Consider the following 72,089-nt stretch of genomic DNA (forward strand, 5'->3'; position numbering starts at 1 on the left):
AAGCTGTAGAATACCGCTACATGGATTGCTGTACTAGCTCAAATAACAAAGTTCAAATATTGTACCGTGCTAATGCCGCACGTACGACTCGGGGCGCGAAGTATCGCCGACTGAATAGCTTGCATTCTCTTATTAGTTTCTGCTATGACAATGACTAACAACTATCACTAGCACAGTCACCATTCTACCAAAAAAGGTGGTCTTTAGAAGAATAACTGACTCAAATTACATGGCCACTTTGTTGACCAGTTGTTCAACGCTATCAAAAATGTTGAAACGTTATAACAGATACCATTAACTTCATGGGCCCAATTCGATGTACTTCTGTTTTGTAAATGTTTTTGCCACTGGTCGGCCGGCTTCACTAATGTATCCAGCACCAAATTCACCCAAACATTCCCGCACGAATGCTTTTAGCGGAAGAAGTTTTATGTGAATACTAATTCGGTGTATAAATCGAGCCTGTCATCATATTTATAGCGCTATATCCTTTCAGACGCTGAATGTGTGGCGCGAGCGCTCATATACTGCACGGACAGTTTCCAATCTCTGTGTTTACACATATTTACTCACGCGCGTGTTTGGGTCAAGCGAAACAAGCGCATTTGCTTCAGTGATGTCCCATAATTTTACTTTATGAAAATAGTAAAAAGCTCAGCAAGGCGTGTTGCTGAGCTAGTTGATTCATTACTTGAGAAAAAATAGGTATGGTGCAAAAAAGACCGGGCGATGTGAATACACGTTTTCTCGTTTGAATGTTTCCAAATCAACTAGCTCGCTGACCATCTTTAACGAAATGACAAACACGTATTTCTCACGTGTTTGTCAGTCTTCAGCTTCAGCAATATTAGTGCAGTCTTCAGGTTTCGGGTAATCGTATTTCATATTGTAGCAGCTGTATTTCAATTGCACTGCCGTTTTCATGCCCCGTATTACTGTGTATTGTGTATAGATTAAAGTGACTGGCACTTGAATTAAAGTTGTTGGCGCTTGGATTAAACATGGTGGCGCTTGGATTAAACTCACTGGCACGCGGCCTAATCGTGCTGGCGCTTGGATTAAATATGCTGGCGCTAGGATTAAATGTTTGGCACATGGATTAAATAGTATGGCGCTCAGATTATTTCAGTGGCGTAGGGATTATTTTAGCTGGCACTTGGATTAAAGTGAGTGGGAAAACCTGTAGTTCTTACGTAACGTTACGTGATTTCAGTCACGTGACAAGTGGTTACGTGACGTTACGTGATTTTAGCTGTGCGACTAGTTGTTACGTAATGTTACATGATTAGTCACGTGACTAGATGTTACGTCGTTTTAGGCGTGTGAGTATTACTACGTGATGTTGCGTGGTTTTTAGTCCCGTGACTAGTTGTTACGTAGTTTCAGTCGCGTGACTATACGTTACGTGGTGTTACGTGATCTTTAATCACGTGACTAGTTGTTACGTGATGTTACGCGATTTTTGTACCGTGACTACTTGGAACATGATATTTAATCACGTAACAGACTGGCCCATCATAGTTATTGTATTCCCCGCCGAAAGAATCGGCGCACGTGTTGTGGGATCGAAGCAGAATATCAGGAAGAGGATGAAGCGAGCGCGAGCGCGTGCCATGGACACAATGACAGATTTTGTGAGCGCACGTCCCCGCCCAAGAGCCAAAAAACTCAGTGCGTTTTTATTTATTTTTTATTCTATTTTAACATTTGATGTCATTTTACCTCTCTCTCTCTTCCTGTCTTTCAGTTTTCAATCCCCTTCCTCATGCAGAGTACCAAGCCAGCAATTTGTTCAGGCTGGCACACGGCACAGAATGGAAGAACTTTATTTAAGTCCTTGTCAAAACAGAGTTCAGAAGCTTAGCGATCTAACAGCCGGCAACTAAATACGAAAGGTGTGTCAATAAACTCCCTTTTGGATTTAACCAATGTCCTTTTAAAGTTTTTCATTTGAGCAACACGAGTGGCTTTGCTGTGACATGCGCCGTCTAGTCTTGCCTGCTGCATGCTCTCGGCGGTTCGTTCGCGATCCTGATTTTTGTTTGCCGCAAGCGTTTTCGCTTCTTCATTTTCAGTGGACCAATAGTGAGTAGCGGGGTTTTCTCAATTTGTGTGGTTCATGCGTTCGTGCGTCAGTTGTTTTTGTTTTGTATTTTCGCCTAAGCCCTTCTCTCTCTATTTCTTCTTTGTCCTTGTGTAAGCATATCAAATAAAAAAGTCACAGTTTCACCACAACGGTGAAGCTATGAATGCGATAGCAGCAAATTGGAATGTAACACGAAGAACGGAAAGCAGCTTAAAATTTTGAGCGCGTTACTCAAACGCAAAGAACGCACAAAAATAACACACGCAGGACCAGCAAGAACTATCGAGTGTCACAGATCGACACTTAAAGCGCGCTGTTCAAACATAAAGAAGGACGCACGAAACAAACGCATAGGTACAAGAAGGACGAGCACCAACTAACAACTGTCATAACTGTTACTTATTTCTGTTTGAACAACGCGCTCCTTGCGCAAACGCGGCCTCTACAGCAAGCGAAGTGACCTTCGTACGCTTTGTAACTTCAGCGCGGATATCCAGGTGAAAGCACAAGACATACCCCCCCCCCCCTGAGATAAGCGCACGTGCAGGCGACCATGCCCTGGAGGGCAAAGTGCACCGGCGTGGCAGGAGGCGCGCGCGCAGAGCAACGAGCAGGGCGACGGCCTTGAAGCACACCCCTCGCGGACTTCGCGCCATCTCGATGATGACCGAGAAAGCACGCTGAAATAAGTGGTGTATATAGGTAGCTCGCCATTAGCAAGCTGAAAGACGTACGCCTCGTGGGCTAGCCGTCTAACGCCGCGCGCTGCGGAGCGAGAGGACGCCTGTTTGATTCCGCGCTGCCGAAAAAAAAATTCTGAATTATTGTTCTTTCTTGCTTATATGTGTATATATATATGGGACACGACGACGACGGCGCCTGCAAAAACCAGCCGAGACTGCCTATATAATTGCTATCGCAATAATGATAATAATAATAACAACGATAATAATAATAATAATAATAATAATAATAATAATAATAATAATAATAATGATAATAATAATAATATATTGGCGAAGAGAAACCAATGCTATTCGCCTCGAGATCTTTGAGTCGCGCCCTCTCGCGTGTGACGTCAGAGACGGGACTCGGGTGCCGCCCTTCGCGTGCGCGCTCGCTACGTGAAGGCTACCATACGCTGTCGGCCAGTCTGTCTTGTTCGGGTTGTTGAAACCTTAGTGGGCAAGTTCATAAAGCAATTTGTACTGAATGTTCAAGCAAAATGCCCAGCGAAATCGAGCGAAGTTGCCGTCAGGAGCACGTTCAGTGTCGATTGCTCCTGGTGTCGTCTGCTAGCCATAAATGTGTACATCTGCATATATGGCGACGATTTCTTTCCATGATTGTTCTATGGCTGTGGCGCACTCAAAATGACTTTTCGGCCCATTTTCGATCCAGGATTTCAGTGTTCGGGCTTCGGCTATCGTGTCTGCGTTAAAGCGCAACATACGTATACCACGTGCTGAGCGTGTTCGGTTGCCAAGCCTGCTCCTTTGATTCAATTCTTTTGTTCGGGGTTTTAAGCGCATGACAAGCGACGTGTGACGTCATTCAAGTGAATTAAATGGTCGTTATAGGCGAGAACCTTTGATTAAATCCAAGTTTTGAGCAGCTGGCGTGCAAGCCCGTCGTAAGTACCTGAAGTTTAAACAAGAAATAAAAAAAATTCAAAGCATATTCAAGGGTTAATGATGAAGAGCTTGCGCGAAGCTCCTGAAGCAATCATGGTTACACCGTGAAATGTTCAGTGGTTTCGCCCAGCAGTAATCAAAGCGATAGCCCAGTACATCATCAAAGACGTGACAAACACTGTATATATTTATACAAGTAATTTTATTAATCGTAAGTGGTAGCTAGACGTGGCTTCCGTTCCCCCTTCATTATAACGGCTTTATGGTCGGTGAAGTGATGGATCGGTGGTGGGTCGTAGTGGGATGTTTGCAAAGACGATGTAGTGGGCAGTTTGCAAAGGTGGCTTCCATTCCCCTTTCATTATAACGGCGTTATAGTCAGTGAAGTAATGGATCGGTGATGGACCGTAGTGGGATGTTTGCAAAGATGAAGTAGTGGGCAGTTTGCAAAGGTGGCTTCCATTCCCCATTCATTATAACGGCTTTATAGTCGGTGCAGTAATGGATCGGTGATGGACCGTAGTGGGATGTTTGCAAAGACGAAGTAGTGGGCAGTTTGCAAAGGCGGCTTCCATTCCCCCTTCATTATAACCGATTTATAGTCGGTGAAGTAATGGATCGGTGATGGACCGTAGTGGGATGTTTGCAAAGACGAAGTAGTGGGCAGTTTGCAAAGGATCGGTGATGGGAGATACTGTTCAGGATATACTGCCGGTTACGCCTTACGCCGGACGCGTGACAAGGTTAGACTAAAAGGAGCTTCGCCCCTAAATGGTTGACAGCACGTGTCAAAAGGGGATGCACGACGGTAATATGAAATGTTTCGTAGGTTGTGCGGAGCTTTTTCTTCTTTTTTTGTAGAGTATTCTAATCCGTACTTTAATAAATGTACGTTTTCCGACTCGTTCCCGGTCATTTGAAAGTATGCTGGGCAAAATTAGTGCAATCATACTAACGTAGATAAATACAAAGCGTTCGCATTGAAAGCCGTAGTAAGATGTATTTGCAATAAAATAGTGTAAATCACTCTCAACGGTCGTGATCATGGAGGAAGGAAAAATAAGGAGAGGCCCTGACGTCACATTCGTGAAGCCTCCACATCGCAAACACCCGGTCGCCTCCTAGCGAAGGAGCCTCGAAACATTTCGCGATTTCCGCCGTGTCGTTTGCAAGCGCATGCGCGATTCGAGCCTTTTTTTTTTTTCGCCGTGCAAGCGGCGCCGCGGCGCAGTCGATTCTGGCATGCTGCTTCTTGTGTGTGTTCTTTAGGAAAGCTACGCAATACCCAGCTGTTGCGTATGGTTGCGTATACCCGGTGCAAATCGCGTGCACTGCGGAAAGTACCGGGTGTCACTTTTCATGTGTACGTACACGTTCGCTTCATTGCTGATCACTAATGCATGGTATTTGCATGCGAAGCTCTCGGATGTGCGCTCTGTTGCTTCTTACTCATTGTGTCAACTCGAAACACACGGGAACTTTTGTTTTTGGCGTCTGACGCGCCGTACACAACATGCGCCGAAGGCATCGTACGTTTTTAGAGGCTGTGTCGTTCAACGAAAGGGCAATAAACTTATGTTGTTATCGGACTACGTGGTGTATGTATTGTGCGGTGTGTGCTCGCTGCGTGCTCGTTGTTGTGTGCGTACTGGAATTACAAACTTTACGTGCACGATCGCGTATACAAAACAGCGGTGTCCTCTTTTCGACGTGACTATAGGTTAGCGTTGCGCCGAATAGCTGCTACGCTCACTCCATATACACGAACAAAGAACCGCTAATCCGGCAACAGATCGGGAAATCGGGCTACGAGAAAGGGAAGGCCTAACGCCCAGCAGAACGCTTAAGTCACTGCTAGGTGAGTTCGAATAGGATGATGCAGGGGCTGAACGTTTTTGATCACGGCACGTACCGGTATTCTGTACTGTTGTACAAAAACGCTCCACGAAGAATTTCAGCACGCAGCGCTCGGGCCTGCCACGCACGAACAGCCTGGTAAACGTCTGCTTGCAACATTTTACTGCGTGCGAACCGCAGAATACGCGCTAAGTTTACGCCGGGACTACAAATCTGCGCAGAAGTTAACCACCGCGGAGAGAACGCCGCGGGGCGTCTGCTGTTTTGTTTGCCCCATACCGGTTTGTTTGTCCCATAGATCTGACGTCACTTCCGCCACGTTTTTCGCAATGCATTGAAATACGATGGGGCCTCTCCTTAGTATTCCTTCCTCCATGGTCGTGATGTGGTCACTGTACTAAAAAGACTCGCAGGGTATCTACACTGTAAGCAAAAAAAAGCCGAGTTGGGAGTAAATGGACTTGTCCTCTAGCGCACGCCCCGATGGGGGTTTTATATACCCCGTCCAGGGGAGTAAAAAATTTACCCCCCTTAAGGACGGAGGTTTTGGGTGGACTGATGGGAGTATTTGTTTACATCCATAGGGGAGCTTTTCCAGGTAAGTATGGGAGTAAATTTTTATAACCATCGAAAAAAAATCACAGCATATCCACGGAGTGAATGATGATGAGTGGGCGAAGCTGCGGAGGTTCATCGGTAAACCGTGAATCTTCCGTGAATTCTGCCCAGTACATCATCACCGACGTAAGATCGGGCGCGTTTATACTAAAGGTTCGATGAGTTATGACGACTTGCAGCTCATTTTAATTTTACATGTACGCTGTGAATTTTCATTGTTTAGAAAACCATTGCTTTAGAAAACATCTGGCGTCTTTCGTTAAGCAGCTGGCGTCTTTTCGTTTTGCTTTAGAAACATCTGGCGTTCTTTCGTATTGCTTCTACAAAACATCTGGCGTCTTTCGTTGGTTTATTTCATCAATCAACGGCGTTTTGAACAAAATTTTAATGTTTAATCACGCACAGGAGAAATCTCACCAGGCACTACCTTGGAGGTAAACAATGGCTGCTAATGGGAATGAGAGACAGAAGAAGTCGGCTTTTAGCTAACACTTACACTTCTACTAACGTTTCCTACTGGAACATGCCAATGGCTGCTAATGGGGAATGAGAGACAGAAGAATTCGGCTTTTAGTTAACGCGCACGCTGCGAATTTTTTATTGTTCAACAACGCACAGGAAAAATCTCCCACCGGCACCACCTTGGAGGTCAAACCGTAAGACTGGTTACGCACTACGACTACGACTACGAGGGACGAACGGGTGCCGCCTTAAGGAGCTTCGCCCCTAAAAAATGCTTTTCGCTGTCGCACCATGCACCGAAGAATCTTTAATTAAATTAGCATCGAAACACGCAAACTCAATCACACGTGCACAAACATGCACACAACATTCGCAAAGTAACACAACACTCACACTGACAACTGCTCGCCACCCGCGCTTCACAACCAAACTTTGGTCACCGAGTATATATAGGCACCACATCTTGACCTCCAATGTAGCTCGGATGGGACACTCCTTTTCCGCGTAATTATGCACCAAACATTCATGGCGTACGTGTATATTTGTGGTGGGCTTATAGATACTACTGAGGTACACTCGTCTTTTACTATAAACCCGCCTAACATTCAACGCCACGTATACCGCGTTGTTGCCGACGGCGTCGCTAGGCCTCTCGCAGGAGTACGGCACGGCTATACGACGAACGGCGGAGCGCGATCACAAAATGCTTGCTTCTGTGCAGTTTTCGTCGCCGTTATTTTACACACACAATAAAAAAACAGGTGTCCGCTATCCGCGTTAAGCTACGGAGCGATGCACTTACAACGAACGAGACGGCTCGTAGTCGCGGTTCCTGTTGCTCGCAGTGCAGCGGCGGCCGCATGTTGGTTCAATCTACCTCTTATCGGCGCTCGCTTTCTCGCTATACGTTTGACAACGGTGGTTGCATGGCACAAAGAGACAATTTAAACTTACTCATTCCAGCAGCTTTTATTTTCTGTGAAACATATTCTTTGCTTCACCGGTGGCCGGTGGCGAGACCGGTGTGGCTGTGCGAGTTCGCTACGCGCCGCCGGCTTGGTACCGACGACGTAGCGAAGCCTTCTTACCGCTTAGAAGTTGCAGCCGGTGAAACATCGGTTCGGTGACACTCCGAGAAGCAAGCGTTGCCGGTGGTCGGGGCGAGCGTGTCGCCGGCGCAGCTCTCACACCGGCCGCCGGCCGGCTTGATGCCGACGACGTAGCGAAGCCTACTTGTTACTGCTTCGAAGTTTTAGCCGGTGAAACTCCAGAAACAACCCGCTGACGATCGCAACAGCTTACTTTTGTTAACGATGAAATTATTCTTCGCAGTTCTTCGTAACTCGGCACGTTGAAGCGAGGTATTCGTGGCGTGTCGGAGGCTTGCACTCGTGTGCATGGGCATTGCCGCTTGACGGGAGAATAAACACAGGACAGCCAGCTCGATGTGTTCGCGGTCGGACGCTGGCGCGAGTTGAACTTGTCTCTGACCAGAACGGTTCAGTGGAGAAAATAGTCCTACACGTCTACACAAACCAACCGGCCGTTGCAAATCCTCGCTACAAATCGTCGCTGCAAACAGATGCCCGTACACACACGCACATTCACACACGCACGCACATCACGACCAAAAATGGTTTCTAAAACTCCCATATGGAGTTTCTGACCACGTGACACGCACGTCACGACCAAAAATACTTTATAAACCTCCCACAGGGAGTTTCTAACCACGTAATCTAAAACTCCGTGGGGAGTTTAACAAGGTCATGTCGTTCATAAACTCCCTCATTAAGCAAGGGGCGTTTTACGACGACATGTGCCGACTTCACCCCGCTACCACGGAGTAAATGATTGGGGCATGGGGGTTTTAGGGGCTCATATGCTGGAAAAGCTCCCATCTCGGCTAATTTTCGTTTACAGTGTAATGCATTTGGCTAAGATGACTCCGAAGGCGAAATCCATCTTCTTTTTCTTCAGTTGGCGTATTGTTCCTTCCCCGCCCCCTTCCGAATGCTTTTTGGATGTAAGGTGGTTTTGCACTACCTACAGGATCGGAGGCGTTGCAAACTTTCTACACATCATCTGGCTTTGCATTGCTTCCGTGATCAACGCACCGATCACGGAGGCAATGCAAACCGACGATGTCGTGGGATGACGTCATCATGTGACGTGACGTTATGACGTCACAAATTTTTGCGGTCTGTGATGTCATGAGGACGTAATGAGGGGACGTCATAGCGTGATGACCTTTTGGATCATTCGTGTTGACGCTGCCTACTAGGGACGCCGACGGTGAATTTTCGCGTTTGAATAGGAATCCAAAGCTTTCACCGTAAAATATTCAATCTTGTTACTGCGCGGTGAAGAACAGCAATAACCAGCCAAAGGGGCCAAAAGAATGGTGGGAAAAAGCTCCCTTTGTCCTCTTCCTGGACATATTCGCCGATCTTTCCTAGTGTTTACCAAGCTGTATTATCGGTCACAAATGAAACACGAACAGCGGAGCGCTTTCCCTAAGCGTCAGGAACTGTATAATGCGCGCGTCCTGTCATCACCATTGACAGGCACGCACACTCAATTAGGCATGAATCAGGCTCGAAGCATGAATCTGGCTGACGAGCGGCAAACCGAAAGGGCGTATCTATCTCTTATCATAAGGGTGCGAACTGTACCACGCGCACCACCACTGGCGTTTCATTCGTAGGCTATAATACGTGTAACACGTTTTAATGTGCATCCAACTCGCCCAATCTACGCTAGTGGTCCGAATAACCCGGTGGTCGGTGCAGTTATCAATTTTATATTGTAGCCAAACGTTTTGTGCACATGACTATGATCGGGAGGGGAGTGTGAACTTTCGTTGAAGTCTGTTTACATAACGTTAACTTTTACGAATAAGCCGTAAAATTGATCGCGCTTCGCTTCCAAGGCTGCGTAGACTCTAACTCGCTTGGCAGGACGTTCGCGCTTTCACGCAAGCTATTTCAACGCCATCCAGCCCACTGAGTGACGCTACGAACTCAGTGGCTTGATCTTGACCGCGATAGTTCTGTGTATATAGAGCATACCTTAAATGTTAACGTTTCTTAACCTCCTGTAATGCTAGCAGCCATCTGAGGAACTACCAGTAGAGGAAAATACAGCTAGTAGTCGAAGAACGCCGTGTGACGCGAGCGAACTATAACGAAATCTGCTGTTCTAGCCAGAGCCTAGCAGACGACAACAGCCGAATCCCCGCCTTTGCGTCACCGGAGCGCCGTTCGCAGCGCCGCCATCGGTGGCGCACCTGGCGAATAGGGGGTCGTAAAGGGGGTCGCCCTTTGCAGTGACATCTAGTGGGTCCGTCTCTACGGCGCATTGCTCGCGGACGCCGCTCGCTTTCAGGGTCCGGTGATTTCAGCCGTTGATCAGTTCACTCCTACGCTATCGGTCAATAAACGTCTTTACAATTGGTAGAGAGTGCTGCGCCCTTAAATCAATTTGGGTACCCATTGGATGCCCCTGGAGCTGCGATCCCGTACCCTGCCATCTACCATGCCTCAAAACGCAGCCTAGCGAACGCCGCCTCCCGCCCCGTCCGCATGACCCACCTGTCTTCACTGGCGCGGATGGCACCGACGTGGAGGACTGGCTCGCGATTTACGAGCGCATGAGCGTGCCCAATGCATGGTACGAGGCAGGAAAACTGAGCAACTTGTCCTTCTACCTCGCGGGTGTGACAAAGCTGTGGTGCGACCGCCACGCGTAATATTTTCCGACCTGGTATGGTTTCAGGACCGGCATTATCGACACGTTTGGACACCCTGTAGTTCGTAAGCTGCAAGGAGAACAGCGTTTACAGGAATGAGCTCAGCCGGCTGGTGAATCTTTCACGAGTTACGCGTGAGTATCATGCTTTGGAATAATAATAATAATAAAATACTACTACTACTACTACTACTACTACTACTACTACTACTACTACTACTACTACTACTACTAATAATAATAATAATAATAATAATAATAATAATGATAATAATAATAATAATACCCCATTGTGTTTCCGTCATTTTAGTGGAAAATTGGTGATTAGTGAGGTTTGCCCAATTTATGTGTCACATCCGTGCGCGAGGGTGTTTTTCACAAACGGTGATGGCATAACCAAGCCATATATAGCTTCGCTGTAAAAACAAAGAAAACATCACACTTTGCAGTTTGAGTTTTCCATACTCACAGGACTTGGAAGGACACGACCCAATTTATTTGTATCACTGACTACATAGCAGCCACACAACTAGACCAAGTTGGTTGTTTATGATGGCTTAGAAACATCTGTGTTCGGCTACACTTTCTGCCACTGCATTTGTTGTTTTTTCTCCATCGCATCCGCTCGTTGAGGACGCATGGATGCACACGTGTTAAATTCGCGAGTCGGTCTGGATAGAAGGGAGGGGATCGGAACAAAACGTTAATCAGCGTGGTGCTAAAAATGTCCAGGTGTTCTGAGCGCGAACGTTGGTGCAACACGCGTAGAACTTCATGACGAACTCATAGAGGTACGTTGTTATATATTTGCGAATGCGACGGAATTGCCTTAGCATGAGCAACAATAATTTTATAGTTTGTATAGATCAAAGCCAAAAAATTATTTAACGGGAACCAGGTTTCGCAGAAGTTAGTGTTTTTTTCTGAGCGCACGGGATTACGGAAAGTTGAAAATGACGTTTCTTAATGCGCAATGTCAGATGTGCAATGCGTCTTGCCATCTCGACGGCTGTGTCTTGAAGTTATGTCCTCGTAAATCATTCCTATGTCTCTTTTTGTATTTGTGGAGATAATAATAATAATAATAATAATAATAATAATAATAATAATAATAATAATAATAATAATAATAATAATAATAATTTAATGTCATGTGTCTTGATCAAGACATAGTGGCAGTGTCAAAGTGCCAAATATTGGCCTCGATAAATGCATGCTACAAAGTGCTTCACTGCGAATAATCAACGTCATCTCACTAAGCATTTTCCTGTGAATAGACATCGCGGTGTTGATGATGTGTTAAGTATACGATGGAAAAGTTTGGAAACTGATGACATGAAAAGAACATTATTCGAGTCTTGAGGAACTGAGATCTAGGGGAGCCGAAGGCGCCTACAGATCGAGTGGGTGGCCCCGCCCAAGATGGGACCGGAAGACGAAGTCCCGCCGCGATGTCGTGGGCCCTCTAAACGGCCTGAAGTTGAGAGTGAAAATTGCTGATGCCGAGGAATTCTTCCCATTGGTCCTTCGTGATGGGTGGAGAGGCGCTAAGGGCTGCCCACAGACAGATCGTGTGATCAAAAAAGCATGCGTCATGACCACATTTAGGGCGCGTCCGGGAGTGGTTAGTGTATATCCTATCAAAGGACCGAGGAGTGTGATACGAACGGGTTTGCAGATGTCTGAGTGTGCTAGCCTGAGGTTTGTTTAATTTAAGGTAGGGGTGATAGAAATTTGCTCCTCCTTAGTCGGTAGTGGGCAACAGTTTCGTGGGGATTACATGTGGATCTTTGAAGATGTTGACCTCGTTCAGAGCATGGTTATCCGCCACAACGCGGGACGTGAAATCGCGCCCTATGCGGTGTGCCTGCTCATTAGAATAACATCAGAGCGGATTAACTGAGCCGTCTAGATGTCCTAGGCACCACGAGATATGATACCTTCCTTCGCTGCTCTCCCGAGTTCTTTGAAGAGCTTTGTTCACAATACTGTTCACTTGCTCAGACACGAGGGCTGCCGAGAGTGATCTCACTGCCGTGCGCTAGTCTGAGAAGACGACAGGCGGAGCTTTGTGCTGTGAAAAGCGAGAGCGATCATCGCTTCCTCCACCACATGGCCAAACTTAGTATAAACGGAGGCTGCATTAACCAGGTCGGCCCCCGCGTAAACAACGGAGGGAGAAAAGTTATTCCCACCGTCACATCCGGCAGCATCGACAAAGATGCCCCTAGTGTGTCATGATTGATCCATTTAAGGATGAACTTGGCCAGAGATAGAAGTTAAATGAAAGGCACGGAGGGTAATCAGAAGAGACGTTTCCAGTTTGCTACCCTGCACTGGGCAATGTGTAAGGGGGGGAACCAAAGGTAAGGAAGGGAAAAAAGAGAAAGGGTTAAAAATACAACGAAAAAAAACACACGCATACATTCAAGCGCGAAAGTGTCATAGTAGTTTAGTGAGGACGGTTGACTGCAGAAACTTCAGCAGCGCCTTCGTCGCTTTCTGGTTGGAAGGTCGATCGTTCCGGCGCTCCAAAACTCAATGTCTGGACAGCGGCTGGTCACCGAGGCGTGCTAACGTTGCTGACAGCGGTTGTCTCGGGCAGCCGCTGTCAGGACAATGACAAAGGACGTGTGGAGTGGTTCCTCGCTGCGACAGTGATCACAGGCAGCTCTGTGTGCCATTCCATTTTTTCTCCCGTCTTTCCACTCCCCTTCCCTCTCCCCCGGCGTAGAGTAGCCAACCGGACTGCTGTCTGGTTAACCTGCCTGCCTTCTCCCTTTTGTGTTCCTTCCTTCCTTCCGATTCGGTAAGAAAAGCTGTTCTTGAATGACAATCCAAGCCACAGGCGGCAGAAGAGTGTTGTTTCGGATTGAGATAGTCCACCGGATGCGATTTCAAGTTGAAGTAACGGATCCACACGGTGAAGGCAGGTATGCAGAAAACCTGACGTATTCAACATCAAATGGGCTACATCAAGCGCGAGCGAGCGAATCTTTGATGCTGCATCTGTTCCTGATAGTGAAATGGCTTCCTGCACGCCACTTTCATGAGCGTTCTTTGCAGAATTATGGGCATGTTCGTTGCCGTCCATGCGAAAGTGGCCTGGAAGCCACTGAAAGTTTTGTCATGCTCTTTGTCTTTGCATTGCTGATAGGTTTGTCTTATTTTCTATAGTAGTCACTCTTGTGCACCACGACGTAAAGCTGATGACAGACACTGCAGGGCTGACTTAGAGGCTGAAAATATGCCACATTTTAGCCGTAAGTATAGTTGAATCCTGCGAAGTGCATTGCGGAGGGCCGCAAGCTCTACAGCAGTCAACGTAGTCTTATGTGACATTCTAAAGTGATAAGTTGCAGCTTTTGCGGGGAAGGTAACGTGTAAACGTGCTGGGAAGGTCCGTGTAATGTTTAACAAGGTCTTCGCATACGTCTTGCAGCATCAGCGGAGACAGCTGCTTTAAAGCTGGCGACGAGAACTCCGCCTTCTTACGAATTCCTGGCATTGTAAGGCGAAATTTAGCCTCATGCAGGCTCCAATGGGGTGTCAAGAGTCTTTCAGGAAGCGTCCAGTATAATAACTGGCCGGACTTCGATGCCGGCCAGGTCCTCTACACTGCAAAGGTTCCCTAGGGTGGTTCCATTTGCCCTGTCCACAGCGAGAATATTGTCTCGCGTGTTCCCGCGGACATCTTTGATTTCATCCAGCTCCACTCCCTCAAGGAACATAGAGAGAACTTGCCTGTTGACTGTTCGAAGGCTGATGGAAGTATCCTCGGGCATGAATAAGATGGTGTACGGCCAGCGTTCTCCTTTTGCCTTCGAGGTTGAAGTGTTCGCGGGTGAAGACGCCTAGATAATTCTTCTTTTTGCCTTTCTACTCCTCACGGACTTAAAGCTCTCATCCGACGAATATTTTCCAGTGATGGAGTACAGCTCGGCGTCTTCGCTGCTGCTGGAGCATGTGGTCCGTTTCCTCGATGAGATTGCCAAGGTTGACCTCTGGCCTCTCGGTGTCGCATTAGGCCCCGCGTTTACCGGCACAAGGTGGGGACCATCGGCGTTGGCCCCATCGGTTCTCAGCCAGGCACGTTGATTTACCTGGGCGCTCGCAATGGAATATGCCGGGCTGGGCTGAGCTGTGGAAGGCCCAGCTTCCGTCGATGCAGATGAAGGAGCAGCGTCCCTCGGAAAAGGAGAAAACTTGAATAAAATTGCGCGTAGGAGAAATAGAAGTGTTCTGTGGTAGACAATATTCTACTTTCGTTATGCCCTGGGTCGGGGGACGCGGGACGGGGTCAACCATGATGCGAGTTCTGGTTTGCCGGGTGAAACTAACTTTGGCCGCCTGTTCTTAGCTGGGTTGGATACACGCTTCTTCTAATATCTTGATTCCTGACTTAGTGGATTATAGGCCTGTTCTTTAAGAAGGTGTGGCAGCTTATATTAGCTCATGGATATCGTTGTGTAGTCTAGCCAAAAACTTTTAACCTTTTCTCTGCCGAAGACGAGCTGAGCTCGTCGACACAGTTTGTACCGTTCCCACCGAAGAGGAGCTGTGCTTGTCCACCATGAAACAAACCTTTGGGGGCGCCTCAGTTAAGCTATCCTGATTCATTTTTCTGTGTTCTCCTTGGCCTCAACTGATAGCAGAGTAAAAATTAAGAAAACGCGCTGAAAGCATAGATTTTGGTCGAGAAAGGACTTGAGTCACGTAACTAGAATTAGAAAATGGCGTCCTCCTCAGTGCGCGAGCGGTGCGTGCGTGACGGGACAGCTCCTTTCAGAAAAAAAAATGCCCTTGCTTGCCGAAGCTTCGTTAAATTGTGAAGAGGTTTATTGGTCGTTGAAAGACGTAATGGTCGTCAGCGGCAAGCAAGCGAGAAGAAGCGTCCAGAGGCACAGCGGCGATCCGAGACACGAGCCGAGCGAGCCGAGCGTTGGCGATGCTGCTGGATGGAGGCGCATCTTCTTCTTCACAATCGCCCCCGCTGAAAAAGGAGCCATCCTGGCGACCTAAGAAGTTTCAGGTAGAGGCTCATGGTACGGCTTGAGGCGGGAAACATGGACGATGTCACGTCCACGCCCGCGCATGTCATCCGATCGAGAAACTGGCTCGATAAGAAAATTAACTGGAGAGGTTTTCTCCAAGATGGTGTAAGGGCCCTCGTACCTTGGAACGAGCTTCGAGGAGAGTCCCGGAGTCTGGTATGGGACAGAGAGCCATACGAGAGACCCTGGGGCATAACTAGGGTCTGGAAGTGAAGTGCTGCGGTTTTCTTTCTGTCGCTGCTGCTCTTGCGAGGTAAACGTGCGGGCGAGCTGGCGGCACTCTTCGGCTTGTCGAGCAGCTTCGGAGACAGGTGGACACTCGGAAGCATCAGGACGGTAGGGAAGTAGGGTGTCAATAGTATGTGAAGGCTCGCGTCCGTAAAGGAGAAAGAAAGGCGAAAATCCGGTAGTTGTTTGTATCGCGGTGTTGTATGCGAATGTTACATAAGGGAGAACACGGTCCCAGTTGCTATGGTCAGATGCGACGTACATCGAGAGCATATCACCCAGGGTGCGGTTAAACCGTTCCGTGAGCCCGTTAGTCTGCGGGTGGTATGCTGTGGTTGTCCGATGAATGACGTGGCATTCCGAGAGCAGAGCTTCGACGACCTCGGAGAGAAAAGCGCGGCCTCTGTCACTAAGGAGCTCTCGAGGGGCGCCATGTCGAAGGATAAAGTGACGTAAAATGAAAGAGGCGACATCCCGAGCGGTAGCGCTAGGCAAAGCGGCAGTTTCGGCGTAGCGTGTCAGGTAGTCGACAGCCACGATAATCCACTGGTTGCCATCTGCGGTCATTGGAAGGGGACCGTAGAGGTCAACGCCGACGCGATCAAATGGCTTGGCAGGGCATGGAAGCGGCTGCAATGCGCCGGTCGCACGTAAAGGTGTCGATTTGCGTCGTTGGCAGTCAGGACAGCACTGCACGAATTTCCGCACAAAATTGTACATGCCGCGCCAGTAATAGCGATGGCGAAGGCGCTCGTATGTCTTGAACACCCCGGTATGGCCACATTGCGGATCGTCGTGAAGAGAGGCGCATACTTGGGATCGCAAGCTGCGTGTAATGACCAGTAGCCATCGGCGGCCATCGGCAGCGTAGTTGCGGCGATGAAGCAGTTGATCGCGGATGGTGAAATGGGAAGCTTGACGACGGAGGGATCGAGATACAGGAATGGTGGATGTTCCACATAGATAATCAAGAAGAGAAGCGATCCACGGGTCACGACGTTGTTCGGTGGCAATGGAGTCGAGATCGAGAGATGACAAGGGGTGGACGCATGTGGTTGCGCACGCTGGATCTGGCGGTAAAGGTGAGCGGGAGAGGGCGTCAGCGTCAGAGTGTTTGCGTCCGCAGCGGTATACGACGCGAATGTCGTACTCCTGGATGCGAAGTGCCCATCGCGCTAGGCGGCCAGAAGGGTCCTTCAACGTGGCGAGCCAGCAAAGCGCGTGGTGATCGGTTACTAGATCAAACGGGCGGCCGTATAAGTACGGCCGGAACTTTCCAAGCGCCCACACCAGAGCCAAACACTCTTTTTCAGTCACGCTGTAATTCGTTTCGGCTTTCGTCAGCGTGCGACTAGCGTAGGCGACGACGTATTCGGAATAGCCGGGCTTTCGTTGAGCGAGGACAGCGCCAAGCCCGACCCCGCTGGCGTCTGTGTGTACTTCGGTAGGAGCCGTCGGATCGAAGTGACGAAGAATAGGTGGGGAGGTGAGCAGGCGGCGCAGTGTAGCGAAGGCTACGTCACATGCAGAGGACCAGGAGGAGAGGTTCACGTCGCCGCGAAGAAGCTGGGTTAACGGTGACATGATGGATGCGAAATTGCGAACAAAGCGCCGGAAATAGGAGCATAGACCTACAAAACTTCGAAGTTCCTTCATGGTCGTGGACTTAGGGAATTCCGCGACTGCACGAAGTTTTGCAGGGTCAGGTAATACGCCCTGTTTGGACACGATATGGCCTAAGATGACGAGCTCCCGGGCAGCGAAGCGGCATTTCTTGAGGATAAGCTGAAGGCCAGCGTTGGTCAGACAAGTCAAAACGTGCCTGAGGCGACGGAGGTGTGTAGGGAAATCATGGGAGAAAACCACGACATCGTCGAGGTAACACAGGCACATAGACCACTTTAGACCACGTAGCGTATTATCCATAAGTCGTTCAAACGTAGCAGGCGCGTTACAAAGTCCAAAGGGCATGACGTTAAACTCGTATAGGCCATCAGGTGTAATAAACGCAGTCTTCTGGCGATTGGCTTCAGCCATAGGAACTTGCCAATAGCCAGACCGCAAGTCCAGTGACGAGAAGAATTCTGCTCCGTGAAGGGTGTCAATGGCGTCGTCAATGCGCGGCAAAGGATAGACGTCCTTGCGGGTTAGCTTATTCAAACGACGGTAGTCCACGCAAAACCGGATAGATCCATCTTTCTTACGCACCAGTACGACAGGAGACGCCCAGGGACTGTGCGATGGTCGAATAACGTCTCTACGAAGCATGTCTTCGACTTGGTTGTTAATGACGCGGCGCTCTTCAGCGGAGACGCGGTATGGTCTTTGACGCAGCGGCTGGTGTAAACCGGTGTCAACGTAATGTTGTACTTGCGACGTGCGGCCCAGTTGAGGTTGCGACACATCGAAAGAATTCCGGAACTCGTGCAGAAGAGCAAGTAGGTCAGCGTGTTCGGCAGGGGTGAGGGTATCGGCGATGGCACTGGAAAATATATCACTGGATGACTCCCCGAGTGCCGACAGGGCATTTGGTGGGTCGCAGCAGTCATCCGGGACGTCAACCAAAGACGAAGAGTCGAGATCTTCCACGCGGCCGAGACATTCGCCTGCAAGCAGCGTGACAGGTGCAGGAAACAGGGACCAGTGCGAAAGTGCCAGGCGGAATGTCGGTATCCTCACGAACGAGCAGCTTGGGCGGCTGATGAAGAGCGTCAAGTAATGGGGCGTCACACAATGGGGAAAACTCAACTTCGGCGCGTGCGCAGTCGATGACGGCATTATGGCGGGATAGGAAGTCCCACCCGAGGATGACGTCATGCGAACAGGCAGAAAGGACAATGAACTCAACGATGTACAGATTGCCTTCAATGACCACTCTTGCAGTGCAGGCTGCGAGAGGCGTCACTTGCTGCGCGCTTGCGGTGTGGAGCAACAGTCCCGAAAGCGGCGTCGTTACCTTTCGTAATACACGGCAGAGATTAGCGGCTATGACAGAAACGGCGGCGCCGGTGTCCACAAGGGCAAACGTACGAACACCTTCAACAGTTATGGCGACCACGTTAGTTGGGGAGGAGTGAGGGCTTGGACAGTTCGGAGATGGCGCAGTTCTTGCCTCTTGAACTGCGGCGTTTAGTTTTCCTGGTCGGAGGGTCCGGGCCGGCGACGCATGGGGGACGGCGATCGCCGCCGAGGAGATGGTGAGCGCTGCGGCTGGAAGTCAGGGCGGTGAGTAGGGGCATCGCGCGGTGATGGGCCAGGAACGTATTGGAGGAAGGGCTGGCTTCCGGCTTGCGACGACCGGGCACGGTCGCCGAAAGTTTGGGGGCGACGGCGGCAATAGCGGGCGACGTGTCCAGGAGTGTAGCAGGCGTAGCAAATCGGTCGATTATCAGGCGTCCTCCATGGATTGGCGATTGTCGGTGCTGCCCAAGTGGAAGGATAGACAGGCGGTTGCGTGGGCTGCGAGTGCGTAGTGTAAGGTGGTTGCGGAAGCCTACGCAGAACGTCAGCATACGTGAGGGGCGCGGCTACAGGCTGCACGGCTTGGGCATAGGCGACAGGAGCGGCCGCAGGCTCCGATGCACGCGCGTAGTGAACAGGGCTGGATGGAGGCGGCTCGCGGCGCGCAAGGGGAACAGCGTGGGCAACCTCCTCCGAAACAACAGTGCGGAGCGGGGTGGGCAGACGGGTGGTAGGCTCGTGAGTAAAAGGCATTAAGGAAAGTTGGCGGGCAACTTCCTCGCGGACGAAGTCTCGAACCTGCTGAAGCAACGTCGAATGGTCAGGCATGGTGTCGAGACTGCACAGCGACTCGCCACCCCGTGGAGGCTGCCGAGTCAGAGCGCGCTGCTTCTTCAACTCGTCGTAGCTCTGACACAAGCTGACGACTTCTGAAACTGTGCCCGGATTCCTAGCCAAGAGCATTTGGAAAGCGCCATCGTCAATGCCCTTCAGGATTTGTTTGATCCTGTCAGCTTCGGGCATGGTGTCGTTGACACGTCGACAAAGGTCTACGACGTCCTCAATATAGCTTGTGAAGCTTTCTCCAGTCTGCTGTGAGCGGACGCGCAAGCGTTGCTCTGCGCGCTGCTTGCGGACAGCTGGTCGACTGAATACTTCAGAGCAGGACGTCTTGAAGACGGTCCATGTGGGGATGTTCTGTTTGTGGTTGTTGTACCACAATTCGGCGACGCCAGTCAGATAAAAGCTTGTCGGGGTCATCCCACTTATTATGCGCGCTCACCAGTTCGTAGTGGTCAAGCCAGCCTTCCACGTCGGTCTCATCTGCACCGCTGAAGACCTTTGGGTCCCGGAGCCGAGGAAGCCCGGTGCAGGTGACGGACAGGGACGAAGGCGCCGGTGGGTTTACGTGGTCAGTCATGATCGGCGGTAGCGTCCGGCTACGCAGCTCCAGGGTGTAGCGACGGGGATGAACAGCACCCTCCACCAAATGTGAAGAGGTTTATTGGTCGTTGTAAGACGTAATGGTCGTCAGCGGCAAGCAAGCGAGAAGAAGCGTCCAGAGGCACAGCGGCGATCCGAGACACGAGCCGAGCGAGCCGAGCGTTGGCGATGCTGCTGGATGGAGGCGCATCTTCTTCTTCACAAAATGATTAATTTCGGTTCTCCTGTGAGTGGGGCAGCGACTACGCATAGCAGCGACCGCACATAACATCATGGCTTCTCGAAATCATCGGATTCGAACGACGACCGCATTTCGGCGTATCGGCAGTGGATACCCTTAGACGTAGGAAACTCCCCCCCCCCCACCCCCGGCGCGTGCAAGGTTTTTCATGGACTCGATTCCTTCCGCTTTATATTTTTAAATTTCAAAGAGACATTTTCTGCCCCGAAGAGTGGAGATGTTAGCGCACTTCTCGTAGTGCAGTGCAGTGAAGCCAATACTGTGTACATTTAAAAAGAATATTTTGCTTGTATCTTGCGAATAAAGCGCCTCTGAATCATTTTTAGTTGTTTTCAAGATACGTAAAATGAAATATGCAAATAAAACTAATTTGTATTTTGTATTGTTTCCGGCCAAAAAACTCGGTAGGGAAAGGGTAATCATGTTCAGAGACACATGGATAGCGTATTGCCGCTTGCGTCTATTTCTTTTCTTTACGTGATCAGGCATCATCCACAAAATAATGCCTTGCTTTAAGTGACTTTAAGCCGTAAATGGCAGTATACAGCGGAGCTGAGAGGAAGCCGCAGCGATTAAATGTAAAGTGATGCAAAGATAGTCGAAGATGGGCATGGTTTAGCGCTGAAGGAACCTCGTCTTCGCTTTACCACCTGCACGTCCCCGACCTACAACTCGCCTCCCTATTCCACTCGCCTCTGCTATACAAAGCTATACCCTCCCTCTTCCTCACGTCATTCCTCCCCAACCTGACTTCCCTTTCCCACCCCATACTATACTCTACTACACGTGGCTATGCTATGCTTTACCTTCTGTCTTCCCGCTTCCTCTCCTCTTCATCCTCACCTCCCATCGCACCCCTTTGCCTTACCATACCAAAAGGACCATTATGTAACTGGGCAAAAAATGGACGGTAACACAAGAGCAGAGGAAAGCACAAAGAGGCGCATACTATCAACTGAAGCTTTATTGCAAGAAGAAGGCAATATAAAGGACAGGATAAAAAGCAAGACAGGGCAAAGGGGGAGGAAGAAAAGCCAAGAGGAACCCATATCGCGCCTGTTTGTGTTTTCCTCTCCTCTTGTGTCGCCATCCGTTTTTTTGCGCAGTTACATAATGCATCGTTACCAGCTCGCCCAACTTACCACTCTTCACCAAAAGGACTTCTCTTTGAGCGAGTTGGTGTTTACGTTGCTTAGGTACACCTGACGGTGGCGCAATATACATTTCGTGAAAAAGGGGCGTAGATTACAGAAGAAAGTGAAGCGCCGATTTCCAACTTTTAATGACACTCCCGCAAACGTACAGGTGAAAAGAGACCTTCCGCGCATGCGCGAGGAGTCAACGTATGTCGAGGAACGACAGGATCAAGTTAACATATTATAGACAAAGCGCATTTCAGGGGGAGTACAAAGTTATAGATGTGTCAGTGACACAATCAGGCCCTTTTGTTTTTAGGTAGAAGGCTTCCGAAAGCCCACTAGCGGTTTGTTTCCTGCTTCATTTATATAAAAGGCTTTCAACAACTCTGTAGCAGTTTGTTTGCTACTTTTGCCGAGAATTAGAACTTGCGCAAAGCATGGTACACAACCACAGGTATTGTAATGCGCGGGAAGATCCGCATAATCTCTCTTACCTACGCCGTTAGCATGCTTTCTCAGTCTGTCGTTAACGCAACGTCCCGTTTGCCCGATGTAGGACATACCGCAGCTTAAGGGGTATTTCATGGACCATTCCTTGCGCACAGCCCCTAATACCCCTGTCACACGGACACCCGGGAATTCCATTTAACTCCCTCGTCTTTTCCTCGAGGGGGTTCATGTCACACGGTCACCATTTCGCTGAGGAAGTTAAATGTAGCTTTTGGTGGAGGGAGTTCGGTAATGACCTTTGCGGCTTGATGGAGTACTCTCGTTCCCAGACAGTGACTGCTGCAAAGAACACCGCACTAGCAAAACCATCCTAATGAGCTCAATTATAATTTTAAAAACTATGCTCTCTTCTTGCGTAGCATTTCACGCCCCGCAGTGTAAGTTTTGGTTGTATTTTTTTCGGACATCAGAGCCTGTACTCTCCACACCAACGCCTCGCCAAGTCGCTGCTGCGAAGCGTCGCGCCATATTTGTTTCTGCACGTGCGAGGCGCACGAAAAAGCACTGTGAGAGCAATGGTGATTCCGAGTACTTCATCAACACACAAAAATACGTCTTTGTTGCTTTAAAGGCGACTGCACAGGCAAAAAATTGGACGTTTCGACGAGCGCAGCAGCGCTGTTTCTGCCCCAAGCGCCAATCCTCAAAAGCTTGCACCGTGCCGTGTAGCACGGCCACAACTCCATTCTCGTAATGCTCCATCAGGGAGTTAAATGCCGCACGGAGTTAAATGGAGTTCGGTGGTGGCCGAGTGACAGAGGTATAAAAGATTTTGCATGCTACTTCTGGCAGCCCCTCGGCTCGTCGCGTGTGATACGCGGGCACTACTGAGCCAACTTATTGGGAGCTGAATAAACGGCTGGGGTGCCGTACGGGGTAGCCACCTTTTCGAGGTTATTACTCATACGGTGCACATAAGGCACTGCCTTTCCCTTTCCTTCGACTGCGCATTTGCACTGGCAGCACTGGCTTTCAACTTCTGCAGCAGGGACTCTACCACGGAGCTTACGACAAACTGAGGGAAGCCAACTTTGGAAAGTCTTTCAGTGTTATAGCAAAAACTAGCCTGCATAACATGCTGACGTGATCTGCGCAAAGCCAACTTTAAGCAAAGCAGATCGATGCCCCGCTTCACAATCTTTAAGTGCGCTGAGTCGTACTATAACAATTTCTTCTTGCATCGCGGGAGGTACGCACAGCAAACATAATTGTTCAAAAGCGTTAGGTTAAGGTCCAAACACTGCAAGGAGTTGTCCTTCGAAAGCTCATTCGTACACAGAAGCCCCGTAGCATTTGCTCTAAAACATCTAAAATCAGCTCAACCATCACAGGGCAAGGCATAGGGCATCTATTGTCAAGAGCAACTAAAAATCATCGACGGATCTAAAAACCTTAAGAACATTCGGATGAGATGAAGTAAAATGACTTTGTAGCGCGCCTTCAAAGCAAAATAAAAAGATGTCGCATAAAATGGGTGCTCCTCGTGATCCAATGCAAATGCCATTTTTCTGTAAAAAATGCCATGTTTAAAGGACACAAAAGTGTGGTTGAGATAGGCTTCTAAGAGGGCAACGAAGTTCGCAGCCGAAATCTCCATTTTAGAAAAAAAAAAAGGTGTCTTCGCCACTTTTATCAATGCACTGCTTAATCACTCGTAGGAGCTCAGGATGTGGCCTCCATACGAAATGTATTTTGCGCCACAGTCAAGTGCACCTAAGCAATGCTATACCATACTATACATCGCTCTACTATGCTTCACCCTTCCGTCCTCCTTTCCCTACACCTCAACCTCACTTCCCTTTCCCACCGCTTGCTATACTATACTATATGGTTATGCGATCACTTAATCTCTCCGCCCTCACCCTCACATCATTCATCCTCGCCCTCAATTCGCTTTCCCCGTCTTTGCTATCTATACTATACATGACTATGCCATAGATGGCTATTCTATACGTGGTTTTGTCTGCGTGACGCCAAACCACGACATGAGAGGTCACGAGATTACAGCAGATGACACGAGACAACAGCCCGGGCCCCTAAAGTGCGCCGCACATAAAAGTCCAGATGATCACATCTTCGTTCGGCTTTTCATGACTGAATAACATTGCAACTGTCAAAATAAAATTATATGTACTAACGCCATATCAATTCTAAAACAATTCAACTATTTTCATGGCCGTTACCTTATAATTAGAACGGTTGCCATGTAGTTGTCTGTATTTTCTGTAAGCATTGAGCTTTCCCATTTGGATTTTCTGCTAAACTTATATATGCGTTGTGCAAAGATGTAAATGGCTTGATTTTGTTTTTTTCGTTCTTAGGAAGACCTACTTCGAATTGCTTCGAACAGAAATGCTTCGAATTGAGTCTTGCGTAGTAAGCAGATTTTGCTTTTTCATTTATTTGCGTTTCAGCAGCAAGAATAAGCGTACGAATCCAGCATACACACTGACAATTAACGCTTAAAGCTGAAAACCTCATGACGATCTTGGTCCATACAGAGTCACTCAATACCCGAATGTATCGTGCAGGTTCGACAGAGGCTGCTTTGAGGACCGCAACAAAGCGAAGATGTCGTCGGTTGTGAACACCCTTGAATACGTCCTGTTCGCAGTTCTGGTCGTGGGAAATTTTTCCCTGGGGCTTTACTTCTCCTTCCGCAAACATGGGCGACATGCTGGTCGAACTTCCGCTTTGCTGGAAGTGTTCCTCGGCAGCCGGACACTGATGATGCTTCCGCTGGCCGCTTCAAGTGTGGCCTCTGTCCTTTCCTCAGTAGGGCTTGTCGCCATACCTGCCCACTATTACGCCTACGGCTGGCATCTCATGTGGGCGTGCACAATGCCGCTATTTCTTTTCCCACTGGCTACGCACGTGTTTGTACCTGTAGTCTACCGCCTCGAAGTGGCATCAATCTTTGAGGTTAGTAAAAGACCTGCTTTGTTGAAAAAACACGCTTCTCTGGGCCACTAGCCTTGAATGAGTTGTTTTTAGGGCGAGCTGACGTGACGAATAACAGCACGATGCATATGCAAACGCTTAGAATTTTTTCGGCACACTAGCGCGCCTGACGGCTCATTCATACTTGGTTTTGAAACTTTAGATCAAACTCCTAAGTCAGGCGTGAGTGGTTTTCGTGAAATATCCCACTTCATTTTTTTAACATTGAATACGTTTACTCTGGCTTGAAGGGCACCTCTCTTAGTTTGAACATGGCAATACTCGGTAATCCGTTGAACGACTTGATCCTTTCCTCGCGTTCGGAGCACACTGGTCTTCAGATTAGATTAGGGCAGATGCGCAGCCGCTGATGAAGGAACAGGCTCTCATTTAATAGAGCAAATTTCAAATCATCGCGGCATCGGGAACAACTTTGTACACAAAAGTGCTAGCTGCAATGAACTGCTCATAAAAAATGTTACGACAGCTTCGCACTAGTGGTGTCAAGCCTCAAGGAAGAGCGCAGCTCGGTGGCCTATGTTGTTTCTCTTTATTTTTTCTTTGTTTCTTCCCTTTCTTTCTGTTTGTTGTATCTCTTTTTGTATCTGTTTCATTCTATTTCTTTCTCTTTCTTTCTTTTTCTCTATTTCTTTCTCTTTCTCGCTCTCTGTTTCTCTCTCTCTGTCTTTGTTTGTTTTTCGTTATTTCTCTCTTCTTTTATCTTTCTGTCTTGATCTCTGTTTTTTCTATCTCTTTTTCGTGTCTGTTACTTTCTATCTCTTTCTCTCCCTTCTTGTCCTTTTATGTCTTTATTCTCGTTATTTCTTTCTGTTTTCTCTTTCTCTTTCTTTATATCGCTCGCTTTTTCTTCCTCCCTCTCTTTGACGGGCTTCACTTTGCCGAGTTTCCGTCTAATACCCTTGTCACACGGGTAAGCTTAACCGCTGTTATTCCCAACTGCAGTTAGCGGACGTAACAACAGTTACCGTAAACCAGACAGAGGCGCTGTCACACGTTGGCAGCGCTTCCAAGCGTTCTTTAGTTGATACATGGCTGCGTTCGTGCAACACCGCTATAACAACGCCTTGTACAGGGCTTCACGCTCGATCATGGACGCGTCAGCAGTGTGTTTTGATGCGCGTCTATCAAATAGCGTGTAGCCCTGTTCAATGAACGAACGCAGCCGTGTATCAATCTCGTGAAATGCACCCGAGATTTTTGCAGCACGGAGGAACTTGTACCTCAAAGCCGGTAATGTATCTTCCCAAATGCGTATCAACGCCTCCGTCGTCGCAACGGTCCAGTTGACGCGCTTTTGGCTCGATATTTCGCTAAGCCGAGATGCTCGCGTCCGACATGGGGGCCGCCATGTTGTCAGTTTACGGCGCTAACAGGGGTTGCCTACCTCCGTTTACGAAAACGGCCGTTAGAGGATTAACTGCGGTTAGGGTTGACGTGTGACAATGTATAACAGCCGTTAGGCTTAACGGCCGTCGTACTTAACTGTGGTTAGAGCACTCGTGTGACGCCCGCCCCTGCTGTACTCAGTAGTGGGGCTTGTCCTATTACTGTGGGCCATAAGAACCTGTGGAATTTTTCTCGACGGAGCACAAATTACGATCAGCTTAAACAGCTTTGCTGTTAAAAGGTATGCGCTAGGAAGGTATTTTCAGTCCAAAAGTGCAGTGGAAGCAACGCACTTTCTTTACGATTCCCTGTACAGAATGAGTGTCTTTCCAGTAGGGAAGAGCAGCGCTACCGTCATATCGCGAAAAACAAGTGACGTAAGCACTACTCAAATTACTGCTAGGCGGTCAGAAATTACCGATACCAGAATATGTATTGTTCTCTAACGAAATTTTGTTTCAGTCACTGCATGTAACAGAGCGCCCGCTATTCCTCAGTGTCCATTACCCACCAGCACTGAACAGGTTACCCGGCAGGGCACGCGCCTCACGTATCCGCACTTACTGCTGTGGCCTGTAGCCGTGGTTTCGCCATTCATGCTGCTGTGTACACGTGTGTTGCTTCGTAAATGTTAAATTCAGGCAATTTCACATGCACTAGCATGCGGATGTTGTTTCTTCGTGAAAGTTGGTCATCTTACAAGGCAAATCAGAAAAGGAATGATGAAAAAAAATTTTTTTCGTATGTACAATTCCGGCTCACCTGATGCGATGAATCAGCAGCATCTTTAGTAGCCGGCTCATGACTCCATTAGGCATGCTCATGTTTAGTCATTCGCCGGTTCATGGCCTTCTGGTGAGCTGACCAACTACTAGAACGTGGCAATAAAATAAAAAGGTGAGCAAGCGCAATGTGTGGTCAGAGCAAAGAAAAAAATATTTGTTTAGGAGATACAAGCGGAGTCCAAAATACTAGCACATCTTGGACGTTGAGAAATGTGAAAATTAGCGTGCGGGTTGGTTGTTTTTTTTGACAGACTTTACTGTGATCATCCCTAATTCGATACATACTTGGGCGGTATGTGCATGAACACAGAAAACAAAACGTGAAGGCAACTTCGCACTGGTGGTGCCCAGCCTGAAGTAAGAACGGAGCTGGGTGGCCATCTTTGTTTCTCTTTACTTGATTCCTTCTTTCTTTCTCTCTATTTGCTTCCTTCTTTCTTTCTCTCTTTCTCTAGATGTATATGTATTTCTTTCTCTTTGTCGCTCTTTGTCTTTCTTTCTCTTTCTTGCCTTTCTCTCTCGCTTACTCTCTGTATTTCTCTCTCCCTCTATCTTTGTATCTCTTTTTCTCTCTCTCTCCATATTCCTTTCTCTCTCTTTCTTTGATTCTCTCTCTTTCTCTTTTTATTTCTGATTCTGTCTTTCTTCCCTTTCTTTTTCTCTATTTCTTTCTTCCTTCTTTTCTATGTCTTGCTTTACTTCCTCCCTTCCTCCTTTCCCTCCTCCTCACCTTCACTTCCTTTTCCCACCAGTGTGCTATACTATGCAAGGCTACGCGACGCTTTGGTCGCGTGCCTAGATAGCCGAGTTAAGATATTCCCCTTCGGATCGTGGGTACGTGGGTTCGAGTCTCACCTCCCCAAGTAACTTTTTTTCGCCAAGAATTTCTCTCTTTCTCTTTATTTCGGGATTTTTATTTCTCGTTCTCTCTTCCTTTCTCTCGATCTCTCTACTCGTTCCTTCGCCAATCAGAGCTATCGCATCCCACGCTGTACTAATCGGCGTAGGTGTTGTCGGAACGAAGCAGGAGATGAAGAAGAGGACGTATAGGAGGAAGAAGACAAAGACAGCGCGTGCCGGTTCATGATGACGATAATTTCTGTTCGTGCTGCCCGGCGCAACGAAAAGCTTAAACAGCTCCGGTGTCAAAATATCAAAACACGGACATCAAAACAAAGTTTCAAGTTCCCTACGCATTGTTATGGAGCACCATACCTGCATCTTTGACGCACATAAAAATCACACCATCTCCCGCCCGCTAAAGGGGACCATGAGGCGATGCGAAGCAGCGTTTCGGCATGTAGAGCCCGCGTTTCAGAGGGGGAGTGGAGAGAGGAGGGTAGAGAGGCAAAGGGGAGAGGGGAAGTGGAGAGGGGGAGGGGAGAGGGGGAAGAGGAGGGGAAATGGGAAGAGGAGAGGAGTAGGGGAGGGGGAGTGCAGAGGGAGAGGAGGTGTGTGGAGAGCGCTTGCGCATGCGCAGTAAGGGTGGTCACGCCGCACACCACCACCACTACCGGATTGAACTCCGCTATAAGATGCTTCACATCTAAAAAACAGGGATAGATGATCTGTCGAGTGCCTTACACGTCGGTGGTGTATTGTGTCGGCACTGCTTTTCAAGCTAGGTTTAATGCACATATTCATTTGTTTGTTACCTTTGTGCTGTAGTGAATCGTTGTGGGTGCCCTTAATAGTTGTGTTGGAATATTTCGCTGTCTGAAATTCGAAACTAGTGGCGCAGCTATCGCCTTTATTTCCATTGTAATGAAGCTGCCCTTTTCGATCACTTTTTTAACGCAGTACATCCGTCTGAGATTCAACAGCACGATATCAATAACCGCATGTGCCATTTACATCATTTTGACGGTAAGTGGAACAAAGATGCTAATGCATAGAATGTTAGCCCTTGACGCCTGTAACGCCTGTTAAGTAGCATGACGTAAGATACATTTCATCGAAGTACGATATCAGTATGAAAATAAGGAAGTGAGACATAACCAACCTTTCGCATCGTTTGCGCTAGTCACACTCAGATGGTGGTGCACATGTATTTTGCGCTGAGTAACTCAATAAAGCTGGATGCATTGGTAAATAAAGATGAACATATTCGTAAAATAGTGCGAAAATCTTGTATATTGCAGGAATTGCGAGCGGCATTATGGTCGTACGATATGTGAACAGAAGTAATGAGGGCATGACAGATTGTGAATGAAAGATAACTTATTGTGAGAGCATCAGCAAGGTTTCTGAATAATATTTCATATTGCAAGAGATATTTGCGCTAGTAAAAACACTTTCCGGTCAACTCCCTCATGTATTAGCCATGCAGTGCATCTGGCCTTGTCTCTCGTCTTTTTAGAGAACGAGAAGGCATAGTGAACGTGATCCTCTGCGGTCTCAAATGACTTCCTTGCGCACAAGTCACAAGATTTAATGCAAATGTGCACCGGTTGTCTATAGTGGTCGACTGTAACGTGCCGCTATAACACTAAAGCTTCATGCATATGTTCTGCGTGTTCCACGCCTTTTACGTGTAGTATAATTTAGGTTGATCACGCTCTACAATTTTTCTAGTTCTAACTTGACCATGTCACGACGAGCCTGAACAGCAGACATTTTCCAAAGTCAAAGTTTCGAAGTGCCAGCTCATTTATTTCTTGCGATTATGTGGCACTTTCACTTATGGAATGCGTGATGAATAATTATAATTCGAAGTGCGATCGAATAAAAGTTTTGTCGTGCGTCTCAAACTCACGCCTTGCCACATCAGCTGGAAATCTGATGGATGCTCTCTTTTGAAGCATTAATGACCCACTGTGAGCTCAGCAATGCTGGGCTTCACGAGTGTCGCAAACTGAGCATCGCAGCAAACCGAAGAACTCATTTCACTCATACGAATGTCGTATACGTAGAACGCGCACACTCCGGGAAATTTGTCGATCCTTACTTAGACCAGGTGAACTTCGCCAAGATAGAGTACATGGGAACTACGAGTTATCTAAATTTATAAAATAGCTAACATGCCTGGCTTTCCAGCATAGATGAGACGGAGTTGTTGCTATTGTTACATCTTTATTCTGTTTTTCCCGAGACAGCAGTTAATTGACTTGCCAAGTACTTTTTAGAATACCTTTTCAGAGGGGTCCAAGAGAACCATTTAATGACATTTTCTAGCAGCGTCCACCATGGAGCCCCGCAAGCGGTAATGTAGCAGTCAATCAGCTTAATGGCAGGAAAGCCAGCAGATTATCTAAAATGGCACCACCAAATAAAACAGAAGCACCAGAAACACATGACCGCAAGCTTCGCCAAGCGGTGTGTTTCCCCCATGTTTGCATATTATTTTGTTCTGTCCTTTAGAAATAAATGAATATTTACGAACGTGCCAAGTGGTCTGTTTGACTTGAAGGGACAATAAACAGAAAAATGATTTGTCTCATATTAGTAAGGAACTCTTTCACAATTCCAAAATCACCACGCCTGTCACGAGAACACGCTCTGTTAGCGAGAAAAGGCCGAAAAAATTCACCGACGATTCCACTACTGCCTAATGCGAATTCTGAACGCAGCTTCGTGTTGGGGCAAGGCCAACTGTGTTTGGAGTTTTGGCTTTCCGCAAGATATCGACTACGCCATAAATGATAATTTTTGTGAAGTCGGACAGTAGCTACTGCGCCATTATTCGTCTTTGTGAGGATAAGCGAGGTATCCGCTACACATATGTAAGGTATTATGTGCACTTTGTTGATGCTGCATGTGGCCGATGACGTTGAAGAATTATGGCTCAGCACTTTGCATGAGTAGGGTGCATTAAACCACGCACTCGGTGCGCAATTGCCATTGTGTGATGACTGGTTGTTATTTTACTCTTCTGCCACACTGTATTACATAGGCTAACGCTATTCCTTGCCCGACATGACGCCTGTATAGGGTGTTTTTGCAAATGCGTTTCAAGCATCAGCGTGGCCCTGCGGTAGAATACTCGACTGCCGCTCAAAGGGCCCGGCTTGAAATTCCATTCGTTCCGGGGTATTTTTTCTCAATTTATTTTTTCATGTCTATCGGTTACGACACTGAATCTTTCACCTTGATTTTAATTTTAATGAATGAAGCTATGATGGTGAAATTAACAATATTAGAGTTATCAGAAATTTATCAATTTAAATAGATTCATTGTTTCACTTTAGTGTCCCTTTAATAGACCCTACTGTTACTCTAATGAAGCTACTGAACAGTGGACGGTCATGCATGCATTTGACACATGTTTGTTTGGACATGATTCTTGCAGCAAAGTATCGGCGCTATCTCTATTTTCGCAGCGTCCTTGGCAATTCAAACAGGTACCGTGCCATTCATTTCTCAAGTAATCTCATCGAAACGGTGGTGGAAATCGGTACAGTCGCAATGAAGATCCGAGTGGTGCAGCCAGAAATTTACTTAGGAGGGGTCCGAACACCGTTTGTGTATGTTGTTGCGGGCGTTTGTATGTGTGCTTGTTCGTATATGTATGCATAAGCTACGAAGGGGGAGGGCATTTCACCCCTAATTTTTTCCTCTGTCTATATTGGCAGATCAAATAGATTGAACAGAGTGGTGCTTACATCGGCATTTTATAGACAATTGTGGCGAACTATTCTCTAGTGCCTTACTCTTGTTTTCATCTTTAGTTCACCCTGTGTGCGAGTATTTAAGGTTAAGTGTCACTATGGTATTCATGTTTCGCTTTTGGCAGAGCACTTAGTATTTACCATAGTTTTGAGGCACATTGTCCAGAATGTTTTTCACGCACTTGAAACAACGAAACACGAAATACAGGCACATAATAAGTATTATTTCAATGCATGAAATATTTTATGGTACGGCTGCGTCTATAGCCTGTATATTTTCTGAACAAAAACTGACGTTCCTCGCAAGCAACGGAGTAAATTAGCGACGATTGATGCAAGAGATTCGCCAATATGATTTATGTCCGACTGTATTGGCAACAAAATATCGCATGCCCTGTGTATACTGTGCATCTTCACGTTTGTGTAACCTGAGGGGTGCCACAAAATAGTAAAATAACGTGTAGGACGCAAGAAAATCCTGAAATAATTTCAGTAAAGAAAAAGTAGAGATAGTTTTCGAAGCTAAAACGCTAGGAAATTATCACTGTACTCAGGAAAAATGACTGCTCGTTGCAAAGGCAAAAGGTTCGCCTACCTATATGGCAGATTGTTAGACGACCATCACACATGATGGACCTTTGTGATGAACATTGCATAATCACGTTAAGGCCCATTATTCTTCATGTTCAACATATAAGGTGCATAAGTGCTGCATACATGAGTTCGTCACAAGTATGAAGTTGCGAGCCACTCACTCACTTCGTCACAAAAGTCCTAAGTGGAGCCATGCAAGATATTTTGCCTAACGGTGGCGATTTGCAAGTGCCGTGTTGCTTGTTTATTCCACTACTTCACACTTTTCTGCATACTGAGTTGCATTACAACGAACTTTCAGTATTCCACACGCCTATCCTGTGGTGCAATGTAGCGATTGGATTATCGGGCACTGTCTACACAGCACTGGTAAGAACTCTGTGAACTTCTTCCAGTGGGGCATAATGTTGTAGAGGATACTTGATATTTTGTAGCCCTGCTGGATAATTTTGCGGAAGCGCGGCGTATGAACGTTGCACATCACTCGTTCGGCACTGAACTCTGCCTAGCTTCAATTTCTTTCTCGTTCACAGAATAAGGAGTCATTTGACCAGAATAAAACGTGAGAGCCAAATCGAGGTACACAACGAAAGCTTTCTAGATATGGTGCACTATAGGACAGGAACAATCGGCGTGCTTAAAGGCGATAAATATTGATTTTGAAATCATGCGTGAAGTTGAGGCAGTAACATAATAAAGAAATTCTCTTAGGTGTGGATAGTCTCTTAGGTTTCAGTGGACTAAAAGGGAATCAGCGCGGCGTTGATAATATTGTAGTTTGTGCTGAATGTGTAGTTGGCGTTAGACGCAATCTTGGACGCAGCAAGGGGCATGTATACCTTGACTTATGAGACGCAGTTGTCAGGCACTTTTTGAAGTGCTTCATTGAAAGTTAAAAAAATGTTGCCAATGAGATTCCAACCCTTCCACTATACCCAGCTGCTGGCCATTTAGCTGATTTAGTAGAGAACTGGCCAACTTTCCCAACGTTGAGCGACTGGTACATCTTGGCCACATAGAACCCGACTATGAGGTCAGCCGGGGCAGGGTGCGGTCGCCCCACCGGCTAGTGTATTAAAAACCAAGTGAAAATCAGAATGAAGCTATTCATTCTTGTTCCAGGTGCTAACAACGCTCATCAGCGCTCGAATCCATCGTTTCCATGAATGTGGCGGAGTGCTTCGAGTCACCCAGCCGCAATCCTGGTTATGTAGCTAGTGTTCAGGGGGGGTACATATATTATTTCTTACTATAATGAAAGCATAACATCATTGTAGGTTTTCGTAGTCTTAAGTTCATGCTACTTCCTACCCATACACTGCAAAAACTGTCCTTTAGATTCCTTCAGATCCACGAACAAGATCTACGTAGAACTTACAGATGGCTCTCATTATATGGAAATAGGGAGTACATGTTCGTAACTGCCAACGGATATATTGCTTTATTTTTATTTAGGGAGAGAGTGTTCTAGAGTCCTAAAGAAAAAGAAAGTCCTAAAAGTCCTAAAGTCGAAAAGTCTTAAAGTTGACTGCGCTGTTAAGTTATTTTCCAACCAAAGACCGTCCGGTGGCTACTTTTCTTGCGATAGCAATTACATCGGCACTCTCGACGGGTTTTTGTCGTTGCCGTCATGTTCAGTATAAAGTCCAAATTGATAACATCCCACCGCGCATCGTAGGTTCTACCCGTGAGTAAAAGCTCGCGAGCAGCGGCGACGATAGCGGCTGATGCAGAGATCAAACGAGCTGGCCTATCTGCGTCACTCGGAGGGCGCATGCGATAACATCCCCCCCCCCCCCCCCCCGTGTTAGACCTGCCGTCGATGCTGCTTAAGCAGAAACGAAACGGCCCGCCCGTCTTGAATGAGCATAGAGGGATGCGAGGGGGGGGGGTTGCTTGAGCAGCAACTGCGAACTTTGATCCTAAAAGCGCGTTCACGATCGCTTGCGCGCTCTCTATCTCGCAGGCATCAGCAAACGGCTCGTATACTCTTTTACGCGCGCTCTCAACGCGAAGAGACTGCGAAAAAGCGCACCTCTCCCTGGAGCGGCCGTATTCTCTTACACCAACGTTTTGTATAGTTACGCGAGATCGGATCCAAAAAGAGTTAGCTGCCAGCCTTCCTTCGTATAACATTACAATTTGTTGCCTTCTCATTCATTGCTTCGCGCTTGCGGTGAAACTGTGATCTTTTTTTCTTCAGACACGATGCGTTTACGGCGCCAAAAACGGCCGTTGTTGTGATCTCATAACAGCTTTCGCTGTAAAACGAAATAAGAAAAATCCCTCGCATACTACCTGAAGGCATCATGTCTGCCAGAACGAGACCCTCGCTATGAATGAAGGAAAAAAGATTACTTTTTAAGGGCTCGTTTTTCTTTGTTAGACACAATATTAATGAGAACTAACAGACAGCAATGCCAAGGAAAGTATAGGGGGTGTTATTTGTAGTAATTAGAATATAAATCTGAAGAAAGTAAAGCGGACGAAAAGATAACTTGCCGCCGGCAGGAACCGGCATGTTACCACCTCTCGTTAACGTTCGTCATGCAGTCGCACCGCGCAATACCATGTCATGGTTTTCATGTTACCACCTGTTATTCATGTTCTTCATAGAGTTACATCGCGCAATACCACTTTTGGTGTATATCAATCTAGCAAAACGGCCTCGAGTGCGCCATGAGTGCGGCCTCGAGTGCGGCATGTAAATTATCTCATACATGACATGCATGTCATAATTTTCATGTTACCATGCGTCAGTTATCTTCGTCATACAGAAATGTCTCGTCATACCAGTTTTCGTATATATCCATTCAGTTAAACGGCCGCGAGCGGCCCGAGATCATGTCATGTAAATCATGCTGCACATGACATGCGTGTCATGATTTGCATGTTGGGACCTGTCATTATGTTCGTCACGAACTCTTGTCACACCATACCAATTTTGGTATTTGTTAAATTAACGGAACGACCGCAAGAGACCCAAGGCCGTGGAATGTAAATCATGCTGTTCATGGCATGCATGTCATGATTTTCATGTTATGACCTGTCACTTACGTTCGTAATACGATCATGTTATCCCAGGCCAATTTTGGTATACATCCGATTAACGAAACGGCCAGAAGAGCACAAAGTCGTAGGCGGCTAGATAGATAGATAGATAGGCTCAAAGTCGCAGAAGTTCGCTAAGAAATGCTTCGCATTTAAAAATATCCAGGACGGAACGGGATTCAAACCTGGGCCCTCCGGGTGGAAGCCCAGTATTCTAACCCAGAGTCATGTCGGTGTTTGAAACTCCTTCGCAAAAATACGTTATACAGGTTTCATATCGGGAAGGAACCACATTAACATGTGTAATTATATCTTGATAGAAGAGTAAAATAACAACCATGCGTCACACAATACGAATTGCGCAACGAGTGGGTTGTTGAATGCTTCCAACCCATTACAAAGGGCTCTGTCATATTTTTTCGTCGTCATCAGGCGCTGTATCGACAATGTACACATAAGGCCCTACAGGTGTTTAGGGGGTACCACGGTTCTCCGTAGAATGAAGATATATGACAAAATGAGTTCCCTACTTCACAAAAAATCTGATGATTTAGAGCGTAGTGGGTTGCTCGGAATGCACTTCTATTGGTTGCCAAGGAAGCCCACAATGCTCCACATGACCCATTTCCTCAGGGTCTCAATAAAGTTCTCTCTCTCTCTTGATCACGTTAACATATGTTATATAGCGTGGTGGGAGAGTGAAATAACGACCGGGCGTCACACAGTGCGAATTATGTAACTAGTGGGTAGTTTAAATCTTTGAACCCATTACAAAGAACTAAGCCATAATTCTTCATCGTCATCAGCCGTCGCATCAACAAAGTGCACATAATGCCTTACAGATGTGTAGCTGGTACCTTGCTTCTCCACAGAATGACGAATAATGGCATGGTGGGTGCTTCCCAACTTCACAAAAATTATGATTTATCGCGTAGTAGGTATATTGCAAGTGCTTGTATTAGTAGCCCCAAGAGAGTTTACAGGGGGCTCTGGCCCTTTCGGCGCTGGTGTCGTGATTTGACGACACCACATAAAATTTCTCCTAGCACCTCAGAAACTAAACCAAGACTGCTATATCTTGGGAGAGTATTTATTCAACCATCCTCACTGCGATAGACGCCACAATTGTGGCATTTTTGCTATGTTGGGAGCCGCAAAAAAAGAAGAAGCTTGACCGCAGTCACGGGTGACGCCGAGGCGGGCAAGCTGTAGCCGGTAGGCGCCGTTTTCGGGACGAAGTCCTGAAGCTGTTTCAACAACTTCCACGTTCCCAAATACAACGTTGGTTCAGATTTTGTGTACTCTAGTGAGTAGCAGGTATAAAGAAGCCATTTTTTTTATTTCATGACCACTGAGCCCTGATGCCCTAGTTTCACGCCATGTCTGTAAATCCATAAATACAACACTGGCTCAATTTCGCCTCAGTTTCAATCTGATATCTAACCAACAGACTCAGGTTTAGACAGGAGCATTGAAAACTGAAAAAGCGGATGAAAAACAGAAAACTAAGCTACCATTGTAGTATACGAACATAGCTATGTAGATTTATTGGTTGTTTTTGGGAACGTACTGATTGCACAAATTGGCAGCTTGACTGACTTTTTAGATCACTTTCTAAGAGTCTTTTTGTTTTTCTTAACAGGTATTTCTAATGGTATATTCAGCCCTGACTTCGCCTTTCGTGGGTTTGTGTCTTCTGGCTGTGCTATTTCCTTTTGTCCACTCAAAGGTAAGCCGCTGCAATCAGTACGAAACAAAAAAATTACCCACGATTACGATACTGCCTAAGGTGGATTCTGAGCGCAACTGTTTCGGTGCTTTTATTTTGCGATAAGTTGAGTAAATGCGCATGCGTCAAGGCGATGCGGTGCGAGTGTAAGTGGAGAATGCTCTGTCTTCGCGTCAACAAAACCTGGTGAACCTGGCGTCACCAACTTCCGCCGCCGCTGGCTGACGCGAATGCTCCGCCGGACGATGAAGGGCCCCTAAGAGTCCGCCAGACCGTTCCTTACAAAAAGTGTGGCTTCGGCCAACGCACGTCTCCTTCTCCCAAGCCTCGCAGGTCAACACACTTTCTAGTGTTCGTGCGCGAGAGGCATGCGTTGTGCTGTCACAAGAAGTACAAGCAGGCGCAAGACATTGCAGACGCTTACACTGTGGCTCGCTGGCTCTCATGGTGAAAAATTCCTTGGGGCAGTCTCTTTTTCACTGTCTTTCGTACTCGTTCGCTCTGTCAGTTACGCCGAAAACGGCGACGGCGCTCAACGCAGGAACGGGCGCCTAAGAGCTGTGCTCTTAAAGGAACCGTCGTCGCCACCTACAATAAATGAGGCTATAGTGGGGAGTTTAATCAAAGTTTAAGGAAAGATTTGCTGGCGATCGTGAAACTCGTTTGAAAGATTTGCTACGCTCAGAGTAGCACACTACCTGATTGACTATCAAGAGGGAAGCTAATATGCGATTGGAAACGCTTTGCGCACAGCATACACGACATTTCGTTCTTATGACACGGTTGATGTCATGAACCATGCCAGTTTTTCTTCTAGCATTGCAATTTTCTGGGCGTGTTGGTAAACGGAACTTGAAAACATATTGAGCGCTCACAAACATGGACGTAAGGGAGTCGACAACACAAAGCGCATTGCGTTGTCGTCACCCTAACATCCCTGTTTGTGAGCGCTCAATATGTTTTCAAGTTTTTCTTCACAAATACTCCGAGCAATTTTTTGTCATCCCAGTAGTACACGCTTGGTATCAGGTAGGCATAGCAAGGTGGTTCCATTCTCTAACGAATGACTATGAAATGCGCCTTCACAATGTATACGGTGGCTTTCAATAAAATTCAATCGAACGCTGAGGCTGTTATTATACGTTTTTAACACGATGGTGTTTTATGCCATGGTCTACCGAGACTTTCATGGCGTATTCCCGTCACGGAAATACGTCAGCAAAATGCACGAGATCAGATGGGAAAGAACGAAGAGTAAACAAAATGTTTCTGCAGACGGGAGTCGAACGCACGACCTCTCGCTCCGCGAAGATAGCTGACAGACGCTCTATCCATTTCTCCACGGTCGCACACGCAAGAGGATTCACGAACGCGCCTTTTATCTCTCACTCGTTCCTCTCACAAGGCTTGACTGGGCAGATCCCCCTGTCTTGTTTACCTGCGAACAGCGCAGTAGTAGGCACGTTTCTCTTTCATGCTCGAAAACCACGTGGGCGGCGCGGCGCGCGTGCCGTGGCGGTCCGAAACCAACAGAAAAAAACACGCTGGGCCAGTGCCATGCCGTTGGCGTAATCATTTTGTCCGAGTGTTCTGCTATTGCGCTGAAAGAAGTTTATTGAACATTCTATATTATACCGTAACATCTTCATTTTATTTGCCTATTTAAAAATGAAGAGGCCTTATCGGCCGACCGGCCAAATTACTGTTCCGATGACCAAGCGCGTGAAGTTAACAGCTTTTTGTTTAAACGGTAAAGTTTTATGCTGCTGCTCTGTTTTCATCTGTTCGGGCTTTCAGCGAGAATGCGAGCTAGATGGCGCGATACAAAAAAATCCGCACATTCTCACGGCAAAAAGAATGCTCTGAGATGCGTACTTGGCCTACGAGCACAAGCACCTATTTTGGTGGTAGCTTGAGGAATCGTTTTAACTTAATGAACAAGTTTCAGGCGGCCAAGCAGCGGGGAAATGTGGCGGGAAATGGCCCGCCGAGAGGGATCTCGAGGCAAGCACAAGAGAACGCCGCGGACAAGATACAATGACGCGTGTTGTGTCAATGTTTATACGACTTTTATTCGCGCACTGTACAGAAAATACGATGAGCCGTGCGCCGGCTCGCAAGGTTGGATTGCGCCTCCCTCACGCGGCACTCGGTCACCGTGCCCGTTCTCCACGTGAAAGCCCACGGCATCAGCCTTATGCAACTGGCGAACATGTGTACTGTGCAGATGTGCCAACGACACTTGAACGCATGTACACACTGCTAGGAGCGAGCATCGTGATCGAGCAAAGCATAAAAGGTGTTTGAAGATGCACAAGCAAGTTGTTACTGTTAAAGTAAACATATAGAACACGAAACTATGATGTCTTCATTTCCTCTTGCGGGGCAGAAGTATTTCGTTCGCTGCCAGAAGCAGGAGCACTTTACAACCGTTACTGACCTGCAAGGCGTTTATCGTCCAGATTCTGTAGCACAGTGGTTGCGTTCTGTCATGGTCCTCAGCACGATTTCGCTCAGCACTTGAAATCCTTCATCTGCTGCAGGTACCGTGGGTACGCTCTCGCTCCGAGCACGGATCAGATCCCATGGCTACCAACAGGCTTTATAAACGTAGCTTATTACTTTAACTGCCTGGAAGACACAGCGGAGCTTCCAACGCAACACAAATGGATACTGTCCGCCACGATTCCGTACGAGACCTACGGAAGCACGCACGGAAGCGCATATGCCACCGCCACTACACAGCAAGGCGCGCCACGTAACCATAGCAACGCCGCCATTGTGCCTAGTGGATATGGCCGCTATGACGTCATTTCCTCAACACTTTTCTCACAGCGCGCTCTCTGGGCGGGGCCTCTCCTGAGTTGTAGGGGCGAAGCACCTTAAAGGGGCCCTCCAACACTATTCAACCCCCCATTTTTTACTTGCGGGTTGCGTAGACTGATGGCTGGGAATAATTTTAGCATAAGTTTAAGCACCGATATCAAATTATTTAGTATTTTAATCACGCGTTGAAGTCGCTACATCGCTGCTGACCGCATCAGCGCGTAGTGGCGCTTGCCAGAACTATTGCGGGCGGAAATGACGAAGATGGGCGCTGGCCTATGATTGGATAAATGTAACGTTAGAAGTAATAACGGCGTTGCATCAAAGTTGAGATTACTATTGTGTTTCGTTTTTCTTTTCTGTGCTTTTTCAATGAACTCCAAATAGCCGCCGTCGCAACAAAAAATATCACTACAACCACAAAGTACGACAGAGTACAGTGTACTAGAAGTATTGGGTAGTGGCCGGAGCGGCGGCCTAGGCGCGATGCGTCCTGCATAGAAGGTCGCCAGATGGCGCGCAAGCTCGTTTCCCGAGCAGCGGCTGGTCGCTCCCCTATTCCGTGGCTTGACCTTTGCCGCCTATGCGTTGGGAGTTTCCACTCCAGCATTCTTTTTTTTAAATCCTCGTTTACACACAAACGCGTCGTATGAAGTGTAGTGCGCGTGAACAGAACTATTGTGCGAGCGGTGGAACGCAGAATGCATCCCTCGCTCCTCTTGAAAGTTAAGTGACCGGAGCGTTTGCCGTCGTTTTGGAGTAAAGTTGAGTCCGTCTCGGCAAGACGCGCTCATGAAAAACGCGAAATGTATGCAGTTCCTTGCACCGTCTCGGGGAGCTACATCTGCGCGAGGCTGAGCGTAAGTGACGCTCAGCTGAAAGTGTCTAATAGTTCATTCCTCCTCCTCCAGGCTGGCCGCCACGAACGAGTGCATCGTCGAAAGTTTATATTAATATCTGGGGTTTAACATCCCAAAACCACCATATGATTATGAGAGACGCCGTAGTGGAGGGCTCCGGAAATTTCGACCACCTGGGGTTCTTTAACGTGCACCTAAATCTAAGTATACACGGGCCTCAAGCATTTTCGCCTCCACCGAAAATGCAGCTGCCGCGGCCGATCGTCGAAAGGTTTTAGAATGTCATGTTCATTTTTCCTCGTGCCAAATATGTCACTTAAAAGACAGCAGGATTGGGCGTGTTGGTACAACATTATTAGGAGTGTGTAGCAGCGCAAAACTACAGGAGGAGACAGAAGAGAAGAATCAGAGCGCTGATGTGTCTTCTGTCCCCTCCTGTCATGTGCGCTGCTACGCACTCTTAATCAAACATTTCAGCAAGGTGTTATGTAAGCAACCCTAAGATCTGTAACATGCGATGATAGTACATGGCGCTTACCTGCAGCAATATCTGATCGGGATGCATGCACTTCGTGCTGCTGCAGCAGAACGCATCGAAATTTAGCTTTGTGTTTATAAACTTTGTGCTCCGTCCCGTTCGCGCTGAAAAGTTTTCGAAAAGCCTCGAAGACGCATGAAGTTTGCAGCTACATGATACTACACTGCAATGTACAAGTGAAGCTGTTTTTTTTTTTTTTTCATGTCTCAAAGGGTGCTTTTTCCCACATAAAAAAAAAATTAACAGCACAATGTCGCAGAACAAGTTAAGTGCTTATCTTCTTTGCTTACTGTTCCTGAGCAAGATCTGCTGAGAACAATGCCGTATGCAATGTCTACGGAGTGTTTGAGGTGGCATGTGATATCCTTGCTGTAGTTGTTAATTTCTGCTTGGTCCATGGCACCCTTGCAAAGAAAAGCACTATCGGAGTATCTAAAAGTCTCTGCCGCTTCCTTTACCGATCTGATTGCAACGTCCTTCCTCTCTTTTCCGCGAAAGTATAGGCGGGCGGTAACTGTGTCTGCGCCAGTCCGTTGCAAACATCAGCACTCTCGTGAAGAAGAGCAAATGGTTCTTTTTTTACACTTGTCGTGGCGAACACAACACCATCAAAGTCCGAAGCCTCGAGTCGCGCCCACCCGTTCGGGACACTCACAGTGTTCACAATCGTATGAAGATCATGCCGGGGCACCATCCCATCCAGACTGTCGTCGCCATCCGCACCCACATCTGGGGATGACGTATCAAGAACATCGCGTCGAGACAAGCGCAGCTTCTTCGTGCATGTAGCTGGGCACGCAGCAACGCGTTTTCTCTCTGGTCTTCGCTGACGCGTCTCTTTTGAGAGGTAGGCTGGCAAATCGGGCAGAAGAGTAGCGACCGCGTCGTCGGTCAGCGCCGGCTTACCTCGAGGAATCTTTACTTCCTGACCGTTGACGACGCGTGCACATAGTCGCGCAAAATAAAATGCTCCTCAAAGTGCCTCTCGCACACAGCTGAAGTCTCGGAAAGTGTCTTGTCCTTGCGGTGAAGATTTCTGTCCCAATTTCCGCCGTTCATTGTCCTTCGGCACCCCAAAAAGAAACAACGTGCGTCCATTTGCTTCTCGAAAACCAGGATACCCGCTCTTGCATCCGCGTGCATAGCAATGCGTATCCGTTTTTTTCTTCTTCCTTTCCATTACCCTCAAAGCGTCATTAGCACAGCGTCGAACACAGAAAGAGTCACGGCTTCACTTGCAAAAAACACGCTGACCCGTCGCAACAACACGCGGTAAAGTAAGGCTGCAAGCGCTTGCAGCCGGCATGGTCTCCTCGGGAAAAGCACACCCGCGCCCCTAGCGGGAGTTTTCGCTCTTGGCTTCACGCTTCCTACGGCCGCCGCCCTCCACTCCGGCCACTATCCAATACTTCTAGTACACTGTACGACAGAGGCGCCGGTTGCCATTTCGCCTCTGGTTGCTCTGGCTTTCTTTTTTTTTTGCCTGCGCCGGTCGGATGTCCATATGAAACGCTTGCCCCTCTTCCTTCTTTTTGCGTCTGTACGTTTGCGAGCTGCCTCTTTCCGCATGTGCGGTAGGCTCATGATTGTTGTTGAAACGGTGCAAGTAATCCTCTTCGTTGAATTGTTGTCGCTGCACACTTGTAACTCGTCGGGCTGCTCACCGAACAACCCGCGTAGGGGCGACCGTGTTTAACCGCCCATGCCGCTCCACAAATTCCCTTCTCAGAATGAGAAGAGGGAATGACATGGAATGTCGTTGTAAGGAACAGCAGACAAAGCCTCCCCAGCCTCGCTACGAAGCAGTAGCGCCCGCTCAAGTTCTGACAAGTCAGGAGGAACCACGTTTGTTACTATGGCAACGACGTCAACAATACGTTGGAAAGGAGAAGCAACAATGGTGTGCGAGCTTCCCCTACGTAAGAGCTTTCAGCCCATTTCATTGGAGCGCCATCCGACGTCACAGCAGAGAGTGAAATGTGGTCACGTGACCCCGCGAAAATCGAGTTGAGGGCAGGCATTTTTTTCTTGTATTTTGAATTTTCTAAATTTAATAACTTCGTACTGCGTGCCGCTATCGCTGCCGTTCTTGCTGCACTAGTTCGTCCGTACTTCAGTCTACGCAATCCACGAGTAAAAAATGGGGGGTTGAAGAGTGTTAGAGGGCCCGTTTAAGGCCGAGGCTTGTCCGTCCGTTTGGTGTCCTTGCGCACGGCACAGCACCATGTAAAATCTAAACATCAGGTTTAGCAATAGACTAATATCAATCATAATTGTGACGGAACAATATAAAACACCTACAAGCACAAACCGTTTATACTACAGAATGGGGCATAGCGCTTCAGAATGGGGCATAGCGCTAACACACACGGACGAGGAAGAGACAACAGGACAGGCGTTTGTCTCTTCCTCGTCCGTGTGTGTTAGCGCTATGCCCCATTCTGAAGCATGTAACCAACTAGCCCAAAAAGCCACGTTGACAAACGTTTCTACTAGTCGGCGACTTCAACGTAGACATTATGGACCTTAGGACCTAGCTAGGTTGTCGACTCCTCATGTTACTTTATGTCACTCAATTTACATTATATGAGGCAACACTCGGGTAACGTACGGTTACTCACCCATACGATACCCAGAGCTTCGCCCACTCGTCATGATTCACTTCGTGGAGATGCCTGTTTTTCCTTCCTCCATGTCTGCGACACTTGCCTGGCTGTCAGACCGCGTTCTCCGCTCGCCCCGTGATGATGACTATGATGAAAACGTTCCTTTATTAAAGTGAAAAGAAAACAGAGAGTATCCCCATTCCGGGACTCCTATGACAACCTCTGCGATAGCCCGCACCCGCTGGACGAGCGCCCGACAGATCTCAGGTGCGCCGTCGCGAAGGATGGCATCCCACTGTTCTGGGGTACGGCTGAACCGAAGGATCGTTGGGAGGGGAGGGAAGTAGGCAGCGATGAACTCTATGGTGACGTGAAAGGTTGTGGGGAGGGCGCCACATCCTGGACAGGCGTTGGTATTGGCCGCGATATTGAGCAGAGTCGGCACCTAGCGGCGAGCGGACGAAACCCCGTGGTGTGGATGGCTCCTTGTGTCGTCTGCTAGCCACACCGTGTTCGCATGTGCACTCTAAGACAAAATCGAGTATTTGGGGAGTATTTCTGCCACACAACAATAACCGTCATCTGGCTTGCTCGCGTTTCCTTTCTTGAAAACCCAGCTCTCGTCACTCTCCTGTCAAGAATGCTATGTCACGCTGATAACGCGCGCGCCGTTCGTGACCGGGAAGTGCGCGACCGCGGTGATAACGCGAGGAAAGCACGCGAAGTGGATGACGATTGTTGTTGTGTGGCAGAAACACTCCCAAAATACTCGATTTTGTCTTAGAGTGTGCGCGTACGTCATGCACGTCCTCACATTACAGCTTATTCCGTTGTGCTAGCACAGTATCAAATGCTCGTACGTATGCATAGACCATATACATAGGCATTTCACCTTACGGGACTTGTATGCGCTCTAATAGGTGAGTGCATGCACGTGTTGGTATGGCGCTAGGTCTAACCATCGTATACCGTCCATTCGCCAAAATCATTTCAATGTGGGTGCCGCTGTCTCGTTCAAGCCCATCACATAGTGCATTTGGCGTCGTCCTAAACGAAAAAAAGTACTAAATGTCGAGGTGTGAATGCAGAACTTTAGCGACACCATCTCGTGATGTGTTGGCTATTTGGAAATCCTTGTGATAGCGCAAAGCAAGAACTAGCATCTGCAGAGGATGGTTAGCGGTAAAAAGACCTGAAGACACGTATTTTTACAGCAGTACCCATATTCACGCAAACAGAAAAGCAGAGCGCACAAACTTCTACTGCATCTAATTACGCAGAAACACAGGCTCCCTTTGTAGCCTCTAGAGCAAGAAGATACTTCACTGGCGCAGTCGCGCAACACTGTTTATATCGTGGTATATATATATATATATATATATATATATATATATATATATATATATATATATACAGGCAAAACACAAATTAAACACATCTAAATAAAGCAAGATAAAACATCGAGCACAGTGCAAAACACGCATGTCGAATGTGACCGAAGGCCAGTACCCCATTGATTGGCAGATTGCGCTTGTTTCACACATAATAGATACGTTAGGCCGTTTTCGTGCATTAATATGGCAATGGAAGGCGTATATATCACCATTAGGCTGCAGTCAACGCGCTTTATTCGCCGACAATCAACTCAAACCGCCTACGGCGAAGCGCCGCTGTGTACATTTGTATATGCGCCACCAACCGCCTATCCACACAAACGCGGCGACGGTGCTGACACCTATAGGGAACCCAAGCTCAAGTTTGCGGCGCGACGACAGCGCCGCGCCAGCTGCGCTGCGGCTCTGTCGGAAAGCTTTGAACCTTCGCGCGGCCGACTCAGCCCCTTTCACGGTAGCGGTAGCGCACGTGCGCACGCGTTCTTCTCTCGGTGCGGGTAACTGGGAGGCCGTCAGCTAGGGTACGTTGAACCGAGAGGCTTGCTGTGCGAAGCTGCGCATTTCCACGATGGCAGAAGCGACCCCGCGGAAGCGCAAGCGTGGTGCGAAGTATTGCGGTTTATTGGCCAGCCACAACAGTGCAGACAAGGCACACGATTCACGTGTTAAACTGTATCGTTTCCCGGGCGTGTCGCACGATAAATAAAGACGGCAAGCGTGGATAGCTGACAGCGCTGTCTCGCCTTCTATTTTGGCTGTCTGAGTTCATCACTTTCGTTCGTTCCGACTACCTGAATCGGTAAGTAACGGGGCGCATGCACGCAGCGACTACAGTAATGATTACTCGCTGTCTTCTCACATTGTTAAAGTCCAGTTACGGTTGTAGGTGAAGCAAGTTTGTGTTTTGATTCCCCGTGCTCGTGAGACCTACCCGTCGGTGTTGAACGTTCCCATTCGCGTTATACCGTTAGCGTTGCGCGGTTGGTTGAATTCAACTGAACTCCGCACATTGTTAGAAGTTCGGCGCCTGCATTTCACGCGTCGGGAAGGCTGCTTTATCACGCCGGAACGAACGTCTGTGCATCTTCAGCAAGCTTTGACATCGTTCTGCAGGTTTGCTTTGTTTTTGTCACTTTATTGGGGTGATATATATTTAAGCCGCTAAATATAACTGGCACTTAATACATGCTTTGCAATTGCAACCTTGAAGTAACCACCTTCTGACTTTGTGCGATTTTCTAGCCGTGTTCACGCAACAGGTTTTATACGCCTGTCAAGTCGATATCATAAAAAGAGACTGCAAGCATGACGCGAGAGCCGAAAAAACGAGGCGAGCAGTTCATCTTGCTTCACAGTGGTTGAAGCTCAACTAGCTGCCTCGCGTCTTAATCGGCGGGTGATTCTCCAGCGGCACGGAGGACTTGACTCTAACCTTCTCAGGAAGCAGTGCCATGGCCGTATAATCATTTTTTCGCACGCCGCAAACGTTTGTTCACGAAAGTGCACGGCTGCTACTGTAAGCATGCCATATCAAAACAACAATCATATGGTTCGTAGTCCACGCCGTAGAACATCGATAGCGTGTACGGCTTCATTTCGGAGTGCATGTGGACCATTATTCATCTTTAACATGGCAGAATGAGACTTACCTCGAGGTATACGTCCTACACGGTGTAATCGCGACTTGGGAAATGCATTTCGCTTTGAGTCGGGCGTGGTTGTCGTCGATCGTCTGCTCTTCACCGTTAACGTGATTGACGAGCCTTTCTCATTTTATCAAGTTCGCTTTTCGGAAGTGCCAGTCAAGCTTGAAAATCCTTTTGAAGCTGCACTGCAAGCGGTACCTTGCGAGACGCCGAAAGTGCACCGCGAGAGCTCTGCACGTGCACAGAAGCGAGCAGCAACGCGGTGGAGAGAAGGGAAAACGCGCGCTGCGAACACCCCAGTTTCTGTTTTTCTGCCAGAGATGGCGCTGCCTGTCAAGAGCAGCAGCGCCGGTAAGCGTTGCTTGGGAAGCCTATAACCCGATCTCGTGGCGAATAGCGAGTTCGATATAATTTGAAAAATCACGGCCAGACTAGAGTGGAGACAAGACGCCCGTCGCGTTTTTGGTCCGGCCGTTGTGTGATATTTCTGTTAACTCTAACTTTTCGCGGTACCCCAAGCTCAGCAAAGAAGCGCGGCTTCGGATAACCGGCGCTCTTCTGGCTGTCGCACCGCTTTCTTTCATTACGCTCTGCCCGTGCGTATGTAACGGTCTGAGCAACACTAGCAACGGCGCGTTGCCGGAGCCAATCTCGGAGGCCACGAGTAATGCATTGACACTAACGAGTGCCGACTGCCAGCGTTTCGGTACTCTCAGTGCGCTGGAAGCTTAGGGAAGTGATTAATAATAAAATAAGAGGAAGTGAAGGTAAAAGAGAACCCCGCAATTGTCTTACGCAGGGGACGACACCTCAGCACTTGCTCTTAAGCGAGGGATAAGGAGCGATTAAAAAAATCATAGGAAAGAAGGAGGGAGGCGGTTAAAGAAGTTCGCTGGCAGGACCCCGATCGGCGGGAGGCTCAGCAAAAGGCGAACACCGGTGTGCGAGCTCCACCAGACAGCCGTGGCGAAGCTCCACGACAGGCTGCGGGGGCACCTCCTGGTGTTCACGGACGGGTCAGTCCGGGACAGCCCCCGCTCGGCCGCGGCTGCCTGTGTCATACCAACGACTGGGACGACCATCCGGTGTCGCCTTCCCTTCCACGCCAGCTCCACTGCAGCAGAATTGGCTGGCCTTCACTTGGCAGCTGACTACCTCGCTGCTATGCCACCCCAGCTGCCCGTGGCGATCCTGTGCGACTCCCGGCCAGCCCTACAAGCGCTGCTGCAGCCAGACCAAGCCGGCATTACCGTGGCGTTACTGCACGCCAAGCTAACCGCCATCAAAACTAGCGGTGTGCGTCTGTCCCTTCACTGGCTTCCCTCGCACGTTGGGATAGCCGGTAACGAGGAGGCCGACGCCGCCGCTAAGGCAGCACACCACGGCGACACCCCAGTCACCAAGGCGATAGCCCTGTCGGACTACTCCCGGCAACGACTGCGGCAGCTGCTTCCAGCGGCCCACCCTGACACGCGCGTGGCAAGCGGCAAACCACCGCCACCCCTACCAGAGACCGGCATGGAGAGACGCGAGCGGTGGCTACTGCTTCGCCTGCGGACCGGCAGTGCTTGGCCTGCGGCACGCATGTTTTCCAAGGGTCGCTGCTCATCGCCTGCGTGCCGCCGATGCGGTGACGACGAAACTTTGGACCATATAATTTGCGCCTGCCCTGCCCTGGCCGCTGAACGACGCTTGATGGTGCGCCGCTATCGCCTGCTCGGGCTCCCTGCCACAACGGTGGAGGACTTTCTCTTTCCTGCACGTTCAAAGCTGCAAGCCCTGCGAGCCTTCCTCGAGTTTGCGGCTTCTGCGGACCTCGCCACCTTATAGACGAGCCCTTTGGCTTCGTGCTCCCGCCTTCGTGGACAAGACACACTTGCCACGCTAATCACTCCTTCTATCTTCCTTTCTTCTATCATCTTTACTTCCCCTTCCCCATTCCTAAGGGCGCTGAGCCGTGCCCCCGCGACGGGAGGCAGAAAATAGCGTCCCTTTTCATTTCTTTCACGAATCACTCTCTCTCGGCGGGAGGCGGTCGGTGAAATTCGGCATCCACGGTGATTCGATTCGGTGACGACGCAGTTAGGTGACTGCGCGTTCGCGTCGGTGAGTGACGCCTCCTTGCCAGCGTAGGGCCACTTCCAAATGGACAAAGGATGTTTCTCCGCGTTGTGCGCCGCCTACAGCTTCGAGTAAACGGGAACCGACCAGTAAAGAGCGCACACCTTCCCCTTTCTAACATCAAATGAAGACGCTTTGAAAGAGTGGCTGTCATGTTAGTGTTCATTATGTGCATGTTGAAGCCTATTGTTTAAAAGTGCTTCCACTTGGGCTTGTTGATGTGACATTCTGACGTGTAACGATGCGCTACATAGATGACCGTTTGTCCGCTTGTCCGTTTTGTGTTCTTGTGTAATTTTTCTCTGTTCATCTGTGCAGCGCATCGTTACACTTCAGAACTACCACAAAGGTTTAATCATGTTCATGGATGTTGGTCGTCGGGACATAGATGTCCCACCAGCCGTGGGACGTGGGTGCGTCCCACCAGGACGTGGGTGCGTCCACAACAAGCGGTGCTATAGCTGCGAAACACCAATAGACATCGTGGGGGCTATCGTATATTAATGCATAATAAACATTCAACTACTTCGAGGACGCGTTTTACTTTCGTGCTATACCGATCCTTACGACGGAGAGATAAACCATGTTTTTGATTTTTTTTAATTCGCAGGGTGCAGGTGTAGCCACGATTGTCACGGCTGTCTTTCAACTATGGCACATCACAAAAGCAATGCAGAGGGGCACGACACCACCCAGGATGCCAGTTTCCTTGGAGTACTGCCCTGAAAACGTTACCTTCCACACTGAAGCCTCGAACGCATTCGACGATAGCCGGTCTTTCGAAGCTCCAGAGTATATATATCCTCGTTTTCGTGTTCATACTCTCTAGGGAATAATTTGTCCACACATTTTGTCTTTGAAACCATAACATGCTGCTGTAAAAAATCGGCAGATCCCACGCATTGTGGGAATCGGTTTCAGGCGAAGCAGTCGGCGAGTAATTTGTCTATGCTGCATTATTTGGCTTTGTGCGAAGCATTATGAGGTAGTTCGACGTGCTTTTGTAAGTGCAGTTGTGTGCACGTCGTTGGCTTACCAGGCACGTCGGCTACTCTCACATTTAAAGGCTAATTTATGATCCCACGCAATGTCGGCACTCACGCTATACAACAGACGTCAGTAATATCGAAAGTAAATGTACTTCACCGTGCGATGATGCGAATATCATACGTAACTTCAGTTTGCGTATTCATCCGAGGCCGACGAACGCTTCAATATAGCTTGCTGAATAATAGGAATACAAATGTAATGTTTATTAGGCTGCTATCAAAGCGGAGCAAATACTGAAACAACAATTGTTGTTAACCCGACATGACGCCTGTATCGTAAGAGGACATATGTAATGTTTATTGCTTGGTTATCAATTAGATAGCGAGTACTGAAACCAGAATTGACGTTGCACCGACATTACGCATGCGTAGGGTCTTTTTCTAAAGAAGTTTCAAGACCTGGCGTGGCTCTGTGGTAGAATATCTGACTCACACGCAGAATGCTTGGGTTCGATTTCCGCTGGGATTCTGATTTTTATTCCTTGCATTCGACGGGGCAACGTTTCTCTTAAAGATCTCGAATTTAAATTACAAATGTCTGTTCTCACCGTGGCTGGGTAGATATAAGCTGTCAACAACCTGTGGCGCATACTCGCATACCGCGGCCCCTGGTATACGGGTATCTGCCACACGTGTCTGGAGGAAAGGGTTTGAAGACGTTCGCGACAGGATTTTCACGTTATTAATCTCATGACCAGACAGTCATATTCATCAAACCATCTTACCCTCCGAGAGCGATTTCGCTGTACACCAAGTTAAGGAGGGGATCACGAGAGCACCCAGACGTAGGCGGCTAGATAGCTACCTAGATAAGTAGGTAGAAACGCTCAAAGTGCCTTTGGTCCGCTAAAAAATTCTTCGCATTTAATAAATAGATGAAAGGAAGCAGGCCCAAGGAAATGTATGCTTCCGATGTCACAGTATGACAAGAAAAAGAAGAAATTCTTGCTGATCCGATGCACTGAGGGAATCGATGTTATGCAAATAATAATAATAATAATAATAATAATAATAATAATTGTTATCGTTATTATTTTTATTACTATGATAACTGCATTCCAGCATCACCAGGAAGAAATACAACACTCGTGATGCTACTGGGCACTGTCATAGTCCGTCAATAGCTTTTCTTGTCACGAAACTGCCACCTGAGTTTAAAAATTACACCATCTCCCGCTAAAGGGGACCATGAGGCGATGCGAAGCCGGAGCACTTGCGCGATCGCGTTCCGTTGGCGTTCGTTGGGCATGCTACCGACCTCGCGTCGTGGAACGCGAAGAGGGACGCTACGCGCGTCGTATCTTCCATCTAGCCTGGCCGTTAATTCTCACAGGGCGAGCGGGGAACGCGGTCGACAGGCGGGCGAGAGGGGGGCAACGTGGGAGAGGAGAGAGAAGCGGAGGGGACGCGCATGCGCTCGAGCTCATCGCGGCGTTGCGCAGGAGAGAATTTCGGCATGTCTAGCCCGCGTTTCAGAGGGAAAGTGGAGAGGGAAAGTGGAGAGGGGAAGGGGAGAGGGTAAGTGGAGAGGGTGAGTGGAGAGGAGGTGTGTGGAGAGAGGTTATGCGCATGCGCAGTAAGGGTGGTCACGCCGCACACCACCGGATTGAGCTCGGCTTTAAGATACTTCGCATCTAATATAGAGCTAGCGCCGACAACTATGGGCGCCACAGTAAAAGAAAGGCCGCTCAAGCGAGCGGCCACCGCAGGCAACGGGTGTATTTTTCTCCCCTGGTACGTCGCGGTGGAAAGCTCTGCTGTTTTACATTATTTACATTACAGCATTATTTACATTCTATTTTATCGTAGCAGTTATACTAACTAAACTTTAACTTCCGAGGACGTTTTGAAACTGAAGACAAGGCGCATACAAAAAGCAAACAATCTCTGTCAGCTGGCGGCTCAGTGTGCCAGCACACGACGCGCGCAGACCTTTTCTTACTGTGAAATGTGTATGTGGTTCGCTGACCAGGCGTCTAATATATAACTTTGACGCGACTTTAATGCGCTATACAGAGAATAACACAGCAGCGTCGTTACCAGTAAATGACAATTTGAGCTCATGGTAGTGCGCCGTTATTTCCCGAACTTTCGCTTGCACGCATGTCGTTCGAGCAATGGTGACAGGGTCCAATTTTACCTAACATACAATGTTCTAAGACGTGAACTTGTACTTGCTGGTAATATATTTGTAACAGGTACCTCGGCCTATCCTAGCTTTCAATGAGACGCTTGCATGATGGGAACTACTGTCGTTTTCAGACCTCGAAGGCTTTGCTAGCTGTCGTGCGTATCAGTCCTATTGTGCGACACTGTTTTGTATATTTGTTGCTGTAAATATCGCCCATTGCAACCGCATGAATTACTATGTGCCCCTAAATCCGCATTGCACTTCTTAATCCCTGTCTTGCACGAGCCGGGTGTTGAGGATCGGCGCACAATTGCCTTCAGTGCCGCACTTCCTTGGCGAACCGGGACGCTTCATAGGATCGTAATTGTGAACTTTCTTTGAAGGAAATGGAGCCGTGCAAATGCTTATGAGAAATATCATATAATGGTCGCCTTGACTCAGCGCTGCGGCAGTGTAGAGCTCAAAAAAATTCCCCATCTCCCACTAAAGGGAACCATGTGAGGATGCGAAGGAGCGCATGGGTCGACTTAAAGTTCCGTTCATCGCGGACACCTTGCCCGATGTTAACGCGTCCTTGCATGTGGATCACACCATAAATTCACTGTAGTTGCTGTTGCTCGCCATGTTCAGCGAGCAACAGTTGCTCGCTTCAGTTGCTGTTGCTGTTACTCGTCCGGAACTCTTGTTGGAGCACGCCACGCGGATTCATCGCGCGTCTGCAGAACCTCGTTCCCCGACGCCATCACGTGATTGCTGAGAAAGTGTAAGGGGGAGAGGCCACAGTGCCTTACCCAGCCCCTTACACAGGTCCGAATGCGCTAGCGCGTGCCAACACACGTGGTTTCCTCTGCGTTACGCCAAGCTAGGACAGCATACGGCAGCCCGTGCCCCTAAAGTGCTCTGCACGTATCATCATCAAGGCGGTCGAAGAACAAGACGAAGAAGACTTCTCCTTGGCGCAAGCGCGCGCTTAATATGTTACATATGGCTATGGTAGGTTTTAGAAAGCGGACGGTCGCCAATGGAACTACGGACAAAGCCCAGCGCAAAAGCTGCTTCGCATCTAAAACAATCTTAAAGCATTGTTGACTAGGCTTGTGCGAATAGTAAATTTTAGGTCCAAAGCGAATTCGAAGCGAATAGTGATTTGTTCGAATAGTTTCGAGGCGAATTCGAATAGTATATGTCACATATTATAAAGAAAAATGAGCATATTTGTAATGACCCAACTAACCTGCACAATATTTTTAAAGTTGAAACAAGACATTTGCAAATGTCATTCTTTTTGGTTCAAAGTGGAAGCAACTTTGAGTAGAAGCAGGATTTGACTTTCGGTAGAATGCAATTGATAACCTGTACAATATGTTACGTTTTAAAATTTACTATACTTATGTAACGATCAGAGGAGGTCAGGAAAAAAAGTCACAGTTTCGCTGCAACGGCGAAGCAATGAATGCGATAGCAATAAATTGGAATGTAACGCGAAGAACGGAAATCTGCTCGAAATTGCCAGCGCGTCGCTCGAGCCCAAAGGACGCACGAAAAGAACGCACACAGGACGAGCGCGAACTATCATGCGTCACAGCTCGACGCTGGAAGCGCACTGCTCAAACATAAAACAGGACGCACGAAACGAACGAACAGGTACACACAGGACGAGCGCGAACGAACTGTATCAGTCGTTACTTATTTTCGTTTGAACAGAGCGCCTCTTTCGCAAACGCGGCCGCTGCAGCGTCGAAGCGACCTTCGTACGCTCTGTCACTTCAGCGCAGACATCGCCGGGAGAGCACAAGACATACAACCCCCCCCTCCGCCGCCAGCCGCCCACTTCTTTCCTCAAGATAAGCGCACGAAGGCGACCACGTTCGCAGGAACGGGGTCACGATCTTTAAAGCGCGCCACGCGCGGACATCGCGTCATCTACGTGGTAACTCAGAAAGGATACTGATGTAAGAGGTGTATATAAACAAGACGAGCGCGAACTAATTGTGACAGTTGTTACTTATTTCTGTTTGAACAACGCGCTCCTTTCGCAAACGCGGCCGCTGCAGCGAGCGAAGCGAAGCACCCCACCGGCCGCCCCTTCTATCCTTGAGATAAGCGCACGAAAGCGACGACGCCCTGTAAAGCGAACAGCAACGGCGTTCGCAGGGGCGGGGCGACGATCTTTAAAGCGCGCGCGCACGTCGCGCCATCTATGTGGCCACTAAGAAAGCAGCCTGAATTACATGGTGTATATAAATAGCTCGCCGTTAGCAGGCTGAAAGACTGTGCTGTCGTGGCCTAACGTCTAACGCAGCGGGCTGCAAAGCGAGAGGTCGCCCGTTCGATTCCGCGCGTCGGGAAGAATTTCTGAATTATTTTTCTTTGTGGATTTTCTATATATATATATATATATATATATATATATATATATATATATATATACATATACGGTGACTGACGGCGGCCACCGACGGCAAAAATCAAAAATCAGCCGAGACTGTCCATATAATTGCTATCGCAATAAAAGAAATAACTTCGGAAAAGCGGAGATCCAGAAGGAGAGGAAGAAGTCTGCTTCGCGAAGAACATTTATGACGGTGAATTAAAAAAAAAACGTTACGTTTTGGCGCAGTCCACAGCATAGGACACTGCGTGTGCTGTTTACAATTGCCCAAGAAGAACACGGCCATCTGCTAATCAAGACATGTCAGGAAGACGGGGACGTTACTGTCGACCTCCCAGAAAAGGTCAGCACACCGGACTTCCTAGCGTCTGTAGCTAATAAGGCTAATATCAAAATGGTCTCCAAGGGATCCGTGAGAGTCGATCTACTAACGGCTGAGCTCATACAGTGGGTTCATGGACCGATTAAGCACGACGCAACAACTGAGCGTGAAAGAGTCACTGTAATGATGGACCATGTCTTGCGCGCTCAAGAACAGCACTTGAAATAAAACCAACAGCTGTTGACCGTTCAACAGTGAACTCTTCAGTGCATGTACCACAAGATGCCATCACGCCTGACTATTTCGACGATAAACTAATGGGATCATCAGCCTGGCTTCAATTCTTTGAGTATGCGTGCTCCTAGGATAACTGGAACAATGACAGTAACCGAATCAGAAATATGCGTCGATTTCTCATGGAAAACGCAAGAAACTGGTATGACTTATGCATATTAAGCCGCGCATTTGAGCCATGCATTCATGGGAAAAATAGCTTGATCCATTCATTTTACCGGAATGATACTGAATGTTGGGACAAGGCCGTGCTTTACAGGAACCGAGAAGGAACAGTTGTCGATTACTGCTTTGAACAGCTCCGACTATTGCAATTTGCAGATCCCGACCTTTCACTGTCGTCCTCAGTCGCGCTGATAATTCAAGGAATGACTCGGAGTTCGCAGCTCGAAATCATGCCAAGGCCACATGCGATGGTGGAAGAACTACTGAATTCTTTAAGGAACATACCAACCGACGTCATGCCACCTTGTCACATGACATATCAAGACTTCTTACCGTACCCGTCAAGCCCGACAGAAATTGTTCACTTGGCAAAGTCCACTGCAGGCTTGCTATACGCACAAATGACCATCAGTAGAAGACTAACTGAAGCTTTAGTAGACACGGGGGCGTCCGCCAGCATCGTCAGTTCTCACCTGATTACACCTGAAAAAAGGTTTACCGGTAAGACTGTTAATGTGCGAAGCTACGACGGAAGTTGTCGAATACTTAATACGTGGTGTATGGTTTGTATCGACTACCAAGGCAGCAAGACGGATGTCGAGGCACTAATTGTACATGACACCGCATACGATTTTCTTCTGGCTCGGCCTGACATGAAGAGGATGAGAGTAACTATATTGCCACGTGCGTTTCTTATTATCACTTATGCTGTATTCGGTTTTCGCCCACAAAGACTGTCAGCAACGCTCAGCGCAAACCGCACCTTATTGTTCGAGAAGCTGCGCGATTATTGTAGATCGTTTTGTTAGGATTGCGCGCCACACGCGAATGTTCCAGCTTTGTCGACAGATAACGCCGCCACCGGCGATATTGGTAGAAAGTTCGATAGCACCTGTATAAAAGTCGACGCGCTTGACCGCTTCTCAGGGGATCGACGGTCGACGTTCTTTTCGCCGCTATTAATGCATACCGTGTGTATTGCTGTAAATTAACTTTCTGCTTCCCAGCCACAAGTTAGGCCAAATAAACAGTTTCATTTTGAAAACGCCGACTGCTGTCTTCGTCGACGTCATGACCACGTGACAATATCATGGCGCGATGACCTAGAGGTGGAACATTCAGTTGGCACTGTACATGAAGATGAAGTACCGACGAAGCTGGTAACATCAAGAGGTACCAACGCGATATCCAGAACTAATATGTATTGGACAATATCCACCTGCGGCCAAGGTTACAAGAGTGCCTTTCAAGCTTAGTGACACTACTATCATACGCGGAAAACGCTACGGCATGTCCTACGAAAAAATAAGTAGTTGAAGCAAGAACTACAGGGCTTACTCGATGCTGAGATTATTCGGCCTTCTACATCCTCGTTCGCATCACCAATCACTATAGTGCCGAAAGAGGATGGGACATACAGAATGTACACCGACTACCGGCTTGTGAACCGCCAGAATGACCTATTTCCCTACCCGATGCAGAGAATCCACGACATTTTATCGATGAAACCGCTGGTTGCTCATGGTTCTCCCGCATCGACCTCTGCAAGGGATATTCGCAAGTTCAACTCGAGGAGGAATTCAAGCACTTTACAGCGCTTGTCATGCCCTTCGATGTGTCTGAATACAAAAGGCTGCCATTCGGGTGGAAAAATTTGGGGGCGTTGTTCCAAAGAATGATGAACAATGTGTTGCAAGATTTCATCAGTAAGTTCTGCGCTGTTGTCTAGGGGCTCTTTGTCCATCAAATGGCCCTTGCGCCAATAAACACCATACATCATCAACTTCTGCACTGTCTACGTAGACGACATCATAATCTACACAAAAACATGTGACGACCATTACTTACATCTCTCCAAGGTGTTAAACGCGTTAAGCCAAGCAAGGTTGAAGTTCAACATCAAGAAGAGCGAATTTTTCAAGATTGCCGTAGTCTCCTTTGGAAGAGTTTTTGATGGACGTACAAAGAGCCCGCAACAGGAATCCGTTAAACTCATATACACGCTGGCGAAGCCATATGACGTGCATTGTCTTCGTGTATTCTTGGGATTAGCCTGACATTTCAGAGCTTTCATAAATGATAATGCTATAAAGACCAAGTGCCTGACATTGCTAACACAAATAGACACTGCTTTCGTGTGGACACAAGAGTGCGAGAAAATGTATCACGAGCTCGTCAAGACGATTTCATCAGACCTGATTGTAACGATTCCGGTTTTATCAAGACATTTGAACTGAACACTGATGATTCGCATTACGGGCCAGGCGCAATGTTATACCAAAGACACGAAAGCGAGCCCACCAAAAACAACTCAAAGTGATTGGGTAATACTCATATACGTTCACGAAGGCCGAGATCAATTACCCGACAACTGAGATGGAAGCACTAGCTGTTGTCATGGCTCTTAGATATTTTAGAACCTGCCTAGACGGAAGACACTTCAAGCTATTCACGGACAACCAGGCTTTGACCTATGTACTCAGCCTATCGGAACCCAAAGGAAGGCGCCCTAGGTGGGTCAGTAAAATACAGCAATTTAGATTCGATGTTGCTCACAAGCCAGGAACCAAGCTACCGGACGCAGATGCGATGTCGAGACTGCTTGCATCTTCAAACTAAAAGAAATGTTTCAACCAGCTTCTCTGGGGTGGTACAGAAGAAATGACTTTCAAGAATGGTATGATGTAGGTGCCTAAGACGAGTGTCACAAGAATATTACAGCTTTATCATGACTCTCCAGACTCAGGCGGACACGACGGTTTCTGGAGGACATATTGGAAAATCAAGCAAAGGTTTCATTGGAACACAATGAAGCAGGATATTTGTGCAAAGTGCAAAGCAAAATATTAGCCCCGCGGGAGTGAAATGACCATGACAACGCATTTGAACGAGCCTTTTGAAATAGTACACCTTGATTTCGCGGAGCTCAGAAAAAACGGAGGGGGAGTGAGAACACAGGCTTTTCTTCTGGCTGTTGATGAATGTACACGAATGATGGCATGTAAGACAGGAAAAGAAGACAGTAACAGTGTCATATCGCTGCTGAATCGGGAAATGTTCAAAAATGTTAAAGTTATCTTTTCTGACAATGGCCCTGCTTTCAGAAGCGAACATTTGAAGGAATCGGTGGAACAGCGAAATATAGAACTACGGTTCACAGCTTCATATCACCCTCGAGCAAACAGCATGGCTGAAAGAGCCGTAAGACGCATTAAGCCGTTGATTTCACTTTATCCAGACTTGCCAGGGGGTGAAAATGCGCTCTTGAAGCTGCTGTTCGTCATCACAATCATTCACATACAGCTGCTTTGGAATTTAGCCCGTACTACGCTTACCATGGGAACTCGGAGTGGCTTCCAGCTGATCATCATCTCGGCCTCACAGATCTGTTATTACTTCACGAACGCAAGAAGTCCACAGAAGAAAATGAGAAGTACAAGGCGGCCATGAAAAGGAACTATGACCGTGTTCACTCTACAAGGACGCCTAACATAAACGTGGGAGATTTCGTCTTGGTCCGAAGAGGATTGCAAGGCTCAAGAGCTCCTTTCACCGGACCGCATGCTGTAGTGAAGACAGCCCACCAACAGGGAGGCCTGAAGTCTGTTTGGTACAGGGGCACAACAATACGACTGAAATGACATCTGTCAAGAACGTGGTCCCTTATCAACCCAGAATGGTTGACGACAAAGGGGGAGGCCTGTGTAACGGTCAGAGGAAGAAGAGAAATAACTTCGGCAAAGTGCAGAACAAGAAGGGGAGGAAGTAAAAGTCTGGTTCACGAAGAACATGTACGATGGTGAATTAAAAGGAACGTTACAACTTAAAGCATATAGGCTTGTAAAACGAGCCTTTAAACTTAAGAAAAATTCGGCAGATCCTACGTACCGTGGGAGTCGATGCTATGCTAACCATGCGGCGGGAAGGTGACTGTGGCGTAATTTTTTTTACTGGGCGAAACGCTACAAAACGACGCTAAAGATATGTATAAATTTTATACGCACACTTATAGGTTGAAGAGCCGCATATGTGTTTTATAAACAGTTGTTTACAATTGGGTAACGCTGCCAACGGCAACGTGGGTATCACGAACACTAGAAGCGGTAAGCTGATACGTAGTGCTTATACTTGTGCCTTATGATTGAGAACGCACGCACGTTTCACGAACCCAGTGCATGTGTGGCAGAGGTTCTTGACAGTTCTTGCCCAAGGTCATCAACACCGCGGTCAGTGGGCACCGGCAGCTGGTCATGGCTTGTTATTGGATCCGGTCGTGATCGCCATGACCAGGTGATGAGGGGTCTATGTGTAGCGAAGTATGAAGTACGGTACAGCTGTTGGAAACGTGGATGCCTCCGTCATTTCTTCGACAAATTGTCTGTCGATAGATGCGGCGACATGTCGGAACCTGAAGTCACCGTTCTCGTTGGAGAGTTATAGGCCGCCGAGGCTGGTAGGCCTGGGTAGTGCTACGTAGACCAACATCAGTGGATAGCGCTTGTCGTATTCGTAGACTAGCTGGGTGTATGCAGCCCACGTAGCCTAGTCTACAAAGCGGCTGTCAATGTGGCAGCATCCTCGGTCAGCATGAGGCCATCGCCCAGCCTCGTAAGAAATGAAGAGCACACTGCGTCGTTCTGGCGGACTAATCACTCTTTACAGTACGATGACGTGAATAACATACGTAACTTTCGTTAATGTATTCCTCCGGAGTCGAGCAATCCCTCAATATAGCTTGCTGAATCATAGGAACACAAATGTAATGTTGATTAGACTGTTATAAAAGCGGAACCAACACTGGAACCACAGACGTCAATCTGATATGACGCCTGTATCGTAGGAGTACCTATCGTAGGAGTATAATCTACTGTTTATTGCTTTCTTGCAAAATGAGATAGCCAGTACCATAACCACAACTGACGTTGCACCGACGTTACACCTGCGTAGGTTGTTTTTCCAAACCACTTTACAGACCTGGCGTGGCTCTGTGGTAGAATACCTGATTGCCACGCAGAATGCCTGGGTTCGATTCCTGCTGGGATCCTCATTTTCATTCTTTCCATTCGTCGGGTCAACACTGCCGGTGTCGGTTTTTCCTAACGCTCTCGCATTTAAGTTACCAATGTGTGTTCTCGCCATTCCTGGGTAGATATAAACTGTCAATCACCTGTGGCGCATACCCATACACCGCGGCCCGTGGTAAACGGGTATGTGCCACACGTGTCTGGAGGAAAGGATTTGACGACGTACGCGACAGGATTCTCACGTTATTCATGTAATGACCCGACAGTCATATTCGTCAAATCCTCTTACCCTCCCATGCGAATTTTGATCTACACCAAGTTAAGGAGGCGATCATGAGAGCACCCAGGCGTAGGCGGCTTGATAGATAGATAGATAGATAGATAGATACGTAGACCGAAACGCTGAAAGTGCCAAAGCTTCCCAAAGAAATGCTTCGCATTTCAAAATGAGGACTCGATGGGAGGGTAATAAGGACTCGATGTGAGGGATGTGAGGGCCTGAAGTGGCGCTTCGCGGCAGTGCGGATTTCCCCTGGACAGGTGCATTTACGGCATGGCAACCCCTTACTGCCGTGAAACCACTTTTACAAGGGGGTTTACATGAAGACTAATATACACCTTTTCGTTCATTTCGAATACTTCGAAATTTCCAATAATTGAAATTCGAATCGAAGCGAATACGAATACTGTATTATTCATTGGAATATTCGAAAAGCTCGAATATTCCCACAAGCCTAGTATGGACACAGAAATCTTGCATCTTGTTTTTTTTTTCTTCTGGTGAAATAAGTTGCTAATGGCCCTATTATCACGGCTGGGAACCTCTCTGGAGCACGACGGCTCTCGAGATCGTTTCAGTGTTGGTCGAACTCTCAGCGAACGTTGTTGCGACTTCGGATTTGTAAAGCAGGCTGGCAGACCATCGAAACCATGAGAAATGGTGTTAGGCCTGAAGCGCGGCTTGTCTCTAAGCAATAACAATACGGCGTCGCCATTTATCGTGAAATCGTCCGCACAGATATGTCCGATAAACGAAAGAGCTTCGCGCACACATGGGCATGCTTCGAATCGAAGCTGAAGTCGTCCGTTTCTCGCCGCGGTATGGCTCGCTTCCAGTTCTCGAACTACTGACGACCACTTGGCATGCAAAATAGCGACACCAAAATAGCGACAACGTGTTTAAGTGGCCAAATATGCAGACCATGTACGTCACTACAAGTAGTATTGTTTAGGGATATGATTGTAGAGACGACCTGATCAGGAGGTACTGGGAATAGAAATGCAGTTTCCTCTATTCGTGGGCACATCTCTTACAAAAATCTGTTTAGACAGTCTGTAGACTGTCTAAACACATTTTTAGACAGTTTACAAGCTGTCTAAATACATTTTTGTAAGGGAAAAAGTACATGCAGTTCGGGTCATGATGGCTATTTGCTACTGATGTGAAAAAATCATTAAAAGCTACAGCTACATCCCCTCCTGCGTGAGTTGTACCGTTTATAGCAATTTCACTGGGGTTGTTATTTGCTCCAGGGTGTCTATATAGAACTGTGTTTATTTTTTTCCAAATGGTTTCTCGTGTTAGTTTCATATCTCGCGTGAATAAGTTTTCAAAATACTTTTCCTTGATTTTTCGTAAGAGGCTATGTGTCTTGTTTCTGTGTGTTTTGAATGCATCCAGATACTTTTCTTTTCTTGAGTTTAAAAATGGTTGACAAAGAACAGTTTTTAGGTTCATGGCTTTCACACAACCAGCGGTAATTCATGGTTTGCGTGCTCCACGTGGTTGCTTATTGGTTTTGTAGGGAAAGCCGTCGTTATAAACAGCTATAAATGTCTTATAAGAAGGCGGCACCGAACTGTTTTTCCTTATGATAACTCCTTCTTATAAGAAGAAATTCGCTCCTTCTTTTCTTGTAATCGACCCAGCATGCTCCCTTAATGAATAAACGCGTAGCGGAGCATGCTGCGTCGATTACAAGAAGAGAAGGAGCGAACTTGCCGGCTCATTGCAGTTCAAGCTTGGCATGTGAGCCAGTATTTAGAAAGGTAAAAATTGTAGCTAGAAGCAAGGACAGAGTGGGGAGTGAGATGTTAGAAGACTTTTACTTTAAGGATATGGGCGATCACTGCGTAAGTGACTGTTCTCTTACTCTGTATAGCGCGGAAAGCAATTTTCTTAACAGCTTTTGTCGATGTGACGTAGGCTTAACGTGTATATCTTCATCTTGTCCTTCCCCTCCTCCTGTCTAATTCCTTGGCTATGTGAAAAAAGAATGCGGGCAGTTTGCACTAAGTCACGCAAATCTTTGCACAGCGAAGCACGGACCCGTCGCCGCTCGTACTCCCCGTCGCCCTACACGTCTAGCTACGAGATGGGCGGCTTGCTCCTTGGGAGTACGCAGCCTGGCTATGCACTAAAGAGCGGAGGTTGCGCGCGATGTCTCCGTCGGTGGGCGTGGCTTAGCTACTGCGCATGCGTGGCTTGGCCAGGTGGTGCGGTATTTGTTGCTAGACAACGCGATGCTCGCTTCCTCTTTCTTTCTATTTGTTTTCTCTCTCTACTTTTTTCTCCCTCTTTCATTAGTGTTCCTTCAGTCTGTTTCTTTCTCTTGATGCATTTCTTTCTGTCGATTTCTCTCTTTTACTCTCTCCCCTCTTCCTTTCCCTCCTCCTCACCATCACATCTCTCCTCCGCACCCTCACTTCCTTTCCCATCCCCTTGCCATACTGTTCTATACTAATATACGCTACACTATACTATGCTATACAAATGACAGGACGATACCCAATGACCGAACATTTATTATTGGTGTGCATAGTCTCTGGAGAGCAAGACTGATTGTCAGAAACGCATAGCATCCGCGATAAACAAAAAACATTTTCCAGGAAACAAGTGGTTCAGTTACGCGGAATATATGAACGTTCTAGTGACGCTCTAGACTGGTTTCCTGTGTTTGGTTTGTGTTTAAATATGCCTGAATATTAAAATTTATAATCTCAGTCTAAATGCAACGGTTTCCTTCCCTGTAATAAAGAAAAAAAGAAGTGACTGGATAATCGATTAGTTGGGAAGCGCGCCTGCGGATCGAGGGTCCGCGGCTTCCGAATGCTGCCTTGCGAAGAACTTTTTATATGTTTTTTCCGTCTCTCTGCTTGTTTCTCTCTCTATCTCTCTCTCTTTCTTTCTTGCTCTCTCTCTCTATCTATCTGTATTCGTTCAGACGTAGAGAGCTCACTCTCTACGTCAGACTGTTCACTCCGTGTTACATGGCGCGCACCACGGTCAGAGGCTCTGCTGAGCTTCATAGCCAAGGATTGCCACGGTTCTCCGTCAGGGCTACGCAAGACAATAACAGCAGAGCCACTTCTCACACTTTCTCACGCGACCGGCTGTGGAGAACGCGAGTAATATCGCTCACTCAACACGTTCGCAGGGGCCCGTGCAGCGCTCTCTCCTTTAGGCTTCGTACGACAGCTATGGAAATCGGTAAAAACCGAATGTTTTATTCAGCCCTTTCCTTCCGTGGCAATTCACAACGCAACAGTATCCTCATTTGCGGCGTTTCTTCGGAGCTGTCGTGTCTGCTTTTGTTTTCGCCGTCATTCAGGCGAGTGATCCAGTATGCATTCATGGCGTCTCGGTGGCGCATGCGACTAGTGTAGAGAAATTCATCGCTCTCTTTGTGAGTGTTAAATGCGCAAACATGCGCAATATTGAGCTCAATCCTTGTTTCGCGCTCGTTAGGTGCACCTGGTTTCACACCAATCTTTGCACTATCCAACATTGTTCCGACAGGTAGCGCTATGCACATCTTGCTAAACTCCAGAGTCTGACGTTCATAGCGAATGCTAGCCAACATTAACAACAAGTAGCCGAAATTGGCGCACGCTAGCCGACAGTGAGCCAACATTAGCCAATATATAGACGTCACTAGCGATGATTAGCAAGCGCTAGCTAGCATTAGCCGAGAAACGCCACTATTTAGCAAACATTTGCCAGTCGCAGTCAACACTAGCCAACCTTATCAAGCACTAGCCGTCACTAGCTGAGAATTAAGCAATATTATCCACTGCTATTGGCAGTAGCCACCATCTAGCCAACAATGCCAAAACAAGCACATGCTAGCTAACAGCCGTCAACAGTTTGCCAACATTAACCAACACTGAAACAAGCACTTAGCCAAAACTGCGCAGCTCTACGCAGTTCGCCTACGCTGGCCATTTTTTACTCCGCTAGCCGAAATTCGGCCAACCAGCGTTGGTTTTATGCTAGTAAATACGATAAATGTCACACCATATGTGTGGTATAATTTATGTTATGTCCCTCATGTTGGTTTGTTCCGCGCTCCAGCTAAGGAACTTACTGTAACAACTTCTTGTCATTGGCATTCACGAGATGGCATATTCATGAGGTGTCATGCCATAAATTACGTGCCCTGACATTCATGTAATGACATCTCATTTATTGCCGCGTCTTTGTCATGCATATGCATTCCGCTACATATTATGAGGACGAAACGACCACGACGACTTCACCACGTTTGCATCAGGTCATTTCGGCCATTCACGCCTATATACAGATGACACGCATGCAAGGAGCATCCAAGTTGCCACCTGTCACTCATGTTTGTCATGCACGAACATGGTGTGACCCTCATTCAATGTAGCAACGGTAACGAAACGACCGCGATGACATCATGGCAGCGTGTCATGTATCTCATGACATGCGTGGCATGCATGTCGCGATATTCATGTCATGGCCTATCATTGGGGATCTTCGGGCAGTCATGTCGTACCATGCAATTTAGGTAGTGGCCGCGAGATCGAGCGGAGTCGCCGCCTAGCGGCTTCTGGCTGAACCGTGCCTAGTGTGGATTGCTCCATGCGTCGTCTCCTAGCCCCATTGTGTTTGCATGTGCGCGTACATCCTGCAGATCCTCAAAAGGCGGTTTGTTCCGTTGCGTTAGTGCAACTTTAACCGCTCGCACGTATGTCTAACGCGATGTAAAGAAGCATTTGGCTTTGATCGGCTGTATATGTACTGTGATAAGATCACGGAGTGCACTTGCGAGAGTGCTGTGTGTGGTCGTCGTACCCTCCGTTCACAAGAGTCATATCAGTGTAGGTGCCGCTCTGTGGTTCAAGCGCATTGCAAAGTGCACTTGGCGTTGCCTTAAAGATGAGAAGTAATGAATCTCATGTGAATATAGCCTTTTAGCGGCGCGCTGGTAAAAAAAGGCTCGCATGTACTTGAGCGTTGTGGTTAGGTCTTGTTTATACGTTACGCGACGAGCTATAGTTGTGTACGATCCTGGTTTCACTAGAGAGAAATATTTCTGTTAAGTCACGTCTGACACTTCGGTACTTAAATTGTCCCCTAAAAAAACAGAAAATGAAATGACACGGAAATCGCAAAACTGAGTTGCCTCGCGCAATTTTAACTTGTCGCGAAATTTATACAAAAACACCCGTGTACTTAGATTAAGGTGCGCGTTAAAGAGCGCTGATGGTCAAAATTAATCCAAACGGCGTAGTTTACATTTATGTCGTAGGAATTTCACGCAACGCCACATCTATTTTTTCTTTACATTATCTTCAGCGTTTGTCTTGCGTTGTTTAGAGTGACGGAAGGCAGCGGACATTATTCGTATGAAAAAACGTACTTTGGTCCCGTGAAATAACCGGACCTTTGTTCCATTACTGCCGTGCAAGTAATCAACCGAACAAATTTCCACTGTCAGCCACGTAGCTTTCCTCAGTAAACCTATCAACTGTCCTACATTTCATAAAGAACTGAATAAGAAATGCGAATGAATATTTGAGCACGCAGTGCACAAAGTGCTATTTCAACTCATCGTGCAGGAATACGGGCTTTCTTTTTGTTGATGGGCATCCAAATGAACAAGAAGTAAATAGTTAATTTAGTCGCGCTAGACAGCAGTGCGTAGTAGATGGAACACAAGCTAAACATGTACAAATTAAACAACAAGAAAACGTCACCCATTGCGAAAACGTCGACTGTCGCCGAAGGCGAGCAACCCGTTCGTTGGGCAATGCGCTTCTATCACAAGTAATTGTAACGTTCGGCGCGCTTCGCGCAATAATTCGGGAATGAAGAGCGCACGTATTACCACAAAGCTGCAGTCAACGCATTTTGTTTGCCGCAAATCGGGTCACATCGCTCACAACGAAGCGCTGTTGTACATGTTTGTATACGCGCCGACAGCCGCCTATCCACACTAGCGCGACGACGGTGCTGCCACCTGTAGCCCGATCTCGCGGCGAATACTGCAACAATGTAACAAAATGGTCACGAGAGCACAAAGTCGTTGGCGGTTAGATAGATAGATAGATAGATAGATAGATAGATAGATAGATAGATAGATAGATAGATAGATAGATAGATAGATAGATAGATAGATAGATAGATAGATAGATAGATAGATAGATAGATAGATAGATAGATAGATAGATAGATAGATAGATAGATAGATACAAACAGCCAAAGTGCATATGATTTGCTGAAAAATGCTTTGCATTTAAAAAGATGGAAAACTTAAAAGACACAGTGCATGAAGTTTTCCTGCCTGGATAAAATGGGAATATTTTTATCTTTCCCACCCCTTCTTTGCAGATCCGATGAGTCCTTTTACTTGTTGCGGATGTCGTACTACTGGATCAGCTTCTTCGGCATTTTTGCAACAGTTGCGATTGGAGTATTGGTCAGCGCTTTGACAGGTAACACCTGAAAGAATTTGTCATTGAATGAAGACGTCTTATTTTCGTAGTGAAAGACGGCACATTTTCGCCCGAAAAGCGGAGTACTGATATTGATAGCAATGCACTTGGCAGACGCGTGCAGTGTTAACTTCGTCATTTTGTTAGTCTGCTGTGAACATCTTTTTTTTTTTTTTTTGAAATTGTGTGAGCATTTAAGCTACAGCATTATCAAATCATTCGAACCACAAACTAAGCAAGTGCCTTGTATGAGGGCAGCTACAGGCTGTTAGCTGCAACCCTTTTCTAATTTAGCCCGAGCTCAGAGGGACACTCTTGTTTCTCTTCCAAGCACTTCCTGTCGAGCACTTACTTACAGTTCCCCGAATATTCAGAAAAACTCGTCTAAAAATAAAACTGGCACGAACTCGATGGTTCTGGATCACATAAGAATATATTGGATACATATGATATCGGAGCATAAGCTTACATGAGATAAGGGCGAGTTGACTGCAAGATAAATAAAAAGATTAGTCGATTATGCTCACTGCAAGAGCAGACAGTTTTCCTGTGAGCAGCTGGGATCGTCGCGGCACCTGGCGAAGCAGATTTCAACTACCGGTTTTGTTTTACGTGGCCTCGGAGATGCCCTTCGGCAGGGCGACGAAACACAAAGTAGGAATACACCAGGGCACACAAACACCGAGGTGGGAGTGCCACTACCAGACACCGAGGTTAAGGATTGGGGTCTCCTCCCGTTTTTTAGCGCCGCTTTTCCTCCTCCAGCTCACCGGGAAGTCGGGTTCACTGGGCCAACGCCTCCTCTAAAAAGATCCCTACGCCGTCACTCGCTACTCCCTTGTAGCCGCCCCGCCTTGAGTTGTGGTCACTTGTCAAGAGATGGCGCCACGTTCTCCTCTCCTGCCTTAAGCCCAATCCCTTCCCATCACCCCAACCCCTTCAGTGGGGGTGGTTTGATGTGGCTCCGGGCGTGGTGGTGTGCAACGTTACTAGAACAAACTCAGTTTCTGTTGTGACTGAAGTGCAACCCTTATCAGTTCATGGCTCAGTTATAGCCAAAGCTTCTATCTCTTGTTTCACTTGCCTTGTTTCCCTTTCCCCCCTTACTTTCTGCCTTTATATTTGCAACGTACACTGAAAATAAACGCCCATTCTACCAGCTTCTCAGCTCGTGCCTACTTCGCTTGCGCCAACGCGCAGGGATCGACAAAACGATGTAACAGTGGCGACGAGAAACGGAAAGAAAACCCCTGGATTCAAGCAGGACGGCAGCTACGCGACCTCGCGAGGCTACGAATCGACGATGGCTCACCAGCAACTGCCGGACTTCGACGACGAGAAAGACAACTGGAAGGCGTATGTCATCAAGGCAGAAGCGTACTTTGAGGCAACGGGGGTGACAGAGTCAGCCAAGAAACGGGCGTTGTTGGTGGCAGCCTTAAGTACTCTCACTGTCCAGATAATATCAGGAAGAATAGCGCCCAAGAAGCCTAATTCTTTGGAGTACGAAGACGTCGTGAAAGCCTTGGACGAGTTCTTTGATCCCAAGCGCCATGAAATTGCAGAAAGTTTCCGCTTTTTCAACCGCTGCCAGCTCGACGGTGAGTCTGTTCAAGAATTCATTACGGAGATTCACCGTATCGCGGATAACTGCAATTTTGATCGACCGATAACTGCTCGACCGAATGCTGCGGGATAGAATAGTGTGCGGCATCAGATCGAGTGCGCTGCAAGAGCAGATGCTGACAAAGAAAGACCTGACGTTAGAGGACGCAGAAACAATGGCCCTCGCAGCTGAAGCTGCAGAGAATGACGCCCGTAAAATGGGCGGCGAAGCATCAGCTGTGCTCAGAATCAAGGCGCAGTCGTCCACAAGCAAAAAGGGACTCGCTGAATGCGGGCGTTGTGGCAGTGTCAGACATAACAGTAATGCTTGCCGTTGGAATAACGTGCGTTGTTATCGTTGCGGTGGACGCGGTCACCTAGCTCGAAAATGCCAGAATGACGAAACCGCGAAGTTTCGAACGCAAGAAGCACCCTCGGAAATACGCGGCCGAGTCCTGGCTGTTAACGAAGGGGAAACAGATGAAGGCGTAGAGGATAGCATGCACATTTGGACGCTAAGATCGACGCGGGAGGAAACTGTGAATCCCCCAATACGGCGCAACTTCACGTGGGGAGGGGTTGACGTATCAATGCTTATTGACACTGGTTCACCGGTCTGCGTCGTGGCACGTCAGGTTTTTGAGCAGCACAAGAACACTTGGCCTCCGCTGAGGCCATCACGCTTAACGCTGTCATGCTATTTGGGAAAATTGCCACTCCTTGGGGAGATCCTGTTGCCGGTATCGTACGTTGGTGCAACCGTAGAATGTCCGTTGGTAGTGCTAGATTGCTGCGGTCCAAGTTTATGTGGCTGAGACCTAATTTTTCTTCTGAGCGCCCCTGCTCCCAGCCTTTCAGCTGAGCCGCCGACTGCACGGCCGTCTACCAACACGCAGATCCTTTCGGATGCAATCTCCTAGCTTCCAGATGTCTTCAGCTCGGAACTAGGCCTCATCAAAGGATCTGCGGCGCACCTGCAGCTGAAGGAGGGAGTCACACCCAAGTTCTGTAAGGCCCGCTCTATTCCTTTTGCGCTACGCGACAAAGTATCAGAAGAGCTGGATAGGCTGGTGGCACTAGGCGTTTTGTCACCGGTGCCACATTCCGAATGGGCTACGCCCATTGTACCAGTGCTTAAGAAGAACGGCACCGTTAGGATTTGTGGCGACTTTAAGGTCACCTTAAAGGCGGCATGTGAGCTAGAACAATGCCCATTGCCAGTAATCAATGACATGTTCGCGTCCTTAAACGGCGGCAAGCATTTCAGTACACTAGATCTAAGGGATGCATATAACGGGTGTGTCCAGATAAGATCGAACACGAGGTCCCGGTCACCATTCCCGATTGTGATGAAATTTACTGTAGGTCTAGGCATTACACCCAGAACAACGGTTTCGCAGGTAGTTTTGCGGAAAAAAAATTTTGTTCGCCTGAAAAAAATATACAATTTTTGGCCGCAAAAAACGCTTTTCCGCTAATTTCGCGATTTCTGAATTTTGAGCGCACCTAGGAAATAAACGGTGCACTTCTTCGCCACAATATTTATTCCCCTTAAAGAAGAAGTGAAATAGAATCTTGTGAGTCTATTATTTCCCTTGCTTGTCGAAGCACTTTTGAAGAAAAAAATTACAAACTTGGCAAATCGCACAAAATACCTCTAGTTCAGGAATTTATTGCTGCAAACAAGTTAAAGTGAGGATAATGAAAATCGGTACATATTAACTTTAATACTTTTGCTCTCTTTTAAAATAATTTGCGTGGTTTTATCGCGCTCTGTTTTACTCGATAATTGGGCTGAAACGTAAGTGATTTACCAAAAACGCCGAACTTTGAAAATCATTTTCTCCAAAAGGCCATTTTCAATTTTTTAAAAATCCCTCTGATTGAAGTCAAGGACGTCATCCACCATTTTGCAGAAAAAAACGTTGCATTATTTTGGTTGCTAATAACTTATAGTGCGTCAAATGTGACCATGCCAGCCTAGCGGCCGCGTCGTTCTTTATGGGCTGAAACTAGGATATAAGTTCCTAAAAATACTTTACGTGACATAATCACAAATCAGCAGCTCCACACCAAGAAATGCGATGCCCGGTGTCATGAGTCAGCAAGCTTTGTCTTGGGATCACCCGCTTGACAAACCCGCAGCAGCGGCCGCTCGATGCTGCGGGCACTCACATTACATGAGTACCGCTTCGACTGCAGATGAGCTCCGCTTGCGCGCCAAACTACGCTCAGAGGACAAACGAGAGAAGGAATGCGTCACTGTGAAAGTTAAAGGCCGTTAAGTGCGAACAAATGACATAATATGCAACGAAAACTCTGCCGGCGATTTCCCATTGAGCGCCTTCAATACAGCACGGATGTATTTTTTCCCCCTGCTGTTATGCCCGAAGCCGCATAATATCGTGATAAACGCTCGACTTGCGTTGAATATTCTATCTGCGGAGGCACAACAATACAGTATTGTAAAAGCGGTTCTTTAATAAAGTAAAGGACTTGGACACACTTCTTTTCACAGCCGGCTGACACAAGTGTTCTGGCACGAGATGAAGAACAACTGCACTTTGAGTTGTTCGACCATCGGAAGCACGTATGACAGCTTTCTTTAGATGTCAATGGCTTTCTTTTGTGTCATATGTTGCTCATGGAATGAACCTAATTATCTTTAGGCCATCGGCAGAGAGAAAGCAACAGATGAGCGCACTACTGGAGGCGCTCACTGGGAAATCGCCGGCAGAGTTTTCGTTGCATATTATGAGCTTTGTTGGCACTTAACGGCCTTTAACTTTCACAGTGATGCATTCCATCTCTCGTTTGTCCTCTGAGCGTAGTTTGGCGCGCAAGCGGAGCTCATCCGCCGTCGAAGCGGTACTTATGTAATGTGAGTGCCCGCCGCATCGAGCGGCCGCTGCTGCGGGTTTGTCAAGCGGCTGATCCCAAGACAAAGCTTGCTTAACCATGACACCGGGCTGCGCATTTGTTGGTGTGGAGCTGCTGATTTGCGATTATGTCACGTACAAGTATTTTTAGCAACTTATATACGAGTTTCAGCCCATAACGAACGACGCGGCCGCTAGGCTGGCACGGTCACATTTGACGCACTATAACTTGTTAGCAACCAAAATAATGCAACGGTTTTTTCTGCACAATGGTAGATGACGTCCTTGACTTCAATCAGAGGGATTTTCAAAAAAATTAAAAATGGCCTTTTTGAGAAAATCATTTTCAATGTTCGGCGTTTTCGGTAAATCACTTACGTTTCAGCCCACTTATCAAGTGAAC

The 72,089-nt window shown here is 47.7% G+C and overlaps 1 protein-coding gene and 1 pseudogene across 1 annotated transcript; both read left to right on the top strand.

Moving 5' to 3' along the window:
- The first annotated feature begins 14,331 nt into the window (after positions 1–14,331).
- Positions 14,332–49,707, top strand: LOC125759094 (sodium-dependent multivitamin transporter-like). The gene is made up of 7 exons (XM_049417361.1): positions 14,332–14,453; positions 24,512–24,902; positions 28,913–28,978; positions 31,401–31,452; positions 32,615–32,682; positions 49,403–49,497; positions 49,695–49,707. Exons 1-7 carry the CDS (start codon positions 14,332–14,334, stop codon positions 49,705–49,707), a joined length of 807 nt encoding a protein of 268 aa, XP_049273318.1.
- An 18,679-nt stretch (positions 49,708–68,386) lies between these two features.
- LOC119398603 (uncharacterized) overlaps positions 68,387–72,089 on the top strand; it is a 6,541-nt pseudogene continuing 2,838 nt past the window's right edge.

The sequence above is a fragment of the Rhipicephalus sanguineus genome, chromosome 7 (assembly GCF_013339695.2).
Source record: "Rhipicephalus sanguineus isolate Rsan-2018 chromosome 7, BIME_Rsan_1.4, whole genome shotgun sequence".
Lineage (NCBI taxonomy): Eukaryota > Metazoa > Arthropoda > Arachnida > Ixodida > Ixodidae > Rhipicephalus > Rhipicephalus sanguineus.

What these genes read in the sequence shown, in the direction of transcription:
- LOC125759094 (XM_049417361.1), top strand. Translation starts at nt 14,332, where the DNA reads ATGGAGTACAGCTCGGCGTCTTCGCTGCTGCTGGAGCATGTGGTCCGT. An exon ending in CCCGCGTTTACCGGCACAAG is followed by an intron (nt 14,454 to 24,511) that starts GTGGGGACCATC and finishes TGTATCGTGCAG; the next exon opens with GTTCGACAGAGGCTGCTTTG. An exon ending in AAGTGGCATCAATCTTTGAG is followed by an intron (nt 24,903 to 28,912) that starts GTTAGTAAAAGA and finishes TTTTTAACGCAG; the next exon opens with TACATCCGTCTGAGATTCAA.